The following is a 60,357-nucleotide window of genomic DNA, read 5'->3' as shown; positions in this document are numbered from 1 at the left end:
CAAAACGGACCCGTTAAAAACAGGATCCGATCCGAAATAAACCTACCCGTTCCGAAAGACCCGTTACACCCGTGGTGTGTCCAATCCTATATTATGCTTATTTTCACCGTGACTGTGATTATGAGACTGAAGTGAACACGGTGACTGAACGTCAGCATCACCCCCGCCTCTACAAAGGAGCGCTGAAAATAGCCGATCTACAAGCTCGCAATGCGTCGCATGGTTAAGTACAGTTTGCAGCGCAAATCCTTGGCGCACACTTTAATGCAGTCATCAAGAATGACAGCTTTTCTTTTGGATGGAATTGCTTTCCGAATAGCAACAAAAGACGTGATGGCACTTTGTTGTTGTGGTTGTTGACCCTCGCCGGCACTCTCCTTTTTCTTACACGCCTTCCCATTCATGTGTTTTTTCAGTGAAGATTTAGCAGCACCAACATTTTTACCGTCCGCGTCGACAATGATAACAAAACTGTCCCAGACATCCGACTTCCCTTTAGGAGATTGCGTGCTGTAATCGTTTGATTGTAGTTTGCGTTTCACCTCGCTCAAGAAGGGGGCCGCCATGGTGATGATAGCTACTGTTCGTGTTGTGTGTGACTGTGCGCGCGCTGCGCACACACTGTGACACACCCACCCATAGATATGCACCCACCACCAGTGGATACGTTCCATTTCCAAATCCTCGAGGCGTGTATTTTAGAACATAATCATTACAACGCAGTTGAACGCACGCATACCATAATGTCTATTTTCAAAACCTATTTTTAAAGTTGAAAGGTTTAATATATAATAAAAATCGGGTCCTGCACGGGCATTTCGGGTATTCTGCATTGCAGATGCCCGAAACGAGGCCTGCAGCTTTGAAATGGAACCGACCCGTTCCCCGACGGCATGTCAATATTTTGCACCCGACCCGGCTCGGTTCTCGGTTCGGATCTCGGGTATTCGGGTCCGGGTGGACCCGTGCTGCCCTCTAGTTTACATTGCCAAAGCAAGCGCCGCTGGGAAAGGGAGCCGGCCGCGCCTCTGATTGGCCTACCGAACGTCCCCTTTCCGTTTACGTACCTGGAAGCTCCGCTATGCTTCGCAAAGGAATCTGGGGAAAGCTTGCCTCCATGTGGCCTCCCCTCGAGAGACAAACGCCCCAGAGCCGAAGGAGGCGTTTGCCTTTTTATGTCTACGTATAGGCCTAGAAGACACACTGCAGCTCGGACCGCTTGAGACTTGAGTCGTGAGGAAGATGCAGTGGCATTGAAACATATCGGTCTCCGATCTTCGTGTACTTAATAAAGCACCTTAACCCATTTACTGTAGGCCTGACGTCGAAATTTATAAAATGTCTTCTAAATCCTGACAGTTTTCTGTCAGGATTTGCGCCACATTTTCACGATTAAAAAAAAAATAGCAGACCTACAAGCTCGTAGCGCGCCACTCGGTGGCGCGCTATGAGCTTGTAGATCTGCTATTTTTCAATAGCTAAATTATAACAATGTTTAAAACACCCAAAGGGGTTCCCGCCCAAAATGGGTTAATAAAGAAGTTTATTGTTCACGCTGCTACAATGTGTTCTACGTTTAATGGTTGTATCTCTGCTGTTCAAACACTATCTCGCATATATGGCAATTAACTTTGTTTACAAACGGACCTAGACAGCGGACAGCGCCTTTGTAATGATTTATTAGGACAACCTTTAGCACAGTGTGTTTGTTGTTTGCAATGAATGCTGGGAACGAAGCCCCTTTTAGGGGCAGTCAATAATGAACCAGTGCGAGAACCAACTTAACCTATATAGTCAAGAAGGGGAGTTAAGTCAACCGCTTGTTTTGGCTTATATAGTTAGTAGTCAAGCAGTTCTGTAAAACACAAAGGTAAGTAAGACCATGCACTTATATGAGACTGTTGATTCACAAAGCTGTTTGGTGTGATGGCAGATATAACACTATGGCAATTAATGTATTAAAGCTACACATTGTGTTTAAATAAATGCAGACAGTGTGAAGTAGTCTATAGCCTCCTGCATGCGAGTCAAGCCCCTCTGGCTATGGACATGTAGTATTAACATAATAGTTACTATTGTGTTAGTTTAGTTCATGCTTTGCTTAAAAAACCTGCAGGTCCAATGCAGGGATGTGTTTATAGTAGTAGGTTTACCTCATTTGACACACACACACACACACACACACACACACACACACACACACACACACACACACACACACACACACACACAGCCATGTCTGCAGCAGAGGAGGGCAGCCCCCTGACTACCCATGTGTTGAACACTGCGGACGGGGTCCCGGCAAGGAGATTGTCCCTGAGTCTACATCGCCTGGACTCAAACCTGGTCATCTGGAACCTCGTCACAGTGGGGTAGGGTTCAAATCCATGACAACCTGACGGTGGTGAAAAAAAGTACTCAATTGTTTTACTTAGTAAAAGTACCAATGCTGCAATTTAGAAGTACTTAATTAGTAAAAGTACGGAATTGAAAATGTACTTGAGTAAAAGTACAAAAGTATCGGCATCAAAATGTACTTAAAGTACTAAAAGTAAAAGTAGGGCCTACTCATTGTGCAGAATGTGCCATTTCACAAGTTCAAAATGTGTACAAAATCTATTGAAAATAGCCGATCTACAAGCTCTCAATGCGTCGCGTTGCGAAGCATTGTGAGCTTGTAGATCGGCTATTTTCAAATGGCCGAAATGTATAGGGTTGAAGTGGTTAATGTATGTTTTCTAATCAAAATTAAAATCTCCAAAGTAACTAGTAACTAAAGTTTTCAAATAATTGTAGTGAAGTAAAAGTAAAAAACTTGGCTCTGAGATGTAGTGGAGTGGAGAAGTAAAAGTATTGGACATTGGAAATACTCAAGTAAAGTACAAATACCTCAAAATTGTACAGTACTTAAGTAAAAGTACTTAGTTACTTTCCACCACTGAATACATCACAGCATCTCTCTGCTGTTGTAGGACGACAGATGAAAACGGACGCTGTCCAGACCTCATCACCAAGGAAGCTTTCACTCCGGGCATGTACAAGCTACGCTTTGACACCGGACAATACTGGGAGAGCAACGGACAGGCGTCATTCTACCCTTATGTTGAGGTAGGGTCAGTGTTGTCATAATGACTGTTTTTTTCACTTGCTGAAAATAGCCGATCTACAAGCCCACAACGCGTTGTGAGCTTGTAGATCGGCTATTTTCAGCATGAAACCAAGTGTAAAATGACTATACTGGATCTCTTGTCCACTAGTCCCTTCCTAACATTTTAGTCTAGTTTTTATTTGTTGTAATAATATAAAATGTAGTCATCGTAGCTTAGTTTTCATGTAGTTTCCATTTCGTTTTCATCAGTGAAAAAAAGGTAGTCGACGAACATTTTTCGTCTTAGTTTTAGTCGAAGAAAACAACACTGGGTAGGGTCCACCCCCCCCCCCCCCTCTTAACCTCACCAAATTGTTCACCTATACAATAATGCACTCCAGGTGGCAGCGGCATCCCAAAGTAAAGGTCACAGAGGCCAAAGGGGAAAGGGGAAGAGGAATTATATTATTTTATCCACTTTTTTTATCCATTTTTATTTTATGCCATCAAATCATTTTGTTGCTTTTCAGTGGCGTGCACAGCATTTAGAGGGGCAGGTGCTCAAGTGAAAAAGGAGCGCGTGGAACCGGCCGGTTGCCTTAATAGTGTGAGATTTATAGATTTTGGGGCATAAATAATATATTCGAAGCTTTTTTTGGTATCAAGAATAATGTCACCATGGTCCACATACTGTACACTGTACATTTTTTCCCCCCCAAAAGGGCACATTGCTATCCAGAGGACAAGGACAGGTGGTGCTCCCCCTATAGTGTCTATCTGCGCTAGTGCCACTGATGCTTTTGAGGGGCGCCAGCCGCTCCTATATATGCCCAGCATTCCGGGTTTGTGTAAACACAAACACTGGAGACAAAAGTGAAGACGGAAAAGTGAATTAAGGACGCACTTTTTGTGATTGGCCAGAATGAGATGATGTATGATTGATGATCTTTAACAGAATTCTCCGTTGGACAGGTTGTCTTCAACATCACCAACCCCAGCCAGAGGTTTCACCTTCCTCTCCTGATGAGTCGCTTCTCCTACAGCACCTACCGAGGAAGTTAGACGTTGTCCCACAGCACCATCCAGTGGAGGAAGTTATTAGATGTTCTCCTCTTTCAGCAGAAGACTGAAGAAGTTAGAGGAACCTTCACCCATTCAGGACGGGAACCCCTTTTGGTGTTTTAAGCATTATGCTATACTTTAGCTATTGAAAAATAGCAGATCTACAAGCTCTATTTTTATTTGAAAAATCGTGAAAATATGGTGCAAATCTTTGAATATGTAATCTTTCAGAGAGAACGTTTTTAACTCAAATCTTTTCTTCCGGGGGTCCTTGACAAACAAATGTTTGAGAAAACTGTCAGGATCTATAAGGCATTCGTAGAACCGTCCTCAGGTCTAAATGGGTTTTAAGCCAGATTCTGTTGTTTGATGGTGGTTCCAATAAGTTGGAAGCCTTCATCAGCACACTGAACTGTTGGGTGGAGACCTTGTATTTTCAAAACGGCTACTTTTCAAGTAATAATGAAAAAAGGGGATGTAAAGCAGTTATTATTAAGTCACAACAAGCTCTTGTTAATACTTTTCATTGGTGCAATATGGATGCAAATATGGATGCAAATAATTACAAAGAAGAAAAACAACAAAAAAAGTGGTATAACCTGCCATTTTCTTCTTCTTTCTAATTATTTGTTCGGCCCGATTATTTGTTGTCATGATTTGTCACAACTCGAGTTGGCTTTGTACGAGGCTTAAAAGGTCTTTAAATAAATACTTTTTGAAATGTCTGAGGAAAATGAATGGGGAATCATTTCCTGGTCCCTGGTGGCGGGACTGCGACGCTCTATACACTATAGAGTGCTATGTCTACATAAAATGCTATCTAAGTTTAGCCTTTGCAAGCCTTTCCAAGGCTAAAAGGTCGTCGAGGCTAGTGAAGATGCTACAGCAAGTTCTATGAATACATACAAATTATCCTTAAGATACATGAATAAATAATTACACTTTAAGACAAAGACATGCAGATATATATAGGCCTATACATTTTGTATAAGACCCACTTCACATTTCACAAATGTCCCTTAATCTTGCATTCTAAGCTCCAGCTTCTGTTGCAAGATACATAGATTGATGTTGGAGGCCGAGTCGATAAACAGATAGTGATTGATTGCTACATGGTGAACTTTTGTTACTTTAGTATTCTCCCCCCCCCCCCCCCCCCCCCCCCCCCCAATATTTAACCAATATGTTATAGGCGGCAGGCCTATGTCAGATCTTCTAGTATGTGGGTAGTTGATCTACAAGGTCACAATGCATAGGCTATTTTTGAAAAATAAACAAATAATAGTAGGCCATACATGGCCAATTGGCCATACATGGCCAATTGTGTGCAAGCCGAGCACGCAAGTACTGCTACTAATGGGGACTTTAAGCAACGACTGTTTTCAGGACGGCTCCGCCAGGCGGAAGTATACGGCGGCTATGACGCCATCGCCGTAGCTGTCATAATCGTTAAGCAAACAGCCGTCGGCGACGGCGACATTGGTCCCCATGGTGACGTGTCTATGCAGCATGTGTCAAACAAACACTTTTTTTTTAAACACCCCGTCGCGCGTCTTGCCGATATTGCTTAATTCTTACATGCCCTGGACATGATCAGCAGTGGAAAGAGGAAGGTGCTGGAGCAATCTGTGTTCTAAACCCGTTTTAATAAACATGGTTAATATGACATATGGTATTAGTGTTATTTCTTCATTCAGAGCATTATTACAGAAGAAGTTGGAGGAACCTTCACCCATTCAGGACGGGAACCGCTTTTGGTGTTTTAAGCATTATGCTATACTTTAGCAGAAAAATAGCAGATCTACAAGCTTGTAGCGCGGCACTGGTGCCGCACTACGAGCTTGTAGATCTGCTATTTGTATTTGTAAAATCGTGAAAATGTGGTGCAAATCTTTGAATATGTAATCTTTCAGAGAAACTCCGCCTTGAGCCATCTAGAGTTTATATATATCTATGGCCGGAGCCGACTGCCGTAGCCGTCGATGCTTGAAGTCCCTATTGTCTATTACAACTGCTCTAAATAATTGCCCTTATACCAACCTCGTGCGACCTCGTTATTGACCTTATACCAACCTTGTACGACCTCGTACCTTAGTTACGTCACCATCAACAGCCAATAAGGGAACACCATTCTTACAGCGACATATACATACATACATACATACATACATACACATACATACATACATACATACATACATACCCTATAATATAGGGTAACTATATTATAGTTCACTCTTCATATGACCACCGCGCTCTGACTATAGGTGCGCCACCCGTTCAAAACATATCAAAATAAAGGGTAGTGGGTCGCACACACCAAGACTGCAGTTCAAATAGTTTATTTCATATTTGAAACAAATGGACAAACGTTTCGGCTATCCGCCTTCATCAGTGTGGAGTGTGACTGAATGTATAAAGTTCCTTTTAAAGGAGTGGTGACATGGTGCAGGTGCACAACATCACCGCTAATCACCTCATCACACCCGGTGGGTAATCACAGATTGGGGCTGTGTAATAAAGTCTCTGTTAGCAGTCAATAATGTGACTAGCAATTACATCTCAAAATATACATATATATACAAAGCAAAACAATTATAAGATTGTTTAAACACAGCTAATGTAGGTCGCTGGGGACATCAGGCTTTTTGCCGTTCATAGATCAGTTACATACATTAGAGTAAAGCATCAGTATTTTTTCTACCGTCAATAGAGGGTATGCGTGTGACATCATCATCAAACCCGGAAGTTATGCAGGAAGGCCTACTGAGTGGCAAAAAACTACTTTCTGGCCTTGACAGCCCCTACATCCAAACAGAAACGTCCTATCTGATTGCATTAAACAACATTAAACAATGTTAAACTCACTTTGCCTGTTGCTTTGCCACTCGATGTGCCATTCACTTTAGGCATGCGCATACCTTCTATAGCATCCATCCAATATACCATGTGCGTGGCATCAGGGGGGCGGGTATGCCCAAATATCCCTATTGTGGGATTAGATTAATTTGATTTGTTTTTAAAATTTAGAATGAAAAATCCAATTCGTCAACAATATGAGGGGATGGCCAGGCAAAGTGCCTTTTTGGGCCACGGGCGTCGCCAATATCCCGATGCCATTCACAAAAATGGAGACATGTTACATTCCTCATTCATGCCCAAAGGAAAAAAGAGTTTTTAAACAGTATATCCAATAGCATTCCCTTTGTAGCAGTAATTTTTCAGGGTTGCCACCTCTGCGGTTGAGCCATACCTTCTCAATGCCTATAGATACATTTCAAGTCTTCAACTTTGTGGCCAAGTTCACAGAAGTGGCGTGCCACGGGTGACGTGATGTCAGCCTGTTTAATGCTGCTTCTGTGTTCATTGAGCCTGATTTTCAGTTTGCGGGATGTTTGACGAATATAATGTTTGTTGAGATCAATTACGTGTGTCGTGTTACAGGTTATTAAAGATCGTATTCTATACTCTTTGTCTGTGTGTGAATTATGAAAAGCGTTTTAATCATATTGGCACAAGAGGTACATGATCTACATGGGAAATTGCCTATCATTATTGGTTCAGGTCTCTTTATATGCATGTCAGCCTTCACAAGTCACATTCACATTCTCCATTTACAGTCCTTACGGCGGCTTACGCCTACGCAAATGTTCCCATTACAAATATAAAGTGCTCACCCCAGGGCCATGGATGTTACAATTCTGCTAGGGCGGGAATAAGTACCGGTATCTTCCGTATTGTTCAATAAAAAGCAATATTTAATCAGTTTCTGGCCATGCGCTTTCAACTATGCGCCCCTATCGGTTGGTGCATTATAACTCTGATGAAATGGCCACCGATCGGATTAAAACGCGTTTTATTGAACAATGCGGAAGACACGGGTACTTTTACCCACCCGAGGAGGATTGTAACATCCGTGGCTCTGGGGCGAGCACTTTATATTTGAAATCTGAACATGTATGTAGACGTTAACGTTCTAAATGGGAAAAGTGCATAAAACAGGTTGAAGTTCCGCCATGACAGACGAGCGATATGTGAACTATGGCTAAATCGTCTCGTATACGTAATAATAAGTCAACTTTCCGAGGGCGAATGTTCCAGATGTCCTTCTGATAGATTTTTCTTGGCTGTCAATATTTCTATCATCCAACAAATCGCTCTGAAGTGATCCAAAGGATCGTACGCTATGGGGAAGACCATTTTGTTTACCCGGGCTAAAACCGGATGTGACGTTTGTGGGTGTTCCTGTCTACGATCGTGTCAATGTATACATACGCCAGCCGACCACAGTACTTGCGCGCTCTGCTTGTGCAAATAATAATGATTATAATAATGGTGATTGATTATTATTAATTAATACAATCTATAAAAAAAATGTATCACTTCATTCTCATTTGTATTATTTTTAATTAATTGTGTCTATGATGACACCTATAGTGTGATGCAATGCTGAAATGCAGCCAGTCATTGTGAGACCAGTGCTTTATAATAGGACATAACAGTCATGCATTACTGGTTACAGTTGCATGGTGTTGCCAGTGTGTTACGTCACGTGCATGGGGAAGAGAGCTTTTTTTTCTCGGCCAATCAGAGGCGGAGGTGTATGAGGACCCTCCCGCAGGACCCGCACACAGTTGTCCTTTTTAATGCACACATGTAATAATAATAAATAAATCTTTGGAAAAAGAAATGCTGTTAATATTTCTCGACACCGAAATCAGTCAAAATTGTTTATTAATCGACGCATTGTATTAAAACGAAAAAAAAATGTTAACGGTATAAATGCGTTGTTAAAGTATTTTTCATCAGGCACGCGGAATGGAAGCCTCTCGTGTCTTTCTTTACCCTCCCGTGACATTTCCGTGGCTGCTTACCTTAGCTTAAGAGCTCTTCAATAACACACAGACAGTCAGGCTGAATGAAGAGGAGAAATAAAAACGTTTCAAAACAAACATCCATAACAAGTGAGGTGGCGGCGGTGTCAGCGGCTCGGCGGCGGGCAGCAGCGGGGGAATGTCTCTCATGATGGGGCTCCTCTCGGCGGCCGGCCGGCTGCAGGCGGCGGGGAGTGGGAGGACAGCGGCGGCGGCACGCTGCTGCTTCACGGCCGCCAGACGCAGCTCCATGCCCGGCTATGGAGGCTGCGCCACCACGGTACGTTGTTGTGTAAAGGCTGTTTCTTTCTCCGAACTGAATGGGTGGGTGTCCAAGCTGTCTGTGTGTGCAGCCCGAAAGAGACGTTGTGGACTGGAGGTCTGTGCCATTTGTGTGATTGTTGTTGTTGGCTTAAGACAAGTTCCTCACTGTCATGAGTGAATAAGTTAGCTTCCTGGGCTAACGTGGATTGGCCCAGTTAGGGTGACCCAGGGTGACCAGATGTCCCTCTTTGCGTGGGACAGTCTCTCATTTCCAAGACGTTTTAGGCGTCCCACAAATTGAGACCCTGTCCCACATTGTGACTGGCAGGCAATTGCATCAGTGTTCAAATGCCCTAATAGTTAGTCCCCTAATAGTTGGGCTTCTCTTGTAAAGCTCTCTCATTGTCTCTTCCTGCAAGATGTGTTTTTAAGCCTGTTAAAATAGCATAAAAATAAAGCATGATTTTAAAACAAAATGTGAGACACCAGAGGAGTTTATAAATGATAGTCAATAGGCCTATGGTCGAATATGACATCAAGGCATTTAATAGCAACTCAAGTAGTAAGTTGCTAACCTGGTACTACAGTATCGCTTGTGTGGGACGGGGTCCCCCCATCCCACTTGTCCCACACAAGCGATACTTCTGTCCCTCACATGAACAGTTTGGATCTGGTCACCGGTGACCACTGACCAGACCAGATGTCCCCATGGTTGACCAGATCTGTCCCCCTTTGCGTGGGACAGTCCCTCATTTCCGAGACTTTCCAGGCGTCCCACACAGTGAGACCCTGCTGGCCTGTCTGTTCCACATTGTGACTGACAGACAGGCATCAGTGTTCAAATGCCCTAATCGTTATAGTCCCCTAATAGTTGGCTTTCTGTTGCAAAGCTCTCTCATTCTCTCTTTTCCTGCAATAGGTGTTATAATAATAATAGCGTAACATGATAAATATCCCCTAGGCGACAGCACCAATAAGTCGGCCATACCACCCAGGGTCATGGCCGAAATTAGCATTTTAAAACAATGTGAGACACCAGAGTGGTTTAATAACAAAATGATAGGTAGTATTAGGCCTATAGGACATCGAGGCATTTAATAGCAACCAGTGATGTAAATAGGTTTTCAATGTAATGAGTCCCGGGATGCAGGGATGGTCTTTTAGATGAGTCCCAGGGACATGTTATGAGTCCCTCTTCAACGACATTAGGAGTCATATTTTGCAATTTTTACAAATTGCAGCATTTAACTCCCATTTAATTTTATATGGTTATAATGTGGTTCTATTCATGTAGAAAACAAGAAGAAATGATTATTTTAACTAAAGCTAGCAAAATAAACTAGACTAAAAAACAGTAGTACAGTAGTGCATCCCGTGGATTCAGAGGTCGTTGATTTATTGCGTCCCTTAACTATAAACTGCGTTATGGGATGCAGAATGCACCCTATTTTAATCTCTGAGCAATTTATGTAATTAGTTGGCAACCCAGTCCCGTCCCACACAAGTGATACTTCTGTCCCTCAAATGAACAGTGTGGATCTGGTCACTCAGGAGGTTCTCAAACTTCTCAACGTGCATGGTCTCCAGCAGAGAGTCTCTGGAGCTGCGGACCCCCCAGGAGGACCCCTGTCTGTCTGGTGGTCTCTGCCAGACATGGCAACACAAGATATAACTGTCTCTTGAATGTGGTCAGAGCGCTCTGCGTCTCTCCCTATCTCTCTACCAAGTCTCACACACACACACACACACACACACACACACACACACACACACACACACTGAGCGTGAAGTGGCTACGGCGCAGCTCTGGCGAAGACAGCTAATCTACAACAAGCTCACAACATCAACATCACCCGGTTGCAAAAGCCTTGAGTTTTCTTAAGCCAGAGCTCAAAATTGTGACCATTTTGGCTGCAAAAGCACCTGAATCTGTGCGACTTAAAAATATATTTTGGAGCACCTAGTCCGGCTGCCGACAGGCTTCTTTTGTTTAAAGTGGGAAATATAGGTTGTATTGTCAAGAGGAAGGTGTGAGACATAAGACTCAACAATACACATTAATTTACCATTTCTTTCAGTGGTCAAGTAAAATATTCTAATTTTGTTGAGTTAGGATTTTTTGATTTTCATGAGCTGTACGCCATAATCATCAAGATTAAAACAAAACTGTTTGAAATACTTCACTTGACTGCATACATTAATATACTTTTCAGTGGTCGACATTTCTCGTCTAAAAAAATCATTTTTTCAGTGGTCTCGTAAAATATTCTAAATTTTTTGAGTTAGGATTTTTTGATTTGCATGAGCTGTACGCCATAATCATCAAGATTAAAACAAAACGGTTTGAAATACTTCACTTTATGCACAATGAATTGAGAATATATGAAAGTTTCACTTTTTGAATTTATATTATGGAAGGAAAATGTACTTTTACACAATATTCTAATTCATTGAGATGGACCTGTAATGGGTTACACGGAGTGTACACCGAGTGCCGCGCTACGAGCTTGTAGGTCTGCTATTTTAGAGAAATCGTGAAAATGTGGCCCAAATGTTTGAATATATTCTTTCAGAGCGAACGTTTTGAACTCGACTCTTTGCTTCTGGGAGGGTCCCTGGAACAACATATTTTGAGATGGGGGTCGGCGGCCAAATACATATAATTGTGGGGCTCCTTAACATGAACAAGTTTGAGAACGACTGACATAGGCCCCATTTACACTGGCAGACAAATCTAGCCTGAATCAGATCTGTGCCACATCAAGATTTAAATCTGATTGGTTTAAATGGTCACATGACTCATTTAAACAAATCAGATTCCAATCTGGATGCGGCTCAGATCTGATTCAGGCTGGATTTGGCTGACAGTGTAAATGGGGCCATAGAAACACAGGGTTTTTCAGAAAACTGTCAGGATTTAGAAGACATTTGTAGAATCAAGCTCGGGTCTAAATGAGTTAATCAAGCTCATAAGTCTGATCTCCCAAGTGGGATACCTGGGTTTGAATAGGAAACATATTTCAGGTTTTTGAGTGGTGTAAACCACTCCTACGACTGGCTTTGTTAGTTTACGTGTCTGTCTGTCTGTCTGTCTGTCTGTGCTAAAAAAATGAGCATGGTTGCTACGGTCACCCAGTTCACCCGGGTGTGATTTCATTACGTCAGACATTACGTCAGACCACAGCTGATCAGTCTATATAAGACCGTACACCACTCAGTTCACACGGGTGTGATTTTTTTTTGTTACGATACGATACGGTACGATACGATACGAATACGATACAACTTTATTGTCAGCTTTCACTGAAATGCTTTGCGTCCATGACGTCACCGTTCAAGATACAGACAGGACATACACAATACATTACACAAGGTACATTACTGTACACACATCACAGAAGCAGACAGGAACAAGAACAATAGAACATATCCTCTTGGTTTACCGATTTTGGTTTAAAAGCAGAACAGACTGATGTACAAAAGAGTTCTTTAGCCTGTTTTTCTTATATTGTGGGACTCTAAACCGCCTCATGGAGGGCAACAGTTGATATTCATCATTTAAAACATGTAAGTGTGAAAGGAAATAATCTAATTGTGTATTCATGTTCTTTTTCAGAATGTGTCTCTCACCCCATCAAAGTTTTTGTCCTACTGTCAAGTACGCTACTCGGCTCAAGGCCGATTTTATTCCAGCGAGGCACCAAAAGGTACAGTAGGGTCACGATTACGAATTTGACGATTGATTTTCACACAAATAAATTGAGATTTTTATGATTTCATTGTTTTGTTTTTGCCTCGAACATTGGAACGTTACAATTTGTATTTCTGTTTGTCTTTTAGGCTTCGTAATCACAAATTGCACAGGGCAGATATGACGCATATACGGTGATAAGAAATCACTGACACATTTAATTTATTTATTTTTGATATTTTTGAGTGGTGCAACCACTCCTATAGACAGCTGTGTGTGTCCCTGGGTCTGTCTGTCTGTCTGTCCAAGCACGAAAATAGCGTTATAGCGCCAAGTGTCACTGTTGCACAGCCTAACACACACACACACAGGCCAAGGAAGAAGTACAGTACAGTACAGTACAGTACAGTACAGTACAGTACAGTACAGTACAGTACAGTACAGTACAGTACAGTACAGTACAGTACAGTACAGAACAGTGCAGTGCAGTGCAGTGCAGTGCAGTGCAGTACAGTACAGTACCACTCACTTCAGACGGGTCTGATTTTTTTTCTTTCCAAAAAGTGAATCTACAAGTTTACAACACGCTCATTTTAAGCGTATGTGTATTTTTTTGTTTTCATCTGTGTCTTGTAGATTTTAGCTGATATTCCATGGTTTAATGTCACCATTGTCAGTTGCTTCTCTTGGTATTTCGCCTCATTTTGCAGATTAAGTTATAATTTTGAAACTAGGGGTGGGGGCGATATGGTGATAAATATTGTCTCCACGATACGATATGCCTTCTCAGAGATATCGTACATATCGTGACACAGTGAATGCACATTCTATGATTTGCAGTTCTATAACACAATTTATACTTCTGTAGAACGATGGTTTCGCTCGCCAAAAATAATACGTATTTTGGTCTAAAATGGTCTCTTACTCTCTTTTTCTTTTAGTTTTACCATGTAAGGTAAAAGTTATTGTTTAGTAACTTGACGAAAAAAAAACGCATGGAAAAATATCGTGATACTGCTTGAAAAAGAAGAAAACTAGAAAAAGTGCCCCTCGGGGCACAGGTCTCCACCAGGCCAGGTCAGGTTGTGGCCTCCTGGTGGCGCTATAATAGGCCAATGTGAAAAGGGTGCCATTTCTTTATACGCCTTTGATGGCAATTGGATGATTTGAGGCATTTTGTTCCAAAAATCTGTTTTGCAAAAATCAACCTGTTGGTGGCACTATAACAGGCCAATGTGAAAAGGGTGGGATATATTCCTCAGCCTAGTAAGAAAATGTGTGAAAGATTTCACGTAAATTGCACGCTGCGTTTATGATTTGAGGCTTTTGTTCAAAACGGGGCAATCTTGCAAACTGTGAAAGCCAATTATAGCCAATTAGGATGGAATATGAAATATCGGACAGATCCGACTTGAGCACATGACCATAGAGATACTGTGTAACGATTTGTGAGATTTTTGGACAGAATCTGGAGGAGTAATATCAAAAAATGTGTTTTACAAAAGTCGGCCTCCTGGTGGCGCTATAAAAGGCAGATGCGGAAAAGGCAGGTCAAAGGATTGTCCTTGGCCTCTAGGGAGTGTGCATGCAACGTTTCACGCAGATCGGTGCAGTTTTAGGTAAAAAATGTGAAAAGCTGCCTCATGGTGGCGCTATAACAGGCCGTTCTGGAAAATGTGGGGCAGAAGTTCATCGTTGGCATCCAGGGAGTGTGTGTGTGCAAAATTTGGCATCGACCGGGTTAACGGTGCCGGAGATTAGCTGGTAACAGACGGACGGAAGGACAGACAGACACACGGACGGAGTGCAAAACATACTCTCTCCCCATGCCTTCGGCCTGGTGGAGACAAATATATATATATATATATATATATATCACCCCACCTTTACTTGCAATCCGCAGATGGAAAAAGCAAGGAGTCGAGCGGGGGAGGAGGGCGGTCCGGTGGAGGGAAGCGAGGAGGTAAAGACTGGTGGAGCCGCATGCAGAAGGTACAGTATGTCAACCCATCCATCTCATCAGAATACCAAAATAACTGGCATGTAGATCAACTGCTTTTTGTGTGTGTGACACCAGTGCACAACTAAGTATAAATGAGGCTTTATATATATATTTGTTATTATTATATTAGTTGTGTTCACGCACGCACATACGCATACATACATTCTATCTATCACAGCGAGATGGGTCGCTACGTTGCCAAGTCTGCTTATTATAAGCGACTTTATATGGATATAAGTTACCATTTGCATGTTCTGTGTTGTTTAAAGTAACCAGTGGTTCTCAGTGATGTAAATATGTTTTCAATGTAATGAGTCCCGGGATGCAGGGGTGGTCTTTTAGATGAGTCCCAGGGACATTTGATGAGTCCCACTTCAGCGACGTTTAAGAGTCATATTTTGCCATTTTTACAAATTGCACCATTTAACTCCCATTTCATCTTATATGGTTATAATGTGGTTATATTCATGTAGAAAACGAAGAAGAAATTATTATAACTAAAGCTAGCAAAATAAATTAGAATTAAAAAAAAAAGCTCTACATTCATACTACATACATATTTCATATGATTTTGGCTATATGAAATCTATAATAATTCTGCCAGTTTTAACTGTTAATAATGTTGTTTTTATGACACATTACACAATACATACAAAATAAAAATGAATGCTACAAAACTAACCTGGAGATTAAGTAGAAGCAGTCATGGAGGAGGTAGGCTGTGCACAGCAGCACACATCATCATTAGCAGATGATGATGTTAGATTTAGAAAATAGGGTTGCTAATATGTTTTGTTGCCCTGCAGTTGACTTTGGCACTTATTTTTTGGGGGGGTGGGGGGGGGCATGTTAATGTGTGGTGGCACCGGTCCACAACGCACAACATACAACAGTGTCTGCGTTTGTTACAGTACACAATGTGTGTTTCCCATTCAATCGGGTCTGTTTGTCATGCTCAAAAATGTTCGCCTGTCTTTCTGTCGGAGGCAGCGCCGTGTAGATGAGAGAGTTGCGACAACCCCGTTCACTGTTTATTCACGGAGCTTCATGAGTCACTGAACGGTATGTTGTCGTCACTCTCTCTCTCTAAACGGCTCTGGTCTCCAGGCTGCGCTCCGCTCAGCGCTCGTCTCTGAGCAAGATGGCGCCGCCCGTCAGACTGTGTTGTTGACTGTTGTTAACTAGCGGTTCTACAACGAGTCATACGTGGATTTTATCGTTCATAACGTAGGATGAGGTCGCATGCGGCCATGCAAAATGATCGTGTCCGTAGATTATTTGTTTTACCGCATTTTCTTTTCCGCAATTTTTTTCCCCCACGTGGATTATTATTACTGTACGCTGAGTACAGTAGTGCATCCCGTGGACGCAGAGGTTTTTTTGAAGTGCGGCCCAAAACTATAAAGTGCGTTTTGGGACGCAAAACGCACCCTATTTACATCACTGGGTTCTCAAACCTTCAAGGACCCCAAATTAATATTTGTCCGCGAACCCCCATCCATCTAAAGACATTGTTTCTGAAAAGTCAAAGTCAGTCGTACGATTTGTCACACACGTTTCCGCAGTGAAATTTGTTCTCCATCTCTTGGAGTGGTGAGCCGCAGCCAAGGAGCGGTGAGCTGCAGCCGTGCCGCGCTCGGGAATCATTTGATTAGTGGTTTTGACCCTCCCCAATCCAACCCATTGATTCTGAGTGCCAAGTACAATTTTTACAGTCTTTGGTATGACCCGGCCGGGGATCGAACCCCCGACCTCCCAGTTTCAGGGCGGACACTCTAACCACAAGGCCACTGTCTGGCGATTGTAAGGATCCCTCGTCTCTCTCCTGGTGTGCAGGGTGATTTCCCGTGGGATGAGAAGGATTTCCGGTACCTGGCCATCTGTGCTGCAGGCATCTCGTCGTCCTTCCTCTACCTCTACTTCCGAGACACCGGCAGGGAGATCACCTGGAAGGACTTTGTGCATCGATTCCTCGGCAGAGGCATGGTGAGAACGAATGACTGGGATTATGACTGGGACCTTGGCCGGTGATCCAGCATGACAGTGTGTCGCCGGTTCGAGTCCCGATCCCGACGAACTTCACTGTGTGTCTTCCCCCCAGCCCCCCCCCCCCCCCCACCCCCATCTCTCTCCCCCTTTCCTGTCTACCTACTGTAAATCTATCAATATTAATAAAGGCAAAAAAAGGGAGGATGATGGTAGTCATGTGCGGCACCTGTGAAATGAAATGAAATGAAATGATTACTATATTTACCCAGGGTATCTGGGCTAAGCTCAAGAACTTGTTTCCAGCCAGGCCCTGCTCATAGAACACATTTCATCGTAGTGGTTCAATCCCTTGTTCAAGGGCACTTCAGCGGTGGTAATTTTAACGTGTCGGACCGCTGATTCGAACTGGCGACCTTCCGGTATCAAGACCGCTCCGCTATCCGTTCGGCCACCGCTGCCACTGTCAGCAGGGAGTGTTGGGTGGGAGGAGTTGTCCTTCCAGTGGGGGCTCCTCACATACATGTGTGTGGGGAGGAATCAATTGGCATACCGACTAAATTGGCGAGAAAAGGGGGTACAAATGGCTGCTCTTCAACAAACAAAAAAGTAGGCAGCCATGAAATAGCATAATTAGACAAAGTAAATGGTAAATAATAGTTTTAATAAATAAATAAAACATATAATTTTGGTAAAACTAGTACTAAATGCTGTGAGCACCCGGCAGACTTTTTCGCAGCTTCTGGATTGCGAGTGTCAACAACCTTCTATTATACATTTGAAAACATGTGCCCAAGCGCACGCACAGGAACAAAAGGCACCAGCTACTACGTCACTGACACACTGCAACACGCTGCAACACACACTGCAACAACACACTAACACGACACAGCCTTACCCTCCGCGTCGATCCACGGCTATCTCCTCATGTCGCGCCGCACGACCACATTCAACAACACCCGCGTAAACACTGTCATTGCACTGCCACTAAAGCCGCCTCCCGTCCACACTCACAAACAACATCAATAACAATAATAAACACAAACACGCCACAAGCACCGACACCCCCGCCTAATTTGTTGCCAGGTCTATGCAAACTAGCCCAGAAAAAATGCCATTCAACACGCTACTTACAACTCGCTTACAATTCGCGGACCTGGCAACACTGCATCCTGTTTTCCCATTGGCTACGGTTGCTACAACACGCATTTGCACTGCATGATGGGAGCAACACAGCTTAATGTAGGGGTCACCGATTGCTGTGCTACATCCCCCTCATGTTCTCAGCACCCCCTTCGGCTACACCACACACACTCACCTACACAATTCTCCACATGCAACACAGCCCCCTTATTGGCGATCCCCACGCAGCCAGCCACACACACACAACGGCCACGTTCGCAAATATCGCACTGAGCGCACTGTGCAAATGCAATGCAAACTAATAGGCGAGTGTGCTTCGCCGCGGTATTTCCCAACGCGCCCATCTCATCGACACAACGCGCGCAGTCGGATGCCAAGCTCTTCCGCGATGTATTCCTTTCCCAGTCTCACCACACCACGGACTCATTGTAACCTCGCATCAGTGTCACTGCAGACACGTAATCACACTGTGGAGGATTTGTGACTGAGTGACTGTGTGTGTGTGTGTGTGTGTGTTTGTGTGTGTGTGTGTGTGGGGTTTGATTTCAGCATGTTTTGCAGTGCACACCATGGGACAAATCGCCTTTTCACCCCCTGCCACTGTGCCCACAAACGCATGTACAAGAGGAAAACAATCTAAACATTATATACTAACGTCAGCATCGGGCAGATTAACACACACCAGCGTTATTAGTTGAGTTTTCTTATTGAAGTGCCTCTGATTTGTAACTGTGCGTTTATGTCAGTCACCGCTGCGATCCGTTGTTATTCAGCCACCAGCAGCAACATACGCACGGACTGGAGAGAGGCGACGTGTTTCTCTCCCTTCGGCTCATGTAGCCCTCATTGTAACTACAAATATTGTTCCCGAAGAAACAATGTGGGGTCACTGCAATCCAAAATATTTTAGGCCTACTATAATGCAGTCAAGGTCCCCACAAAAACATACTACAGTATGTTCTGCTCCATTCTCAACATCTTTTGGTTTCCAAAAACACTAACTTATTGTAAGTAAACCAAAACAGTAAAAAGCAGTTTCATGTGTGCTTATTTTAAATTAATTTAATTTGCTTTGATGTGAAAATAAAATACAACAAATAATAATAATACCCATCTGTTAATACATGTGAAGGGCACAATACTGGGTTTAAAAACACAGCTGAAACATGAAGTGGAGTCTGTCAAATCTCGCAATTTCCTTCTTCCCATTGCGCTGCAACGGAACTAGGATGAGCCGCCCGAAGGGCGGCGAAATTCTAGTCATATAAAAAGAAAAAGTCGTTAGATTTGTCTTGTTGTTTCATCCTAATTAACAACAGCAATGTGATCTTACTACATACCAAAACATGCAATGTCTAATGGTAGCTATATAATGCTAAGTGTGTTGTTAATGGTTAGGTGGTTCGGGCATCTGGTTAGGATGCCTCTCGGGCGTCTCCCTAGGGAGGTCCTCGACGCACGTCCCACTGGGAGGAGACCCCGGGGGGCAGACCAAGGCGCAGTTGGAGGAAACACATCGACTCACTGGCCTTGGGACGTTTCGGGATCCCCCCAGGAGGATGTCACTAATGTTGCTCTGGAGAGGGAAGTCTGGAGCACTCTGGTGGAGCGGTTGCCCCCGCGACCCGACTACGGATAAGCGGTTCAAGATGGATGGATGGATGTTGTTAATGTGTGCGTTTCTTTTCCTCTGTTCTGCCGTGTTTTACTAGGTTGACCGCTTGGAGGTCGTCAACAAACAGTTTGTACGAGTCATTCTGGTGCCAGGAGCCGACGCAGCCGACGGGGTAATAATAATAATAATGAATTGCATTTTTATAGCGCTTTTCCAAGTGCTCAAAGCGCTTCACAATGGTTCATTCGTTCATACATTGGGAGGTGAAGCGGCGAACAGTCGACGCCAGCATCCTCACTTCCCACATGGGGTGTGTAGATGCATGATTGACAATTATTTAAAGTATAGCATTTTCTCACAAATGCACTGTAATGTGAATACTTTGGACCCGCCGCACCCGATTCACTAATTCACTGTTTACACCCATATTTTGGATGTAAAGGAATTTGCCAAACGTGTGTTCCAATGCTGTCCTTTGTCGTCTCTGCCCCCCACAGAGCTACGTGTGGTTCAACATAGGGAGCGTGGACACCTTCGAGCGGAACCTGGAGGCGGCGCACATGGAGCTGGGCCTGGAGCCTTCTCACAGAGCAGCTGTGGTGTACAGCAACGAGGGCGATGGGTGTGTACACTCTCTCTTCTGTCTAACCCATTTTGGATTCGATAAAACCAATGTTTCTATGTCAGTGGTGCTCAACCTTTTTCACGTCAAGGACTCCCAGAATTATCTGCATTTGGCCGCGGACCCCCATCTGAACATGGTGTTCCAGGGCCCCCCCCCCCCCCCCCCCCCAGAAGCAAAGATTTGAGTTAAAAACTTTCGCTCTGAAAGAATATATATTCAAAGATTTGCGCCACATTTTCACGATTTTTCAAAAATAGCTAAAGTATAACATATTGCTTAAAACACCAAAAGGGGTTCCAGGCTAAAGGCCTGTCATGATTTGAGAGCATCGTTGTTGTTACAATTATTACATTACACTTGTGATAATCGTTTTCGTGCCATTCTGGACGGGGAATCCCTTTTGGTGTTTTAAGCATTATGTTATGCTTAGCTATTGAGAAATAGCAGATCGGCACATACGTACCACATGTAGGCTCTAATGCAGCCTGATGGCGTGTCGCCAGTTCAAATCCCAATGACCGTTGCTCTGTCTCTGTCTCTGTCTCTCTCTCTCTGTCCTATGTCTCTAAACTGTGTACTATCAATGAAGGAAGAAAAGCCCCAAAAATATCTTGAATACATAAATAAAATAAATTAACCCATTCAGGACGGGAACCCCTTTTGGTGTTTTAAGCATTATGTTATACTTTGTATATAGTTTAGCTATTGATCTGTAGATCTGCTTTTTTTTTTAAAGTTGTGAAAATGTGGTGCAAATCTTTGAATATATTTCAGAGTGAATGTTTTTAACTCAAATCTTTGCTTCTGGGAGGTCCCTGGAACTACATATTTTCAGATGGGGGTCGGTGCCGGCGGCAAATTACATATTTTTGGGGGTCCTTTGAAAACCACTGATATAGAAACATGGGACATTTGTAGAATCGACCTCAGGTCAAAATGGGATAATAATCGCTGCGAAAATAATGCATTGCTGCATCGATGATCTTAGTGCTGTCAATCATTGTTCATTCCTTTTTGTTCACAGTTCATTTCTGAGGAGCATAATCCCCACCTTGCTGGGGATTGGCCTGCTGCTCTTCATCATGCGCTGGGGACCAATGGGACGAGGCGCCGGGGGCGGGAAGGGCGGGCCGTTCAGCATGAGCGAGTCCACGGCCAAGATGATGAAGGACAACATCGATATCAAGTTCAAGGACGTGGCCGGCTGCGAGGAGGCCAAGCTGGAGATCCTGGAGTTTGTCAACTTCCTGAAGAACCCCCAGCAGTACCAGGACCTGGGGGCTAAGATCCCAAAGGTAAGAACCCCCAGCAGTACCAGGACCTGGGGGCTAAGATCCCAAAGGTAAGAACCCACAGCAGTACCAGGACCTGGGGGCTAAGATCCCAAAGGTAAGAACCCCCAGCAGTACCAGGACTTGGGGGCTAAGATCCCAAAGGTAAGAACCCCCAGCAGTACCAGGACCTGGGGGCTAAGATCCCCCACAGTACCAGGACCTGGAGGCTAAGATCCCAAAGCTAAGAACCCCCAGCAGTACCAGGACCTGGGGGCTAAGATCCAGCAGTACCAGGACCTGGGGGCTAAGATCCCAAAGGTAAGAACCCCCAGCAGTACCAGGACCTGGGGGCTAAGATCCAGCAGTACCAGGACCTGGGGGCTAAGATCCCAAAGGTAAGAACCCCCACAGTACCAGGACCTGGGGGCTAAGATCCCAAAGGTAATTCATAGCTTAACCAGTTAAAGATGGAGTGCCCCCCCCCAAAAAAAAAAACAACTAAAAACTAAAGACAAAACAAAAAACAGGATCATCAGGTACTATGATTATACCAGGAGGAGGATTTTGTGTACAGAAAGTGTACATTTATGTTTTTATATGGCCACACCCACCAGTTCATTAAGTTATACGTGGTTTTCATCTTAGCACCACCCACCTGAACTTATCATACAACTGGTGTATGATCATGGGGGAGGGGTTAGGGTTTTGATTTCACTAAAGTGGTGTTATTTCGATTGGGCCTTTTGACTCAAAGGCTTTCCACTTTCAGGGAGAAACCAAAAATACACAGGGAAGACATATTTGAATAACCATACAAAACACCTGGGGGTCTATTCGAGTAATTTATGTTAACTCCATAGACACATACAAAACACCTGGGGGTCTATTAGAGTAATGTTAACGCCATAGACGCATACAAAACACCTGGGGGTCTATTAGAGTAATGTTAACTCTATAGACACATACAAAACACCTGAGGGTCTATTAGAGTAATGTTAACTCTATAGACGCATACAAAACACCTGAGGGTCTATTAGAGTAATGTTAACTCCATAGACACATACAAAACACCTGGGGGTCTATTAGAGTAATGTTAACTCTATAGACACATACAAAACACCTGGGGGTCTATTAGAGTAATGTTAACTCCATAGACGCATACAAAACACCTGGGGGTCTATTAGAGTAATGTTAACTCCATAGACACATACAAAACACCTGGGGGTCTATTAGAGTAATGTTAACTCCATAGACACATACAAAACACCTGGGGGTCTATTAGAGTAATGTTAACTCCATAGACGCATACAAAACACCTGAGGGTCTATTAGAGAAATTCATGTTAAATGGTAAATGGTGCATTTATATTGCGCCTTTTATCCAAGGCGCTTTACATAGATTGCATCAATTCACCCATTCACACACACATTCATACACCGATGGCGGCAGAAACCATGCAAGGCACTAGCCAGCACATCGGGAGCAATTAGGGGTTCAGTGTCTTGCTCAAGGACACTTCGACACTAACTCTGGGGGAGCCGGGGTTCGAACAGGCAACCTTGCGGTTACCATCCAGCCACTCTACCCCTGAGCCACCGCCGCCCATGTTAACTCCATAGACACATACAAAACACCTGAGGGTCTATTAGAGTCAGGTCTGGTTAAAATAAAAAATGACACGGATGCTCTCCCGTTTATAAGGGGTAACACGGCGGCCATTTGGCAATACAACACACATGCCAAGTTTAAGGTTGATTGGTCGTACGGTCCTTGAGGTGCATTAAGGACAGGCACACAGTCAGAAACACACACACTCAGAGATTCTGTGCATTTATAGGTACAGATAGAGCCGCGCAAACGGAAATATGGACATTAGTGCGTAAAGAGTCAAGTGCAGAAACGGGGAGTAGGTGTGTGTGTTAACCCATTTTGGACTGACATTGAAATAAATAAAAAGTCTTCTGAAAGAATATTATATTCAAAGATTTGTGCTCATAGCTCGTAGCGCGCAGCTTGGTAGACCTGCTATTTTTCAATAGCTAAATAATGCTTAGTTAAAACTCCAAAACGGGTTCCCGTCCAGAATGGGTTAATGTGTAGGCTCGGGGAGAGATATATTAACCCATTTAGACCCGAGGACGATTCTACAAATGTCTTCTAAATGCTGACAGTTTTCTGAAATAATTATTTTCACGATTTTTCAAAAATAGCAGACCTACAAGCTCGGCTATGAGCTTGTAGATCTGCTATTTTTCAATAGCTAAATTATAACATAATGTTTAACCCATTTAGGCCTGAGGCCGATTCTAAAAACGCCTCTAAATCCTGACCTAAGGTTTCTGAAAAAGGTCAAATATTTATATAGCAGCATCAATTTTTTTAATTTTTTTAATACTGTACATACTGTACAGAACCCCAAAATGGGTTCCCGGCCTGAGGGGGTAAAACACCAAAAGGGGTTCCTGCCCAGAATGGGTTAAAACACCAAAAGGGGTTCCCGCCCAAAATGGGTTTTAACTCATATCTTTGCTTCTGATGGTCCCTGGCTGGAACAACATATTTTCAGATTGGGGTCGGGCCGCCAATTACATTATCATTCTTGGTGTCCTTGACATGAAATGGTTTGAGAAATATTGATGTAGAAACATGGGGTTTTCAGAAAACTGTCATGATTTAGCAGATATTTGTATATATCGGCTACTCAAAGCTTAATGTGTCGTTTGTCCTGCACCTGGTCACAAATGGATGGATGTGCGTGCACAGTGCACACCAGTGACGTAGAGTCTGCGGGGCGGCACGGGCCCCCATGAGGATTATGAAAACTATTCGTCCCTGGTGCACACTATCCTTTCTACGCATCCTTGTTTGAGAAGAACCACTGATTGAAGCGTCCAAAGTGGGGTCGTATAACGGCAGATGATAGAGAGAGAGAGAAGAGGACGTAGAGATGTCCCGATACTGTATCGGTATCGAGGGGGGAAAGTATCGGATCGGCCCTTATTTGTCATATGGGGTCATATCGGTATCGGTGAATATGCCAGTCTAACCACCGATCCGACACAGGGGTAAGGGGTCGACACTATGGCAGGTAAATAAAATGTCGGGACATGTGGAGTTTGCTTTGGAGTTGCCCAAACTGCAAGTGCACATTTGAGTGAGGAGTCTGCTATAAATACAACACTATATATATATATATATATATATATAGCTAGATAGCTATAAACACAACACATCACGACACTGGTATCGGTATTCAGTATCGTTATCGGCTAACACAGAAATTGAGGTATCGGATCGGAAAGGGAAAAAAGTGTATCGGTATCTGGGACATCCCTATATAGAGAACCATACATGTTTCCGTCCGTCCGTGCCCACAGGGAGCCGTGCTGTCCGGACCCCCGGGAACGGGGAAGACCCTGCTGGCCAAGGCCACCGCCGGAGAGGCCAACGTCCCCTTCATCACCGTCAACGGCTCGGAGTTCCTGGAGATGTTCGTCGGCGTCGGTCCGGCCAGGGTGAGTTCCTCCTGGAGATGTATATACCAGTGTTGTTGTTTTTTGGCAGCAAGTTTTGATTTTAGTTTCAGTCGTAGTTTCTTGAATAGTTTTCTTCATTTAGTTTTAGTTACATTTTAGTCACCCGAAATGTTTTAGTGTTGGTCACATTTTAGTCGACTAAATATCATACGATTTTAGTCTAAATCCACAGTTGATTTAGTCGAACAAAATGTGTTTTGGCGGGCTTTGATGCCGTCGTAATGACTGATTTTATGCTTGCTGAAAATAGCAGATCTGCACGCTCGGCAAGAAAGCCTATGGCTTGTTTCCATTGGGGTCCTTCATATTCAATTCATCAGAACATTTAATGAAAAAATACACAGTAATATGTTAGAAAACATATAAATGGTTGCTGGTTATTTTTATTTTAGGGATGCACGATTAATTGGTAGCATAATCGGAATAGGCCATAAAAATGCCATATCGGTATCGGAGCGGTCTCAAAATAATACAGATTATTTCATCGGTTTTCACCAGCAAAAAATTAAAATAAATTTTAAACAATTCTACATTTACTTTGTGTACTCATCTCATTCAGTACTAGGGTCATTCAGTTATGAAAACAGACACTTGGAAAAGAGTATAGGCTATTTATTGATTGATTGAATACTTCATTAACAGGCCAATAAGCCCCTATAGGGCCTAGGCTTTTTTCCATCGTGGTCCTCTGTATAATATCGGAATCGGTCAGAATCGGTATCGGCAGACATGACCCTGCAAATAATCGGTCATAGATCGGTCATAATTTCATAATCGTGCACCCCTAATTTATTTATTTTGCCGTTATCCGAGTGGAGAACATTGTAACTTTTGCATTTTGAAAGTGTCATCAATTAGTATTACTAGCCCTTACCCGTTGTGAGATATTCCCCCCCACCCCCGCCGGGGGTACTGCGCCCTGGGTGCGTTTTTTAATTCACTAATAAATTCATTATTAATCATTAATGTGTAAAATCAAAAAAAGGGCTTCGTTAAGACCTGGTGAGGAGATACGGTGGTGTTTCTGACACACATTCATTCATTCATTCAGACAGACAGATGATATAGTATGATGATGATTATAGTATGATGATGATGATTACTAGTCTTTATTATGATTGTGATATTTTTTCCTTCCTTCTCCTTCCATTAACCGTCCCTTATAAGGTCAGGGACATGTTTGCCATGGCGAGGAAGAACGCCCCGTGCATCCTCTTCATCGACGAGATCGACGCGGTGGGACGGAAGAGAGGCGGCGGGAACTTTGGAGGTCAGAGTGAACAGGAAAACACTCTCAACCAGCTGCTGGTGGAGATGGACGGTGAGTTGTTGTTTTTGGCAGCACATTTTGATTTTATTCTTAGGCCCTCATTTATCAATTGAGTGTAAATTCTGCCCCAAATTCGGGTGTAGTTTTCGTAGTACACCCACGTCGAGTCGGCATTTATAAAGTGATCGCAAACAGCTGATTTTGTTTTCTTCTTTTTTATATGTAGCCCATACCTATAGTTTTATATAAACATTTTAGGAGTGAATACATATGTTTCGATGCCTGTGACAGCCTCTCAGCTGGTCAAACAATGCTGCTCCGCTGTTCTACGACAGAAAAACAGGTGAGGACAAAGCGTACGACAGCTCCCGACCAGACGTGATTTTTGTCTTGGCACAAGTTCAAATTCATGCTTTGGCGCAAATGATAAATGCCGAAAGTTGCGGTAATTTCGGCGTACACCCATATTTTGGCGTACGCACGGTTGATAAATGAGGGCCTTAGTCTCTTCATTTAGTTTTAGTCACCTGGAATGTTTTAGTGTTAGTCTAGTTTTAGTCGACTAAATGTACAGTTGGTTTTGTCGACTGAAATGGGTTTTGGACGGCCTTGATGCGTTGTGAGCTTGTAGATCTGCTATTTTCAGCATGCAAACGGGTGTAAAATCACTTATACTGGATCTCTTGTCCACTAGTCCCTTCCTAACATTTTAGTCTAGTTTTTTTTTTTGTTGACGAAATTGTCAAAATGTCAATATATTTAGTCTTAGTTTTAGTCATCATAGCTTAGTTTTCGTCAGTGAAAAAAGGTAGTCGACGAACATTTTTTGTCTTAGTTTTAGACAAAAACAACACTGGTTTAGACTAAACGGTAAATATGAAAGCATAAAGCTGCCAAAATTCAAATGAAATGGCAAATTATGAAAAGTGAATTATAATAACATTTCTTGAGACAAAAATTAATCTAAAATGCAATAGCATTTAATTTACATTTAATCTACAGATGTGCTCATTCTTTGACACACATGTATAAATAAAAGATCATTTGATTTTAAAATTTCAAATATTAAAATGAAAATGCAATTTTGAAATTTGAAAAAGGAAATAAGAGAAATGCTTTTTAACCTTCAGATAATGAACGCATTTAAGTGAATATATATATGCAATAGCATTTACATTTCATCTCCAGGTGTGCTCATTCTATGACAGAATGAAAAAGCAAATAACATTGCATTTTCATTTTCAAATTGGCGTGTGTACGACTTGAAAATGAAAATGCAATGCGATTTGCTTTTGCTTTTGCTTTTTCATTTGGTCATAGAATGAGCACACTTGGTGATGAAGCAAAAGAAAATCACATTGCATTTTCTCAATTGACTTTTCGTATTTGACATTTAATTTGAATTTTGGCAGCTCCCAGATGGTAACTGTCATTTCTCAACCGCTTCGGACGCGGGGCGGCTCGCCGGAACCGGGCCGACACCCTGGGTGCGTTCCTGTGGGTCTGGAACTGGAAAATGTTGAGTAGTAACTAACTGTCCCAAGGTTGTTTTGCAGGGTTTAATACGGTCACTAATGTGGTGGTGCTGGCTGGAACCAACAGGCCAGACATCTTGGATCCCGCGCTCATGAGACCGGGACGCTTCGACCGGCAAATCTTCATAGGTAGGTACCCTTCCTCCTCCATGTTCAAACATTCTAAAAACTAATCTTCATAGGTAGGTACCCTTCCTCCTCCATGTTCAAACATTCTAAAAACTAATCTTCATAGGTAGGTACCCTTCCTCCTCCATGTTCAAACATTCTAAAAACAAATCTTCATAGGTAGGTACCCTTCCTCCTCCATGTTAAAACATTCTAAAAACTAATCTTCATAGGTAGGTACCCTTCCTCCTCCATGTTCAAACATTCTAAAAACTAATCTTCATAGGTAGGTACACTTCCTCCTCCATGTTCAAACATTCTAAAAACTAATCTTCATAGGTAGGTACCCTTCCTCCTCCATGTTCAAACATTCTAAAAACTAATCTTCATAGGGTAGGTACCCTTCCTCCATGTTCAAACATTCTAAAAACTAATCTTCATAGGTAGGTACACTTCCTCCTCCATGTTCAAACATTCTAAAAACAAATCTTCATAGGTAGGTACCCTTCCTTCTTGATGATAAAACATTCTAAAAACTAATCTTCATAGGTAGGTACACTTCCTCCTCCATGTTCAAACATTCTAAAAACTAATCTTCATAGGTAGGTACCCTTCCTCCATGTTCAAACATTCTAAAAACTAATCTTCATAGATATGTAGCCTTCCTTCTTGACGTTAAAACATTCTAAAAACAAATCTACATAGGTACCGTTTTTCCTTCATAATCAAATCATAGGTACTGTTCCTCCTTGACGTTAAAGCATTCTAAAAACATTGGTTTCCACCCGACGGAGACGACATTTGGCTTATTTGAATCCAAGGCCACTCAAATAAACTGTTAAAATGAAACGACTCCATACGAACTATAAACGTTTCTCTTTTTTTTGATAATGTCTAATATTAATATCCATCCACAATCTGCTTACAATGTTCTTTCTTACAGGTCCACCTGACATCAAGGGCAGAGCTTCCATTTTCAAAGTCCATTTGCGGCCAATCAAAATCGACCCCAATATGGACAGGGACGCGCTCGCCCGCAAGATGGCCGCCGCCACGCCGGGGTTCACGGGTAAGGCGAGCGAACAGTTCCTCCTCCATTTACATTTCATCATCACGTTCAAAGTCCACCCCCAACCCCAAGGAGCACAAGGAAACCATGTTATTCCAACCTATTCATTTTGATAGGTTGGAACGGCTTAGGCAGCGGTACCCAAACGTTATTGGCCGTGCACCCCCTGTTACCTCTCGACCTAGCTCAGGGCTTCTCAACCCGTGGGTCGCCAAATTATTTTAGGGGGTCCCCAAATTATTTTCAAAAAAAAAATTAAACAAAAAAAAAAAAATTCACGATTTTTCAAAAATAGCAGACCTACAAGCTCATAGCGCGCCACTCGGTGGCGCGCTATGAGCTTGTAGATCTGCTATTTTTCAATAGCTAAATTATAACAATGCTTAAAACACCAAAAGGGGTTCCCGCCCAAAATGGTTTAAGGTTATTGTAGCAGTCAATTTATATTGGGGGTCGGGAGGGGGCGGGGCGGGGGTCCCGAGACATTGCCAAAGCATTTCTGGGGGTCCCCGGCCAAAAACGTTGAGAACCCCTGACCTAGCTGATGCACCCCCCAGCGCTAAGTCTTGGCCGACAATTATTCATTTTTTAATATGATTATGGCAAATAATCACAGAATGTCACTGCACTGAGAGACATGCAGCAGCTGTATACCCCCACAGTTGCTCCATACATCAACTTACAGTGGTTTACTGGATTTTTGCCGTTTGTTCTAAATAACACCATAAAACCGCCATTAGCCTTTTCATGTCACGCACCCCCTAGAAGGCGTCCGTGCACCACAAGGGGTGCACGCACCACAGTTTGGGAACCCCTGGCTTAGGGGGTTTACAACAGAGTACAGCATCTTGCAATGGACTTGGTCTACAAGATCCCGAAATTATTTTGGGAGGCCGGAAGGCCAAAAATATTGAGAACCTCTGCCCTAAGACCTGTCAAAATACTTAATGTCAACTAAGTCCACAATCACAACACCAGAGGGAGTTCCACAAATCACGTTCAACCCAGATTCGGCTCAAACAAGGGGTTGAATCAATTTCGCTCCTATGCCACTAAAATGTAGAATGCCCTACCAACAGCCGTTAAGAAATGTGAATCCCTAGACTCCTTCAAAACCACTTACGAGCTGCAATTCGAAACGGTCCCCTGTAAGTAAAAGTCCCCCTCCTTCTCAATTTTTTCTATACTGTGCACGTTTTCAGTTTTCTTTTAACCGTGTTTTTGATGATTGTTTTGCATAGATGTGTATTTGTAGGCCTTTAAATGTTTTGATTAATTGAAAAGGGAGGACCCTCATGTAAACGAGTCTTAAAGGGATAGTTCAGATTTTTTGAACTTAAGTTGTATGAAATACTTGCCATTAATATAGTGGTTGCAACTGTATTAATTGATTGCCCGAGTCCTGTGGTGGGAGTTCTGCTCTGGTTTTGGTGAAATATCAAGTAGTTCCGGTCATTTTGTGGGGGGCACTGGGGGCCACGCAGTAAAAGTAAATTAATCCACAAAACTAACGTCATTTGTATTGTTGACCTATTTCTAAAATATTAGTGCAACTTCCGTTCTTTTTTTACCCCTCTATCACACAGAACTATGTTTTTTGTGTCCATATCACTACGCCCAAAAAATAGTTCCATGTGATAGAGGGGTCAAAGTTGAACGAAAGTCGCGCTAATATTTTAGAAATAGGTCAACAATACAAATTACGTTCGTTTTGTGGATTCATTTACTTTTACTGCGTGGCCCCAGTGCCCCCCACAAAATGACCGGAACTACTTAATATTGACCAAAACCAGAGCAGAACTCCCACCATGGGACTCGGGCAATCAATGAATACAGTTGCAACCACTATATTAATGGCAAGTATTTCATACAACTTAAGTTCAAAAAATCTGAACTATCCCTTTAAGTGTTTGTTCTGGTTTTTGAATTGACCTGTACCTTCCTTTAACCCATTTTGGGACGGGAACCCCTTTTTGGTGTTTAAGCATTATGTTATACCTTAGCTATTGAAAAATAGCAGATCTACAAGCTCATAGTGCGGCACTGGTGCCGCGCTATGAACTTCTAGGTCTGCTATTTTTGAAAAATCATGAAAATGTAGTGCAAATCTTTGAATATATATTCTTTCAGAGCGAACGTTTTTAACTCAAATCGTTGCTTCTGGGGGTTCCCTGGAACAACATATTTTCAGATGGGGGTCGGCAGGCAGTTACATAATAATCTTGGGGGTCCTTGACATGAAATAGTTTGAGAACGACATAGAAACATAGGGTTTTTCAGAAAACTGTCAGGATTTAGAAGGGATTTGTAGATTCGTCCTCTAAATGGGTTAACTGTACCCATTCTGCAATTTGTGAATAACATGTTCAATCAACTTTATTTGCTATTTACACGGATGCATAGGAGTTCTTGGAGCATCCTATCCTTGGCCACTTTCTTTCGTAACATTCATTTTCCCATGTGTTCTCCAATTTGTCTCGTAAAACGAACCGGAACGGACGGACGGACGCCAGGAGCCGACATCGCCAACGTGTGCAACGAGGCGGCGCTCATCGCCGCCAGACACCTCAACACGTCCGTCAACGCCAAGCACTTTGAGCAGGCCATCGACAGGGTCATCGGAGGTCAGTGGAAAGTAACTAGGTACTTTTACCTAAGTACTGTACTTAAGTACAATTGTGAGGTATTTGTACTTTACTTGAGTATTTCCAGTACTTGTACTTCTATACTCCACTACATCTCGGAACCAAAATTTGTACTTTTACTTCACTACAATTATTTGAAAACTTTAGTTACTAGTTACTTTGGAGATTTTAATTTTGATCAGAAAACGTACATTAACCACTTCAACCCTCAACATTTCGGCCATTTGAAATCTACGTTGCGACACATTGTGAGCTTGTAGATCGGCTATTTTCAATAGATTTTCTACACATTTTGAACTTGTGTGTAATGGGACATTCTGCAATATGAATACTTTTACTTTTAGTACTTTAAGTACATTTTGATGCCGATACTTTTGTACATTTTCAATTCCGTACTTTTACTTTACGAAGTAGTTCGAAATTGCAGTATTGGTACTTTTACTTAAGTAAAACAATTGAGTACTTTTTCCACCACTGGTGCAATATGACCTATATCGACTAAAACTGTTGACCTCATCGACTAAAACTGTGACGAAAAATGTCTGTCTGCTACCTTTTTCACTGGGGAAAACTGAATAAAAATGAAATGAAAAAACTAAGCTATGATGACTAAAAACTGAGACTAAATATATTGACAATCATTTTTCGTCAACAAATAAAACCTAGACTAAATTGTTATAGGGAGGGACTAGAGGGGAAGAGATCCAGTAGAACTAAAAGACAAGTCATTTTATGCTTGGTTGCAGTGTTGTTTTCGTCGACTAAAACTGAGACGAAAAATGTTCGTCATTTTGTGGGGGGCACTGGGGCCACGCAGTAAAAGTAAATGAATCCACAAAACGAACGTAATTTGTATTGTTGACCTATTTCTAAAATATTAGCGTGACTTTCGTTCAACTTTGACCCCTCTATCACATGGAACTATTTTTTGGGCGTAGTGATATGGACACAAAAAACATAATTCTGTGTGATAGAGGGGTAAAAAAAGAACGGAAGTTGCACTAATATTTTAGAAATGGGTCAACAATACAAATGACGTTAGTTTTGTGGATTCATTTACTTTTACTGCGTGGCCCCCAGTGCCCCCCACAAAATGACCGGAACTACTTGTAGTCTAGTCACTGGAAGGGGGTATCATGCACCCCCCGGAATTATACTTCTAATCAGTGTTTTCTTATTGGAAAAAATGTGCTGAAAATGATGAGCTATGATAAAAAGTTGTCAAAATGTCCCACCTACCTCAAAACCCCCTTTTTGGTATATGGCTCTGGCGAAATTGTGTAAAGGCAAATATTAATTCACTAAAATTACATAAATAGACATGGTGGTCTGAAATTGGTGATGGAGTATCTTGACACATAGGGGTAAGTAGCAGAACAGGATTTGGGGGGTTGCTACCATTATATTCTTAAATATGACCCACATCATCCTCAGAAACACAAAGAAATATGGTGTCCGCTTGACTAATAACAACAAAGATGGTTATTTTCCAACACATTATGGTGAGTATCACTGCCGCACTTGTATATAGAAAACTTCCCATATCCCTAAGCTTCAATTTGAGCCCAAGATAACCTTTCTATCTTGTAAATTACTCTTTCTGTCGCCAAAATTCTGAACTATACCTCAAATCGGTGAAAATTGTATATTCAGTCAGTATCAGCTATACATTTGGAATGAATGATTGAATAACTGAGTTTGAACTGACTCCACATTATGGAATATTTCTTGAATAAGCCATGTTAAAAAGTTGGCAAAGTGTCCAATCTACCATTTTTATGCAAATGAGTGTCACCATTATCAAAACAATCGATTTTCACTATATCTCAGCCAATATTGCACTTAAATGAACAAATAAGGTGTCTAGACCTATGTTTTGAGGGTCAAGGATCTCAGTGAAACTATTTTTAAAGTGACCACATGTGCCCGTGGCATGCTGGTGTATAAATCAGTGCTGCCATTACAATAAAGTCACATTTATACCAAGTAAGAGATACCAATATTGCATATAACTTTACAAATAAGGTATCTAGACAGGTGCTGTGCTTTTAAGCAAGCTTTATAATTTAGAATATACTGTAGCATAACATCACAAACTAAAAACATCCTTAGTATGAACAATAGTATACGGCAATATACACGCTATAGAATGGCCTGCAATATGCAGTACAAAATTCAAACAGTCACACAATCCTGTAACAGTATTCCATCCTATTCCTATACACACTCAAAGGCAAAAATGTAAACCGTGTACAAACAGTGACCACCCTAGCCTGCACCATAAAGAACAAAATGCACAAATGTCACATTAATCAGTCATCGTGTTCATAGAACTCATCAGTCTTTTTGTCTTCTTGTCCATGGTCTCCAATGACAAGGATTTTCATCTATCTCTGCCCTTCATATGGTTTTGTTTTACCACAATAGCTTCATTAGCTCGCTTGTATAAGGCAACACGATGGTTCTCTTCAGAGCAGAGTAGCATGGAGGAAGACGAGCCAGGTCAACTTTAGATTTAAGGAGTTTGTCATTTGCCCCCACCATTGTCCGCAGCAACTTGGCACGGGTGACGTCCACTGGGGCGGCGGTGGCTCAGGGGTAGAGTGGCTGGATGGCAACCGCAAGGTTGCCAGTTCAAACCCGGGCTCCCCCAGAGTTAGTGTTGAAGTGTCCTTGAGCAAGACACTGAACCCCTAACAGCTCCCGATGTGCAGGTTGGTGCTTTGCATGGTTTCCGCTGCCATCAGTGTATGAATGTGTGTGTGAATGGGTAAATGAAATGCACAATCTATGTAAAGCGCCTTGGATAAATGCACCATTTACCATACTGAAGACTTGCAACTCTGTCCATACAGATGAATTGCTCCAACTATACTAATTAAGGATCTGTTCCATATAGTGTAGCACAAGGCACATTTGAAGGACCCCCATAACCCTTACAGGTCCATTTGGTTCCATTTGTACATTCAGAGTTGCACACCCGTAAGGGGCCCTGCATATCAACAGCTCAGTGGCCTTGTGGTCAGAGCGTTTGCCTTGAGACTGGGAGGTCGGGGTTCGATCCCCGGCCGGGTCATACCAAAGACTCAGAAAAATGGAACCCAGTACATCCCTGCTTGTCCCTGCTTGGCACTCAGCATCAAGGGTTGGATTGGGGCAAGTCCCTGCTACATACTAGCGTCATGTCCAGGGGGTGTACTTGTACATCAAGCTGCCTCCTACTACAGAAACAGGAGATAGGCTCCTGCCTCATGGCTCTGCAAGGCTTACAGGTCCATTTGGTTCCATTCTGTACACACTGTAAAGTTACACACCCGTAAGAGGCGCTGGATATCATCAACAGCTCAGTGGCCTTGTAGTTAGAGCGTCCGCCCTGAGACTGGATGGTCAGGGGTTCGATCCCCAGCTGGGTAATACCAAAGGGTTGGATTGGGGTAAGTCCCTGCGACATACTAGTCATGTCATGTTAAGCTCCTGCCCTATGGGCCACATGGCTTGGCTTGAGCTATAGAGCTATTTGAATTGTGAGTCTTCAGTGAAATAGTGGTGGGGGCAGATGACAAACTAATTTCTAAATCTAAAGTTGACCTGGCTCGTCTTCCTCCATGCTACTCTGCTCTGAAGAGAACCACCGTGTCTTATACAAGCGAGCTGATGAAGCTTTTTTGGAAAAACCAAAACCCTATGATGAAGGGCAGGGGGGTTGAAACTAAAACGTTTTTTAATCCAGTGTGTCCTGCAGTGCAGTCCTACCAACCTCACTGGTTGATCTCCTTGACACTGTCTGGAGAGCATGGACAAGAAGCCGACGAGATAGAGGAATTGATTTAATCGGCACTGATTTGTACACCAGCATGCCACGGGCACATGTGGTCACTTTAGGAATAGTTTCACTGAGATCCTTGACCCTCAAAACATAGGTCTAGACACCTTATTTTTTCATTTAAGTGCAATATTGGCTGAGATATAGTGAAAATCGATTATTTTGATAATGGAGGCACTCATTTGCATAAAAATGGTAGATGGGACACTTTGCAAACTTTTTAACATAGCTTATTCAAGTAAGAAATATTCCATGATGTGGAGTGAGTTCAAACTCAGTCATTCATTCATTTATTCCAAATGTATAGCTGATACTGACTGAATATACAATTTTCACCGATTTGAGGTATAGTTCAGAATTTTGGCTACAGAAAGAGTAATTTACAAGATAGAAAGGTTATCATGGGCTCAAATTGAAGCTTAGGGATATGAGAAGTTTTCTATATACAAGTGAGGCAGTGATACTCACCATAATGTGTTGGAAAATAACCATCTTTGTTGTTATTAGTCAAGCGGACACCATATTTTTTGGTGTTTCTGAGGATGATGTGGGTCATATTTAAGAATATAATGGTAGCAACCAACCAAATCCTGTTCTGCTACTTACCCCTATGTGTCAAGATACTCCATGACCAATTTCAGACCACCATGTCTATTTATGTAATTTTAGTGAATTAATATTTGCCTTTACACAATTTCGCCAGAGCCATATACCAAAAAGGGGGTTTTGAGGTAGGTGGGACATTTTGACAACTTTTTATCATAGCTCATCATTTTCAGCACATTTTTTCCAATAAGAAAACACTGATTAGAAGTATAATTCCGGGGGGTGCATGATACCCCCTTCCAGTGACTGTACTATTGATATTTCACCAAAACCAGAGCAGAACTCCCACCATGGGACTCGGGCAATCAATGAATACAGTTGCAACCACTATATTAATGGCAAGTATTTCATACAACTTAAGTTCAAAAAATCTGAACTATCCCTTTAAGCAATATTACACGAGAGGGGGTGGTTTAATGTCATTAATGCACGCGTGCGATGCTGCAGGAAGGAGCCTGCAGGGCGAGTTCCGAAAGCAACGCAGAAGAAAAAACGCCGAAAAAGCTAGCCTAGCCACCGAGTTTGCTGCGCTCTAGGAGAACAGAGCAGCTGAATAATCTTTGTTTTGATTAGGTGTGGAGTGGTGCTCGTTTGAACCACGGCTAGAAGGCTGTTTCAACCAATCAGATTGCTTCCTCGAAACGACCTGTAGTATAATGTAGTAATGTTCAGCAACTACAGACTAAAGACTACATATTTTCATGGAACAAAATGAGTATCGTGATCTCAATTCTTGTGGAGGAAAAATCGAGATTCACATTTGAGCAAAAATAATCCAGAATCGTGCAGCACTAATATTTCTGTTTGCTCTTCAGGTCTTGAGAAGAAGACACAGGTGCTCCAGCCCACAGAGAAGAAGACTGTAGCGTACCATGAAGCCGGACACGCCATCGTGGGCTGGTTTCTGGAGCATGCTGACCCGCTGCTTAAGGTACACCGGATTCTACAAACAATCCTGATGTTTCCATGTCAAGGGCCCCCAATTAGCTGTACAAATTAGCTGTTAAAAACGTTCGCTGTGAAAGAATATATATTCAAAGATTTGCACCACATTTTTACGACTTTTCAAAAATAGCAGTCCAAGCTCGTAGCGAGCCACTCGGTGCCGCGCTATGAGCTTGTAGATCTGCTATTTTTCAATAGCTAAACTAGAACAGAATGCTGAATACACCAAAAGGGGTTCCTGCCTAAAATGGGTTAAAAGTGGTTAAAAGCTAAGGTGACACAGATTCGTTCCAGATCTTAATGGGATAATGTTCCAGTGTCACAGCGCTTCCCTTTTACCTGCTATCACACAGTGACGTTTATGTATAGTACAGTACTTCTGCTGGCCACCAGATGGAGCACTTTCCTAACATTCTGTGTGGTTTGATAACCATGTCTGAAATGACACATACTAAGGTATGTTGAGCAATATCCTACTGATTAGTATTTAGCATGTGCTATGTGATTTGATTGATTGAAGTGTGTATTAACAGATTGGAGAATTACAGTACATTTCAAGCACAACTCAATACAAGACTGTTAACTGTGGACGACGCCACAAAGCATTACACTTGTTTACAATACCACCATGTTCAATTCATCATAACATTTAGAGACAAAAACAGGAAATCAGTGCCCTTTGAGAGCGGTTTTGAAGGAGTCAAGGGATTCCCATGTCTTAATGACCGTTGGTAGGGCGTTCCACATTTTGGTGGCATAGGAGCGAAATGAATTTAGTCCCTTGTTTGCCAAATCTGGGTTGCACATGGTTTGTTGAACTCCCTCTGGTGTTGTGGGTGTGGACTTCGTTGACATTAAGGAAGTATTTGGGACTAGTCGATCAAAAAATAATTGTTGTAGATAATTTCATGAAATCATTTTTCAATGGCTGATTTAAAAAAATAAATAAAGGAAAGAAGATGCTTTCACTCCAAACGTCCTTCTCGATTCGATGAAAAGCAATCGATGGAATGCTTTTGTAAGACGAAAATCTACACTAATAGCTGAATATCCTAAACCCCCCCCCCCCCCCCCCCCCCAGGAAGCAATTCTAAAAGGTAAATTGACATTCGCCGCTCTCATATATGGAGTATACGGGTTGTCTATGAACATGTACGTAGTCGGCACCTGCCGTGCTCTAGCCTAGGGGGGTCCGAATATGTCCGTAGATGGCGCGGAGAAGACTTAACATCCCTACTTTTGTGTGCGCGCAGGTGTCCATCATCCCGCGGGGCAAGGGTCTGGGCTACGCCCAGTACCTCCCCAAAGAGCAGTACCTGTACACCAAGGAGCAGCTGTTTGACAGGATGTGCATGATGCTGGGGGGCCGCGTGGCCGAGGAGGTCTTCTTCGGGAAGATCACCACGGGCGCTCAGGACGACCTGAAGAAGATCACCCAGTCGGCCTACGCTCAGGTACGCCTCCCGTCACCCAGGCCCCGGATTAAAACCCATTCTGGGTCGGGAACCCCTTTTGGTGTTTTAAGCATTATGTCATACTTTAGCTATTGAAGAAATAGCAGATCTACAAGCTCGTCGGTGGCGCGCTACGAACTTGTAGGTCTGCTATTTTTGAAAATCTTTGAATATATATTCTTTCAGAGTGAACGTGTTTAACTCAAATCTTTGTTTCTGGGGGGGGGTCGGCAGCCAATTACATATTGTCTCTGGGGTCCTTGACATGATAATGTTTGAGAACGACTGACATAGAAACATGGGGGTTTTCAGAGAACTGTTTAAATTTAGAAGGCATTTGTAGAATCGACCTCAGGTCTAAATGGGTTAACACTCTTACCTGCCAAAATGGAGGTCTCCATCCTATCAAATTGTTACACTCCACACCCCCACCCCCACCCCCCCCACCCCTCATTTTAATGGATGGGATGAAAAATCTTAAAACGTGAATAACTCTAAATCAATGCTTCCAATTCTAACCAAAGATTATGTTTTGACGGCGCGTCGCGTTAGAAGTAATCATAGCTCCCGTTGTTGTCGATCCCCTCGGGGGGTGTTTTGGCTACATCTAGCTACTTCTAGCTCCTTCCAAGATGGCGCCGTGCCACCTTGAAATAGGCTCTGAAGCCTGCCAAAATACATTTCAGTCGACTAAGTCAACTGTATTTATGCGCATCGCATTAGGAGCCTTGTAGAATCCCCATCCTGACGAACTTTGCTGTATGCCACTCCCCGTCTCTCTCTCCTTGTCTCCTGTCTGTCTCCACTTACTTAACCCATTTTGGGTGGGAACCCCTTTTGGTGTTAGCATTATGTTATGCTTTAGCTATTGAAAAATAGCAGATCTACAAGCTCATAGCGCGCCACCGAGTGGCGCGCTACGAGCTTGTAGGTCTGCTATTTTTGAAAAATCGAAGAACGACTGACATAGAAACACAGCTTTTTCAGAAAACTGTCAGGATGTAGAAGACGAAGACCTTTTTAGAATCTGATCTCAGGTCAAAATGGCTTAAAGAGTAAAAAAGCCCGCAAAAGATCCAACACTGCATCAACGCTAGGTTTGATTGTCCCTGTGCGGTGGTCTGCAGGTGGTGCAGTTCGGGATGAGCGACAAGGTGGGCCAGGTGTCGTTCGACCTGCCGCGGCAGGGCGAGGTGGTGATGGAGAAGCCCTACAGCGAGGCCACGGCCGAGCTGATCGACCAGGAGGTGCGAGAGCTGGTGGACAGCGCCTACCGGAGGACGCTGGAGCTCATCACCGAGAAGAAGGAGCTGGTGGACATGGTGAGAGAGAGAGAGGGAGAGAGAGAGAGGCCCGCCAGTTAGAGAGAGAGAGAGAGGCCCGCCAGTTAGAGAGAGAGAGAGAGAGAGGCCCGCCAGTGAGAGAGAGAGGCCCGCCAGTGAGAGAGAGAGGCCCGCCAGTGAGAGAGAGAGAGGCCCGCCAGTGAGAGAGAGAGGCCCGCCAGTGAGAGAGAGAGAGGCCCGCCAGTGAGAGAGAGAGAGAGAGAGAGGCCCGCCAGTGAGAGAGAGAGGCCCGCCAGTGAGAGAGAGGCCTGCCAGTGAGAGAGAGAGGGAGAGAGGCCTGCCAGTAAGAGAGAGAGGCCTGCCAGTGAGAGAGAGAGGCCTGCCAGTGAGAGAGAGAGGCCCGCCAGTGAGAGAGAGAGGCCTGCCAGTGAGAGAGAGAGGCCCGCCAGTGAGAGAGAGAGGCCTGCCAGTGAGAGAGAGAGGCCCGCCAGTGAGAGAGAGAGGCCTGCCAGTAAGAGAGAGAGGCCCGCCAGTGAGAGAGAGAGGCCTGCCAGTAAGAGAGAGAGGCCCGCCAGTGAGAGAGAGAGGCCTGCCAGTAAGAGAGAGAGGCCTGCCAGTGAGAGAGAGAGGCCTGCCAGTAAGAGAGAGAGGCCCGCCAGTGAGAGAGAGAGGCCTGCCAGTAAGAGAGAGAGGCCTGCCAGTGAGAGAGAGAGGCCTGCCAGTAAGAGAGAGAGGCCCGCCAGTGAGAGAGAGAGGCCTGCCAGTGAGAGAGAGAGGCCCGCCAGTGAGAGAGAGAGGCCTGCCAGTAAGAGAGAGAGGCCCGCCAGTGAGAGAGAGAGGCCTGCCAGTGAGAGAGAGAGGCCCGCCAGTGAGAGAGAGAGGCCTGCCAGTGAGAGAGAGAGGCCCGCCAGTGAGAGAGAGAGGCCCGCCAGTGAGAGAGAGAGAGGCCCGCCAGTGAGAGAGAGAGGCCCGCCAGTGAGAGAGAGAGGCCCGCCAGTGAGAGAGAGAGAGGCCCGCCAGTGAGAGAGAGAGAGGCCCGCCAGTGAGAGAGAGAGGGAGAGAGGCCTGCCAGTAAGAGAGAGAGGCCCGCCAGTGAGAGAGAGAGGCCCGCCAGTGAGAGAGAGAGGCCCGCCAGTGAGAGAGAGAGAGGCCCGCCAGTGAGAGAGAGAGGCCCGCCAGTGAGAGAGAGAGGCCCGCCAGTGAGAGAGAGAGGCCCGCCAGTGAGAGAGAGAGAGGCCCGCCAGTGAGAGAGAGAGAGGCCCGCCAGTGAGAGAGAGAGGGAGAGAGGCCTGCCAGTAAGAGAGAGAGGCCCGCCAGTGAGAGAGAGAGGCCTGCCAGTGAGAGAGAGGGAGAGAGGCCTGCCAGTAAGAGAGAGGCCCGCCAGTAAGAGAGAGGCCCGCCAGTAAGAGAGAGAGGCCTGCCAGTAAGAGAGAGAGGCCTGCCAGTAAGAGAGAGGCCCGCCAGTAAGAGAGAGAGGCCTGCCAGTGAGAGAGAGAGGCCTGCCAGTAAGAGAGAGGCCCGCCAGTGAGAGAGAGAGGCCCGCCAGTGAGAGAGAGAGGCCCGCCAGTGAGAGAGAGAGGCCCGCCAGTGAGAGAGAGAGAGGCCCGCCAGTGAGAGAGAGAGAGGCCCGCCAGTGAGAGAGAGAGGGAGAGAGGCCTGCCAGTGAGAGAGACAGAGGCCCGCCAGTAAGAGAGAGAGGCCTGCCAGTAAGAGAGACAGAGGCCCGCCAGTGAGAGAGAGAGGCCTGCCAGTAAGAGAGAGAGGCCTGCCAGTAAGAGAGAGAGGCCCGCCAGTAAGAGAGAGAGGCCCGCCAGTAAGAGAGACAGAGGCCCGCCAGTGAGAGAGAGATAGGCCCGCCAGTGAGAGAGAGGCCTGCCAGTGAGAGAGACAGAGGCCCGCCAGTGAGAGAGAGGCCCGCCAGTGAGAGAGACAGAGGCCCGCCAGTGAGAGAGACAGAGGCCCGCCAGTGAGAGAGAGATAGGCCCGCCAGTGAGAGAGAGGCCCGCCAGTGAGAGAGAGATAGGCCCGCCAGTGAGAGAGAGGCCCGCCAGTGAGAGAGAGATAGGCCCGCCAGTGAGAGAGAGGCCCGCCAGTGAGAGAGAGAGGCCCGCCAGTGAGAGAGAGAGGCCCGCCAGTGAGAGAGAGAGGCCCGCCAGTGAGAGAGAGATAGGCCCGCCAGTGAGAGAGAGGCCTGCCAGGGTAACGCACCTTCAGTCAGAGCACGGTGGTCACATGAAGGGTAATTAACTCCCAATCTTCCACTGTTGTAGTCTGGAAACCCACCTCTTCAGACTCCATCTTGGCCCGTAGCACTTGCCCTAGCCTCGACGACCTTACATGCCGTTTGCAAAGGCTCAACTTATGTAACTTAGATAGCATTGTATGTAGACCTGGCACTCTATAGTATATACTCTTTACTGTACAGATATTCCACTGTTAGACGGATGTTAGGTTCTTAGCTTGCTTCTGATCCCTGATGACTATTTCTTTGTATTTGATGTATTTACCATGTGTTGTTCTTGCTTACCGTAAATCGCTCTGGGTTAACCCATTCTGGGCGGGAATCCCTTTTGGTGTTTTAAGCATTATGTTATGCTTTAGCAGATCTACAAGCTCATAGTGCGGCACTTGGTGGCGCACTATGAGCTTGTAGGTCTGCTATTTTTGAAAAATCGTTAAAATGTGGCGCAAACCTTTGAATATATATTCTTTCAGAGTGAGCGTTTTTAACTCAAATCTTTGCTTCTGGGGGGTCCCTGGAACAACATATTTTCAGATGGGGGTCGGCGGCCTATTGCATATCATTTTTGGTGTCCTTGACATGAAATATTGAGCACCACTGATATAGAAACATATACCTGTCAGGATTTAGAAGACATTTTTTTGAGCGTCTGCTAAAGGCCTACATTTTAACGCGTGGTTCCTCCTCCTCCTCCTCTGATCTGTCTCAGGTGGGGAGGCGTCTCCTGGAGAAGGAGGTGTTGGACAAAGCGGACATGCTGGAGCTCCTGGGCCCTCGGCCCTTCGAGGAGAAGTCCACGTACGAGGACTTTGTGGAGGGCACGGGCAGCTTCGAGGAGGACACCAGCCTGCCCGAGGGCCTCAAAGACTGGAACCGGGAGAGAGGGGCGGAGAGGGAGGACTCTGCCCCGGCAGCACAGGACAAACAGGCCGCGTAGGGCAAAAGGACAAAACCGCCCATTCATACCTGAAATGACATGACTGCGTCTCATAATCCAGATTGACGTTTGTTTTAGCTCGGTGATTCTCAACCTGCGAGGGACTGTGAAGTGTGACGTGACAATTTAAGGACCTTTTGTAATACCTAAACACCATTAATGCATCAAAGGTAATCTAACAAACATTGGCCAAATTGTTAAATTATATATTTAAAGGGCAATACCACTCATTTTCAACATTTTACTATGTCATTAATATACCTTAGAGCTGTTGTGTGGAAATAATAAAAAAAGGTTCCCCCATTCTGTGTTTCCTAGAACTGGAGGTATGTTAATGACATGGTCAAATGTTGAAAATGAGTGGAATGCCCCTTTTTAAATGGCAAAAGCTTATTAAAATAATAGCAGATCTACAAGCGCCTTATTGCATTCTGTGGAACCGAGTCAAACTATATTGTGTATATAAAGCTCTACAACGCGTCGAGATGCCACACATTGTGAGCTTGTACGTCCGCTATTACAAATCATCTTCGAATGGAGGTCCCTGGCACGCTACTTTCAGATGGGGGTCCGCAGTATGCATGTCAGTTTGTGGGTCCTTGACACGAAGATGTTTGAGAACGACCGGTCTGGTTGGTGTTCATTTCTGGGGCGATACAAAATTCAGGGGAAATGGCAGATTGTCCCTGCCTTGGTGAGCCTGTAAGATCGGCTCTCTTTGGTGAAGAGATTTGGTGGTGGGGGAGAAAAGGACCAAGTATAGAGCGTCGCAGTCCCGCCCCCTTTCATGACGACGTGAGACCCAGAAGTGAATTCCCCGTTCATTTTCTCCATAGGCTTTTCAAAAAGTATTTATTTAAAGTGGCCGAACAAATAATTACAAAGAAGAAAAACAACAAAAAAAGTGTTGTAACCTGCCATTTTCTTCTTCTTTCTAATTATTTGTTCGGCCCGAACAATTGTGTTTGTTGTCATGATTGGTCACAACTCGAGTTGGCTTTGTCCGCGGCGTAAACGTCTTTCAATAAATACATTTTGAAATGTCTATGAGGAAAATGAACGGGGAATCATTTCCTGGGCCCTGCCTGGTAGGGGGCGGGACTGCGACGCTCTATAGGTCGCGGTCAACAAAAAATGGAGGGCTTTTAAAAGGCCTTCCCGTGGTATCACACGGTCAAATGTTGGGACTTCATTCTCCTCGTTACATGCTGGGCTGCACTGCCTCATTATAATTCACAGTACCGTACTTTAGAAATAAGGCAAGTACTCAGTGGCGTAAATATCGACGGTGCAACCGGTGCGATGCACAGAGGCCCAGCGCCATAGAGTATATAAAGGATAGAGACCGAACTGGAGTGTTAGCCCCCCCCCCCAGCTATTCATTTCAGTGGAAGTTGCTCAGTGGCGTTTTGAAGCACCTGGAAGACTTCCGGAAGTATAATTATAACTCAATGGCTCGAGTGAGCAGAAGTTTAGCCTAGCCTAGCCCCGGACCTCAATGTGACGTTATGAACGTCCGTCCACTTCCATTAAGTGCTGCAATTCCACATTTCGCCAGTAGGTAGTGGCATCTTCAACGTTGGATAGCCTTACTGGGGGCTTGCCCAGTGCCCCCAAGGGGCCCATGAAGGGGGAAGAAGAAGAAGAAGAGAGAAAAATAGTCAGGACGACGGCGAAAGCCTGGTTTCAGGGGCTATCGGTCGCAGGAAGGGTAACACCAAGGATTCGTCAGTGATGTCACTGACTGACTGGTTTATAAACGGCTTCAAGTCCATGCAACACTACCGTGTTGCATAACAGTGACATCACTGTCCACTCTTTACCACCTTGTTTCAACGTGTGTGTTACTGTGTTCATGGCGCGCTGCGCTGCCTGTCATCAGCACAACAAGCTCAGCTGTAGACTATTTTGTCACGTTCCGTCGCACTAATAATGAAACACTAGATGGGATTATTATGTCATGTCGGCTTGGGTACAGTTCACTTGGGTACAGTTCACTTGGGTACAGTTCAAAGACGCGTTTGGTAGAATGAAGCGCGACGCATCACATAGCATCGCATCATCCCCCCCCCCCCCCCCCCCCCGCTGCCACAATAATATTTTAGAGGGCCTAAACAAAATATCTGCTGCATCCGGGGCCTATTGCCAGGTACTTTCACCCCTGCAAGTACTTCTATCGTTTGTTTTCATACCCGATCTCCTGTGAGAGATACAATACACAAAGGAAAATGACACTAATTAATCCACGCACGCTGAAGCTCACCCAGGTCTAGCCGCTCCTGCCTTCCCAGTGGCAAACCTTTATTCCCTCTCGCAGGTGTTGGCATTTGGATTTGAGACGCATTTCGATTTTAATTGAACCCTTTTTATTACTAAAGTGGCCAAACGTGTCCTTGACCACCTATTGTGGGAGACGGTGCGCTTGATCGGATCGCCATTACACTGACATTTTATGCATTTTATCGCCCAGGACAGGACTTGTAAATTCCAGATGTAAAGTGGGAAAACTCCATTCCGGAAGGAATCATGCTGTTTTGTTGATCTGTATGTTGGACTAATGACAATGCTGGGTGGACTTGGTGGATTTATTTTTTATTTTTTTGTGTTTTTGTTTTTCTTTTTTCCTAGTTATTTGCTCAGAATGTGAATGTAACTTCATAGACCCTGGCGTCCGTATCTTGGGCATGTTGTTATAGGTGACAATAATTGTAAAGAATTATGCTTAATTCATACACACAACAATACGTTGTATGCCAGTGTTGCACGGCGAAAATAGCCAGTTCCTGTGAGCTTTTAGATTGGCTATTTTTGCTACATTAGAGGTTTGGGTCGTGTAGTTACGTGGCCGTGATGCAACTTAAACTACTGTATAGGCAAGATATATTCAATAGAGAAACCGTTGAAGATTAGAAACCGATATTCAAATCTATTATCGTCATTGACTTGAATTTGAACACTGAAACAGGTCTCAGTGTTACTCTTTTAGCTGGTGAACAAACGCAAACAAAGGATATTCTGACAATGTGCAACATAAGAAAACCTTGTACAGAATTGTATTTATTTTGAATTAAAAAATAATTTGCTAATTTGATTCATTTAAAGTATCATTTCAAAATGGTCCAAGTATCTCGACAATCTTGTTGTCTAAGCCTCTGAAAGAAAGAACACATGCTTGTCATTCTAAATGGTAAATGGTGCATTTATATAGCGCCTTTATCCAAGGCGCTTTACATAGATTGTGCATTACATTCACACACATTCATACACCGATGGCGGTGGAAGCCATGCAAGGTACCAACCAGCACATCGGGAGCAATTTGGGGTTCAGTGTCTTGCCCAAGGACACTTCGACATGTAGACAGGAGGAGCCGGGATTCGAACCGCCGACCCATGGATCGTTGGACGACCTGCTCTACCTCTTGAGCCACAGTCGCCCCTTCTCTCATTGGTAAAGTCAAAGAATGTCTTTTCGATGACTCCCTGTGTCTTTCAGATGGCTCGAGTGATTATTTTGTATTTATTTTTTATTTTCATACCATTTGAATTAGGAAGAAGATCCAAACTGGATCCGTGGATCAGCATTTTCAAATTGTAAACAGGAAGGTACCTTTTTTTTAATTAATTATATTAAAAAAAAATCACACCCGTGTGAACTGAGTGGTGCAACTACACATTTATTGTTATAGTTACTGTACATTAGAACCAGGAAAGCATCTGTGTCATAAGTACTCTTCGCATGAAGAGTACTTATAACCATAGCAACCATGCTCGTTTTTTTTTGGTACGAACAAACACGGGTACACGGGTACAAAGCCAGTTGTTGGAGTGGTTTGCACCACTCAAAAACCTAAACATATGTATAGATTTTTTCTGTACAATGTTATACATTTATAATCAACAGAAACTATTGAAGACATACCGCCAATATGTGGCATATGGCAACGTAACGACTACACAACCAGCCTGCTAATCGCGCAGAGAAATACGTAGATATGCACGGAATTGCAATTCCGCGGAATACACGACTAGAAAAGCCCCAACATCCGTACATATATACACTACTACTGACGGAGGCGTGGCTTTCACAAACGCGTAAGTGCCACGTGACGTCACCGTGGCTTCGCAGCGCTCGACACGGCAACTCGCGGCTGCTCGGTGGTGTCTCGTGGTGTGTCTCACGTGGTGTGTCGCGGTAGAGACGGCGCCCCTCCGTCATTGTCTTTGGGAGGTATTTGTGTCGGGTACGGATTTTTAGGTTTTAGCTACTAGAGAACTACGGATGAGCTTTTTTGTCACCCGAATCAGCGTGTGCATATTTATAATCCGCCCGTTATCCGACCGCATTAATTAATTATTCCAGTTTATAAATCCCGCAATTGTGGATTGCGAGATTTTCCTGAAATTGTGTGCGTTTTAAAAGCTATAATAAGCCTATAGATAGATGCCATTAATTTATTTCCCGCATTATTTCACCCGCGGTTTATCCAATATTAATTTATAATATATTTGAATGACCCAAATCCACCCTAAACTGCGGTTGGTTATCCGCGGCAACCACGGCTGAATCCGCCATCCGCAGGTATCTTAATATCTATTTCTGCACGATGGGGTTGACACAACTCAAAATAACCTCCACCATAGTGTGATTGTGCTTTTAAGGCTTAATGTTGGCATAAAGTGAACCTTTGCCGTGTGTGTTCTGTACAGTACATTTGAAGCACTGAGAACTAGCGATGACCACCACGGATGACACACATTTCACATAGTGTTCCTCTTAAACATTGTCATGTTTTTATTTTCCAAAATTAAGTGCAGTTGTGTATATTTGAACCGCTTGAAGAGATGAGTCTCTCTGCATACATATTTATTTTATTGAAAGTGAAATCAATCCTTTTATTATGACTGACGGCACATGAGATTCTCAGCCTCCCGATTAAAAATAAATGAGTATGAGAAATGGTCTCTAACTTACCTATAACATGAATTAGTTTTGTTGAATGTTTTTATTACAATGTGAAAAATATGGGTGGAATATAGGTTCAAGGTTCAAGGTTTCTTTATTTTGTCTCCCGAGGGAGAAATTTGTCTTGGACCCCAAAGGACCCGCCCTGCAAAAGTTGCTGCGGAGCCCTTTATTTTTTATTTAACCTTTATTTAACCAGTAAAAACCACATTGAGACTGAAGTCTCTTTTACAAGTGTGAACTGGCCAAGACAAGAGGCAAAATAAGTGACACAGCTCTGCCAGTAACAAAACGATACACAACAAAAAAACAGGACAGACATACAATGCTCATAAATACAGTACCCACTACTAAGAAGCTCAAAGGGAGAACAAACGTTTAGTAACGCGACCAATAAGGACTAATAAATAAAAACTAAGCATTGCTTAGTAGACTAAAAAGCAAGCAGACATTTGCTATACGTCAAAGCAGGAGCAGTTCATGGGAAGTGTGCCCATGGCAATCCTTTTAAAGCTCACTAGGGGAATCACAGCAGCCAGTTTGAGTCTGGTCTGTAGGTCATTCCAAGACCAGGGTCCGAAATAAGCAATGCTTTTTTTTCCAGCCTCAGATTTAGTTGGGGGCACGACATAGCGTAACCAAGCATTTGAGCTGAGGTTGAGAGAGTTTTGCACAAGTTCAAATTTAGAACCAATGTAGCGTGGGAGATTACCAAGAATGGCTTTATAAATGAGAATATACCAATGTAGCAACCTGAAAGACATTAAGGAATACCAACCCACTAGGGCGTACAGAGTACAGTGATGAGTCCTATAAGGGGAATTGGTTATGAACCTCAATGCAGCATGAAACGGGGTCAAGTTTGCTCAGAGTTGAGGAACTAGCAAAGCGGTAGACAGTGTCGCCATAATCAAGCTGCGACAGGAAGAGGCCTGTAACCAGCTTTTTGCGAGAAGCATTCGAAAAGCAGGACTTCATTCTATAGAAGAAACTCAGCGTGAACTTAAGCTTTTTTGCCAAGGCATCAATGTGGTGTTTGAAGTTTAACTTGTTGTCCAACCAGATCCCAAGATATTTATACAACTCAACCCATTCGATGGATACTCCATCCAGAGTGGTGATATTTGAGGGGACATTGACTAGGCTATTTGGAGAAAATAGCATGGCCTTGGTTTTGTGGCCATTTAGTAGCAGTTTGCTGTTTAGCAGTTCATGCTGCAATGAGACAAAGTCAGAGGCCAAGTTTGACACTGCCACATCAAGTGAGGGGGCACAGGAATACAGAATTGTGTCATCTGCATACATATGATACCTACTATGCTTAGATTGACTACAAATATGGTTTACATACAGCAGAAAAAGCAAATGTCCTAGAATGGAACCTTGAGGGACTCCTTTCTCCAGGGTGATAGTCAGACAGTGTATCACCAAATTTAACACACGGCCAAATAAGTAGCTTTTGAACCAGCCTAGCACATTGTGGCGAAAACCAGTATTCGAGAGGACATTTAGCAAGACATGGTGGTCCACGGTGTCAAATGCCTTGCTAAGGTCAATGAATAAGGCTGCACAGGCTGCCTGTGTCGCCGCAGAGCAGCGCCACATATATTTTTTAGTATTTTACGGTGAGGATTTCAGTGACCCAGAGGTGTTGAGAAACAATATCTTGAATAATGTCTACAGTTAAAATGTATTCATACTGGAATAATTGGGCGGGGGGAGAAAAACGTTCAGGGGGATGCAGACTGGTTTTATATGGACAGTATCTCACTGCTGTAAAGGGTCTTTGGTAAAATGTGTACTCGAGTTAAAGTACAGCAGTACTGGCTTTGTAAAATACTTAAATATTATAATGAAGTACATGCTTTTAAAATATTGAAGTATTACAACAACAAAAAAAGCTAGTGGATCTGCTACTTTTACTATATTTGGCTTAAAAGTGCTTAAATAATGTACTTTTTCCCCTGTCCAAAAATGTATAGTGGAGTCAAACGTATTATGCCTTTGAAATGAAATGGGAGTCAGTGAAAGTATTCTCACAAATAGGTATACTCAAGTAAAGTACACAATACACATACTCAAAAGTATAAGTTCTATATTCACCACTGCATATACAGTAGCAAGTCACACTCAAGTTGCACCTATAGAGGATGTACATGCATAAAGTGAGTGGCAAAGTGAGTTTGATGTTGTTTAACACAAGGGGCCAGTGAGGCTATTCAACGTTGAAGCTCTGGGCCCTAGTGGTAGGAGGAGGGACTACAGGCGGACCCGTGGATTCATGACCGGGAAACCCCGTGCAGCTGGGCTTTAACACGTAGGACCATCAATCCCTACGTCACCCCGGAGGAGGTACTTCCGGCAGTCTTCCGGGTGCTTCAAAACGCCACTGAGCAACTTCCACTGACATGAATAGCTGGGGGGGTGGAGCTTCGCGCCAGTTCAGTCTCCTAGAGTATATAAAAGTATCATTTTATATACTCTATGGTTTAACATGGTGCATAAAAACATAATGCAATCAGATCAGGCTTTTCTGTTTGGATGTATGGGCTGTCAATTAAGGCCACACCCCTCACTCAGGCATTCCCGCATAACCTCCGGCCGTGTATGATGACGACGTCACATGCATATACCTCTATACATTGCAGACACATTAATCGTGATAAAATAAATTGCTACATTTCCTTCTGAGTCTAGTGTTTTTATTTCCCTTCTTGTGCCTCTAGCAATGTAAATTACCACAATTTACAATTTAGCAGACGCTCTTAATCCAGAGCAATTTACATTAAGCAAGAACAAAAAATGCTTGGCAATACATCATTGGTACATAAACATACCTCTGGAGACCATCATAATTCTATAGTGCTGTCATAAATGTGAAAATGCACATGATTGAATTACTCTAGGTACACAGTAGGCCTACTTTACCTTCAGTGTTCTACCTATACTTTCATTGATCGCCCTAACCGACATATTGTTATGGGCACTGGCGGCCTGGCGAACACCTCTGTGTTCTGGGGAGAGGAGTGCACTTTTATAGTCACATTTTGAATAACCTCAGATGTGTATATACTTGCCTGGTATCTTTATGTCAGATGTGTACTTGCCTGGTATCTTTATATCAGATGTGTACTTGCCTGGTATCTTTATAATGTAGGTAGGTGTACTCCACAAACTTCTGTCCATCTTTTTATATGCCTATGTCTTCTTTGTCTCTCTCCCTTTCAACTCAACCTTTCCTCTTACTACTTCTAACTTGCGGCTGGGGGAATGGTTTTGGGGTCCACTGATAGGAATAAGATATTGTGATAAAGTTGTCAACTTAGCACAGACCAGTGGTTCTCAACGTGGGGTCCAGGTCCTGTAACTCTGAGAGGAAGAGTGGTCCAATTGGTTCCATTTTATTTGTACACTCGTGTTGTGTTCACACGGGGCAGATTAAACCATGCAGTCTACCGTTCATTGTCAAAGGAAAAATAGACAGACAATAAGGGCCTTTTTCGGCCCCACCTCTCTCCCTTTGTTTATATTGTGTTTTGTGGGGCGGAGGTGAGCGGGTGGGGTCGACATATGCCCTTATTGGTCTGCGTTCACACATTCAAGACACCTGTCTGTGATTAAAGGCCGCTCCAATGCATTTCCAATGGAAGCCCATATGGTTTGACCAAACATTTTGTTTGATGGGGGGGGGGGGAGAACACATCCATCAAAGCTGTTTTCAGACAATGCAGCTCAGTAAGGGCATATGTCGACCCCGCCCGCTCACCTCCGCCTCACCCCCTCCTGGTGCTGCGGCCATCTTGGAAACTAAACACAATATAAACAATGGGAGAGAGGTGGGGCCGAGAAAGGCCCGTCTCGCAGACATACACACAACGCCACACGTTGGAGCGATGACACATGTTGTCATGTCCTTTTTGCCTTTCAAAGTTAACAGGTGCAGACATTCAGGCTGTAATTGTAAAGCTGGCAGTCACTTCACTGAGGTCCGTTTACAGTGAGTGGTGCATTTATATAGCGCTTTTATCCAAAGTGCTTTAAATAGATTGTGCATTACATTAACCCATTAATACACCGATGGTGGAGGAAACCATGCAAGGCACCAACCAACCTGCTCATCGGGAGCAGTTAGGGGTTCAGAGTCTTGCTCAAGGACACTACGGCACTTACTCTGGAGGAGCCTGGGATCCAACTGGGAACCTCACGGTTTCCCATCCAGCTGCTCTAGCAGCCAGTCGGTTGAGAACTGAGACAGGATCATATATGGTTCTAGAGCTCAGCCAGGCTGCTCTCCAGACTGTCAATGTCCGCATCCCCTTCCTCGCCCTTGATACCACGGGCGCTGCACTCCAAGAACTCCACCTTCATGGGCAGCTGACTGAACTCAAAGTCCCTGTCCTTCATCCCCAGGTGCACGCTGCCTTCGACGGAGCCGTCCTGAGAGCCCAGGGCCGCCGCAGAGCGCGTCTCTCTCAGCGTGTTCATTTCTTTCTCCAGCTGTTGCTGAATCAGCTTGGCCGACTTGGCCATCGCGATATCCTGCTTGTTGCACGCCACGATGAGACCGGGCGCATTCCTGCATATCACGGCGTCGGTCAGTAGAAAGTAAAGGAACTCGGCCACGTCTCTCACCTCCTTCTGGAAGACGGCACTGTCCACCACGAACACGATCGCCCTCGCCGTGGACTTGAACTTCTCCACGAACTGAGGACGAAGGCTAGCGTGACCGGGGAGGTCGACCAGGGTCCACGCGCCGCCGCCTCCCTCATTCCTGCCTTGGTAGAGGCCGGTGCTGTCGGTGATGGAGGTCTGCGTCCGCCTGAACTTCCCGGACAGCAGCCGAATGAAGAGCAGGGTCTTTCCGGAATCGCACAGTCCCGCCAGCAGCACGGCACCTCTCCTTCCTGCTGTCGTCTTACTGCCGTGTAAATACCTCAGGAAAATAGAGGTGATGATAATGACTAATAGAGCAACGATGAAACCGATGATGAACGCTGGAGATTCGGACATCTCCCCATCCAGGAGCGGCAGTTTGTTGTCAAAGAAGTCCATGGTGGACTGTGATGATGCAGGGGATGGGCTGTTTAGGCTAAACTTGTTCTCCGTCTGTCCGTCTCCGTCTCTCAAGTCTTGCACGTCTTCTAGGTTTTATAGAGACTGTACCAGGTCGAAGTGAATGTGAAAGTACCTCACACCTTATATAGACTAGCCAGAGACCCTGTCTGATGTCACACGACACCATGACACGCGTACGTGAAACCGAGGAATTTATACAACACGTTGGAAATGGTGCATTTATATAGTGCCTTTATCCAAAGCGCTTTACATAGATTGTGCATTACATTCACCCACACATTCATACATCAATGGTGGCGGAAACCATGCAAGGTACCAACCAGCACATCAGGAGCAATAAGGGGTTCAGTGTCTTGCTCAAAGACACTTCGACACCAACTCCCGCGGAGCCATGGGGTTCGAACTGGCAACCTTGCGGTTACCATCCAGCCACTCTACCCTTAGAGTATATATGAATAGAGACGGCACCCGGAGGAAACCCTGAGGCGAAATGGACATAGTGGCCGAATTTGGTATTGCAGTTTGGACCCAAACGCATGAACGCGCTGTCCGTTGACTATCATTGCGCACGTTCATGATGACACGTGAATGTTGTATACGTGAACGCACGTGAACGCGTGCAATGATAGTCAACGGCCAGCGCGTTAATGTGTTTGGGTCCAATCCATCCCAGAATGCACTCTGTTTCTACCCGGAAGGAGGAGTGAAATCGCCTCATGCGCTTTTGAGCAACTTAATGCAAGTGGATGGGAGGAGAACTCGGGTGCCGTCTAAGACTCTACCCCTGAGCCACCGCCGCCCCTGAACTTGTAAATCGGCTATTTTGACAAATCTTTGCGACAAGCATTATAAAATGTTGAACTAGATGTATGAGGTTTCTGCCCAACTATAATCACTTCATTATGTTGTATATGTTTGAGGGGTGCTATAGCCCCTCCAAATCCAATGCCTGGCTTTTGAAGATTACGTCGCATGGCAGGATTTGAGGATATTACTTGTTTATAGAGCACTTTAAAGAGCACTTTCTAAAATTGAAATTGTTTGCCGCCAGCCAAGTCCATGGACTTTAACACTATAACACTATATGACGACGTATGACGTCATGTGGCCGATATAAATACAGTGGGCACCCCGCACATCACACAAGTGCAATTATTGAGGGGTGCTAGCCCCTCCTATATACAGCTTTGGTCCCCACTTGTCTCATATAGCCTATTTGCCATTGACAATGAAAGGAGAAATTAGGTCAAATGTCTGCCAAACATGACATAAATTTGTGGCAACACAAACATTAAATGCCATTGACAATGAAGGGAAAATGTACGTCATATGTAGACGAGCAAATCGGCTAACCAATCACATAGATTCAGTCGTTCATGAGATGATGTACGTTGATGTATAATGATAAGAGCGCCCCTCACTTCACGCCGGTGTGATTTTTATTTGAAATAATGTTAGTCAGGGGCGCCGGATTGGCCTGTAAAACAGCGCGGCCGGTCACGTGACCCATGCAGCGCTGGAGAGTGACACGCTGGAGTTGTAAATGCATTGTTTTCAATGAGGGCAGCGCAAATATCAGCAATTGTAGGTAGCCTATGTGTGTGCAACATGACAATTAAAGTGTTGTATACAGTGACAACTAAAGTCTCTGTAATGTTTGCTAGTTCTTGAAAACATCAGAATCTTCCGATGCACCTGTACACATAATCAGTAATGTAACATGGGGTCATAGGGTGGTTCGGGTCCTTCAACAGTCCCAGGCCAGGCGACCCAGCCGCGGGTCCCCATGGTTCTCCTCTCCGTTTACCGGCACATGCTCTAGCAGTGATTCCGAAACATATTAATTTCATGGACCTACATGCATTAGGCTACGGGGGACCCCGATTTAAGGGCATTTCTATCTCTGGTACCCCAATTTATATTGTAAAATCACTGTTAATTTAACTCTGAGAGTGTACAAATGGAACCAAACGGACCCGTTATAAATAAACCAGACATAGACATGAGTCAGAAGTGTAGACTGATCAGAACCACATCGCATGCCTTCAGGCATTTATTACACAAACACACGTCTCTCTGTAATTAAGTTGTGGGCACATGTGCCGGTTACACATTGGGGAATTCAAAGAGTAAAAGTACAATATTTGGATCTGAGATGTAGTGGAGTAGAAGTAAAAATATAATGGAAATCAGAAGTTTAAGTACATTACTTGAGTAAATGTACGTAGTTACTTTCCACCATGCACTATACCTACCAGTTGAAAAACTGGTAACTTAATACTAGCTCTGGTCCATAGCTCTAATCATGCGTTGCATTTAGAGCTATATGTTACTCTCGACTTCCGCCGCTCGCATGAATGCAGACCAGCCTCTCGTCTTTAGCGCAAATAAAAAGAACGTTTTTGCTACTCACCAAAACAAAGGCGGGTTGTGTCATTAGAAAGCTTACTTTCCTTAGTGGGAGCACTCTGAGCCCCCACCACACGTATAAACGTACTTTTTGGCCAAAAGGGGATTTTGTTTCCACCGGCAAAAAAATACTTTTAGTTACTCCACTGCGCCTTCTACCGATATTGCCCAGAGAATTGCCTCATAGAGAATATTTTTCCTCCGGTGAAAAAAAATCCCTTTCTGGCCAAAAAGTACCGTTTATACAGTACGTGTGGTGGGGGCTCAGAGTGCTCCCACTAAGGAAAGTAGGCTTTCTAATGACACAACCCGCCTTTGTTTTGGTGAGTAGCAAAAACGATATTTTTATTTACGCTAAAGACGAGAGCCTGGTCTGCATTCATGCGAGCGGTGGAAGTTGACAGTAACATAGCTCTAAATGCAACGCATTAGAGCTATGGACCAGAGCTAACTTAATACCAGTTAAAAACTGGTAAGGAGCAGCTGATTGATTGAATGAATGAATATTTTATTATTTGACTAAGAATCAACCAGGGACCACCACCCTGACTAAGAATCCACCAGGGACCACCACCCTGACTAAGAATCAACCAGGGACCACCACCCTGACTAAGAATCAACCAGGGACCACCACCCTGACTAAGAATCAAGCAGGGACCACCACCCTGACTAAGAATCCACCAGGGACCACCACCCTAACTAAGAATCAACCAGGGACCACGACCCTAACTAAGAATCAACCAGGGACCACCACCCTGACTAAGAATCAACCAGGGACCACCACCCTGACTAAGAATCAAGCAGGGACCACCACCCTGACTAAGAATCAAGCAGGGACCACCACCCTGACTAAGAATGAACCAGGGACCACCACCCTGACTAAGAATCAAGCAGGGACCACCACCCTGACTAAGAATGAACCAGGGACCACCACCCTGACTAAGAATCAAGCAGGGACCACCACCCTGACTAAGAATGAACCAGGGACCACCACCCTGACTAAGAATCAAGCAGGGACCACCACCCTGACTAAGAATCAACCAGGGACCACCACCCTGACTAAGAATCAAGCAGGGACCACCACCCTGACTAAGAATCAACCAGGGACCACCACCCTGACTAAGAATCAAGCAGGGACCACCACCCTGACTAAGAATCAAGCAGGGACCACTGCTGCGTTGGGTATATGGGATATGGGCTTGGTGTGGGGTAAAAAAACAACATGAAATTAAATCATGGCTGTTATTTAGGCCTAAGGGCTTGGTTTAGTTTGTTGCACAATACTACGCATAACTAATTGAATCAAGTCTTTAGTGGTTCCAGAGCTCAGCAAACGCTGAGAACCACTGATCCATTCCTATCCCACGGTTAACCTTATGTTGTTGTCTTCGTGTTGACTGATATACTGATTGTATCTGATGTATCAGCGAGCAGACACATGCCATTAAGCCTCAGGTCTTAATGGTTGTTGTGTGTTAAAGCTATATTCAGTGATTTCACTTAATTCAAATATCACTTCTTTTTTTGTTTTGTTGTGATAATCCTCCCTACTATGGAGTGTGCTGACCACATAAGGAGTTCCTCCCTGTCCCCAGTTAACACCTGGGGTAAAACACGTAGGTTTAGCTTTTGGCTATAGGTGTACCAGCCGTCATCCAATAAGGATAGAGAGGGGCCTTCCGCCAATCATGATCGAGCGGGGGCGGGCCTTAGTGTGCGCGCTGTTGGCCTGTTGCGTGTCCCCCCACTGTAGAGCGTGCATGTGTGCATCTTGTTACCGGGGCGGACCGTTTTTTTTCCAAATCACCCAAATCACTGAATGCTCCTTTAACTTGGAACTGCAAGCTGGCAAGCTGTCTCCCAACTACATGGGCAAAGATCAGCAGCGTTGATTGATTAATCAGAACCACATTCCTTTAGGCATTTATTTCACACATTCTATTATTTGTTGATATACCTGCGACCAAAGTCGTAAATCAAGGGGGCCTTTGCAGTGGTTGCTTCCACACTGCGTGTGGAACGCCCTGCCCTTGGCGATAAAACATGTTGAGTCGGTTGGCAGTTTTCAGAACTTATTAAAAACACATTTCTTTTCATACGCATTTTGTCTCATGACATTTTTAAATCTGACCTATTTCTGCAGGTCAATGTGTTGCTTTTACTTGTTATATCGCTCTCATGTGCCTTGTTTTAATGAGCATTGTGCCTGTCACAGACAGACATGCGCAGAGCAAGTTCAGTCAGGAAACCTCAGTGCAGTCGCTGCCGGACGTTAATTGGGCCGCCTCAGCATCACGCTCTCATCCATCGCTTGATCTGAGTACCTAAAAAGCAGATCCAATTCATCGCCAAACCATAATAAACATATTGCTCATTTATATTCAATACATATCTATTCCATCCATTCTTGAGTTGTCCTGACTGAACCTTGATTGATTTATATTGTTGTCCACTCACCTTGTAAGGTGCTATATATAGTGCCCACTGGCCTAGCGGTCCAGGCGCATGCCACACAATAGCTCTTGCCGCCTAACAGTGGTTCGAGTCCCGTTTTGAAACACGCACGCACGCACGCACGCACGCACGCGCGCACCTTTGATGACCGAAAATGTATATAGGGTTGAAGTGGTAAATGTATGTTTTGTAATAATAATCAAGAAGTGATTATTATTACAAAACATACATTTTGTAATAAAATGAGTTTAGTAACTAAAGTTTTCAAATAAATGTAGTAAAAGTAGACCTATAGTAGAAATAAAAGTATTGGAAATTGGAAATACTCCATTACAAATACCTCAAATGTGGACAGTACAGGACTTTCCACCACTGGGAAGATGTTTCGATATCCAAACAATGACTCATTCTTTTGATGTCGACATACATCATTTATGTTCAGAGTGAAGGGTGGGAGGGGCCTATAAGAAGTGCTGCTATATATATTTCTGGTCATCTGTGTCAAATAACCAGAAGCTGTTGAAGAAGTGAATCCATCTTCATTCCAGGTCAAATTACTTTTACTTTATTTAATGCAAACACAATGTTTTTTGTTTTTTGTTTTTTTTTAATAAACATATTAACATATTATGCCAATATATGGCAAGTGCAGAATATAGCCTATGCTGCATATACTGTATATGCCATATCCAGGTTCATATATGTGCATATATGTGGATCAATAGGAATTATATGTCTCTATATAGCTTATGCAATTCATATTTCCATGTGAGGGGTGCGTCATTCACCAGGATCCTGGATTGCTGGATTCTAGGGTTAAAATAGTGCCCAGGATTGCGTTAGATATGGAGGTGATCAGCCTGTGGCAGTGCATGTTGATGTGTTATGGAACCCCATGGGATCGAGTTTGACCAGATGAAGAGCCTTGGCTCGAAACGTCGTCAATACATTTATCTTTTGGAGCATACGAGTGTGCGGGTTCCCTCTCTTTTCATATGTAATTTTAGTTTCTGTTTGCTTTGACAGCAGCCCTGAGCTCATCTGTATGGTTTCACTGGGTGAATGTGTTACAAAATTGTGGGCTAGAAATTAAAGATTAAAATAAAAGAAGAAAAAAGTCAAATATCTGTTTAAATACAGTGTTGTTTTTCGCAGCACATTTTGATTTTAGTTTTAGTCATAGTCTCTTGAATAGTTTTCATTTAGTTTTAGTCACATTTTAGTCACCTGGAATGTCTTAGTGTTAGTCTAGTTTTAGTCGACTAAATGTCATAAGATTTTAGTCGACTAAATCTACAGTTGATTTGGTCGACTAAAATGTATTTTGGTGGGCCTTGATGTTGTCGTAATGACTGATTTTACACTTGCTGAAAATAGCAGATCTACAAGCTCACAACGCGTCGCGCTGTGACACGTTGTGAGCTTGTAGATCTGCTATTTTCAGCATGCAACCAAGTGTAAAATGACTCATATACTGGATCTCTTGTCCACTAGTCCCCTTCCTAGCATTTTAGTCTCGTTTTTAGCTGTTGACGAAATTGTCAATACATTAGTCTTAGTCTTAGTCATCATAGCTTAGTTTTCATTTAGTTTCCATTTAGTTTCCGTCAGTGAAAAAAGGTATCGTCGACGAACATTTTTCGTCTTAGTTTTAGTCGACGAAAACAACACTTGTTTAAATACTATACACACACTACGTAATAGTCCATGCCATTAATTAATCCTTCTTTATATTTGGGTTGATGTAAATAAATGCATTACGTGTGTATATACTTATTCCAGATTCTTCCTTTTCATCATGCCTGCTACGAGCCATTAAGTCGTAACAAATTGCTCTTCTGTGCCACAGACAACAGGTTTCCTGAGCTTCCGATCATGTCTCTCAGAGCTCTTGGGATGGGCCTGGATATACTCATTAATTCGGCCGGTGGGCTGGAAGAAATCGCTGAATCTCTGGCTAAACTGATACCGACCGACCGCCAGTGTCTGATCAAGCTCCAGAACTTCTCTTCTAAACATAAGCTCAGTAACCCCCAGTAAGTATCTGTTTTTCTACAGTGATACTCGGAAATGTTTCAAATACGAATCCCATATATATGTGGAGGTGATCACTGATCAGCCTTTGGCATTGTTGATGTGTTATGGAAGCCAAGGTTTGCTTTGACAGCAGCTCATCTGTATTGTTGAGTAGTGTCTCACGGCTTACTCTTGACAATGATGTGCTGGTTAGTGCCTTGCACATGGTTTCCGCTGCCATCAGTGCGTGAATGGGTGAATGTAATGCACAATCAATATGTAAAGCGCCTTGGATAAAGGCGCTATATAAATGCACCATTTACCATTTACCATTTTACTGTACATTTTCAGTTAGTAACGCA

The 60,357-nt window shown here is 43.9% G+C and overlaps 4 protein-coding genes across 4 annotated transcripts in view; 3 read left to right on the top strand and 1 right to left on the bottom strand.

Moving 5' to 3' along the window:
- Positions 1-2,235: 2,235 nt before the first annotated feature.
- Positions 2,236-4,150, top strand: urahb (urate (5-hydroxyiso-) hydrolase b; the record flags this gene model as incomplete). The annotated part of the gene is made up of 3 exons (XM_079501726.1): positions 2,236-2,372; positions 2,973-3,108; positions 4,061-4,150. The coding sequence occupies 3 exons, from the start codon at positions 2,236-2,238 to the stop codon at positions 4,148-4,150; spliced, it is 363 nt and encodes a 120-aa protein (XP_079357852.1).
- Positions 4,151-9,012: 4,862 nt separating this feature from the next.
- LOC306923544 (mitochondrial inner membrane m-AAA protease component AFG3L1-like) lies at positions 9,013-46,261 on the top strand. The gene is made up of 16 exons (XM_079501714.1): positions 9,013-9,304; positions 12,905-12,995; positions 14,883-14,971; positions 16,818-16,967; positions 19,823-19,897; positions 20,223-20,347; positions 21,375-21,645; positions 25,002-25,139; positions 26,328-26,481; positions 27,987-28,094; positions 29,017-29,142; positions 31,656-31,766; positions 37,032-37,147; positions 38,415-38,615; positions 39,743-39,937; positions 42,850-46,261. Exons 1-16 carry the CDS (start codon positions 9,164-9,166, stop codon positions 43,075-43,077), a joined length of 2,319 nt encoding a protein of 772 aa, XP_079357840.1. The 5' UTR covers positions 9,013-9,163; the 3' UTR covers positions 43,078-46,261.
- Positions 46,262-52,309: 6,048 nt separating this feature from the next.
- LOC306924065 (signal recognition particle receptor subunit beta-like) lies at positions 52,310-53,092 on the bottom strand (the record flags this gene model as incomplete). Its single annotated transcript, XM_079502406.1, has 1 exon — positions 52,310-53,092. The coding sequence occupies one exon, from the start codon at positions 53,090-53,092 to the stop codon at positions 52,310-52,312; it is 783 nt and encodes a 260-aa protein (XP_079358532.1).
- Positions 53,093-59,781: 6,689 nt separating this feature from the next.
- The window catches only part of LOC306924064 (DELTA-actitoxin-Afr1a-like), a gene marked incomplete at its 3' end in the record, with an annotated part of 3,458 nt that continues 2,882 nt past the window's right edge, over positions 59,782-60,357 (top strand). The window contains exon 1 of the mRNA XM_079502405.1: positions 59,782-60,015. Coding sequence (XP_079358531.1) covers positions 59,855-60,015 — 161 coding nt within the window. The 5' untranslated portion in view covers positions 59,782-59,854. The remainder of the gene's footprint in view (positions 60,016-60,357) is intronic.

The sequence above is a fragment of the Electrona antarctica genome, assembly GCF_951216825.1.
Source record: "Electrona antarctica genome assembly, chromosome: 5".
In the NCBI taxonomy this organism is placed as follows: domain Eukaryota; kingdom Metazoa; phylum Chordata; class Actinopteri; order Myctophiformes; family Myctophidae; genus Electrona; species Electrona antarctica.
The sequence above is the reverse complement of the archived record's forward strand: the minus strand, read 5'-3'. Positions and strand labels throughout refer to the sequence as shown.

Coding starts and splice junctions, on each gene's coding strand:
- LOC306923544 (XM_079501714.1), top strand. CDS start 9,164: ATGTCTCTCATGATGGGGCTCCTCTCGGCGGCCGGCCGGCTGCAGGCG. Junction 9,305..12,904: donor ATGGAGGCTGCGCCACCACG/GTACGTTGTTGT, acceptor GTTCTTTTTCAG/AATGTGTCTCTCACCCCATC. Junction 29,143..31,655: donor CGCCACGCCGGGGTTCACGG/GTAAGGCGAGCG, acceptor GACGGACGCCAG/GAGCCGACATCGCCAACGTG.